The sequence below is a fragment of the Crassostrea angulata genome, chromosome 7 (assembly GCF_025612915.1).
Source record: "Crassostrea angulata isolate pt1a10 chromosome 7, ASM2561291v2, whole genome shotgun sequence".
Classification (NCBI taxonomy): Eukaryota; Metazoa; Mollusca; class Bivalvia; order Ostreida; family Ostreidae; genus Magallana; species Magallana angulata.
In genome coordinates, this window is record NC_069117.1 from 16716622 (window position 1) to 16784774 (window position 68153).

At 32.5% G+C, this 68153-nt stretch overlaps 2 protein-coding genes, 2 long non-coding RNA genes and 1 pseudogene across 5 annotated transcripts; 4 read left to right on the forward strand and 1 right to left on the reverse strand.

Annotated features, from left to right (window-relative positions):
- Window positions 1-1837: 1837 nt before the first annotated feature.
- LOC128156883 (uncharacterized) lies at window positions 1838-4776 on the reverse strand (annotated as a pseudogene).
- Window positions 4777-12919: 8143 nt separating this feature from the next.
- On the forward strand, window positions 12920-13640 carry LOC128191671 (uncharacterized). Its single transcript, XM_052863858.1, has 3 exons — window positions 12920-13068; window positions 13285-13422; window positions 13517-13640. The coding sequence occupies exons 1-3, from the start codon at window positions 12966-12968 to the stop codon at window positions 13621-13623; spliced, it is 348 nt and encodes a 115-aa protein (XP_052719818.1). The 5' UTR covers window positions 12920-12965; the 3' UTR covers window positions 13624-13640.
- A 12044-nt stretch (window positions 13641-25684) lies between these two features.
- On the forward strand, window positions 25685-26417 carry LOC128192366 (uncharacterized). Its single transcript, XR_008244541.1, has 3 exons — window positions 25685-25774; window positions 25867-26052; window positions 26323-26417. It is a non-coding gene; the product is annotated as an uncharacterized LOC128192366 (long non-coding RNA).
- A 10297-nt stretch (window positions 26418-36714) lies between these two features.
- Window positions 36715-37731, forward strand: LOC128191734 (uncharacterized). Its single transcript, XR_008244457.1, has 3 exons — window positions 36715-36809; window positions 36893-37084; window positions 37367-37731. It is a non-coding gene; the product is annotated as an uncharacterized LOC128191734 (long non-coding RNA).
- Window positions 37732-51974: 14243 nt separating this feature from the next.
- LOC128156670 (uncharacterized) lies at window positions 51975-58217 on the forward strand. 2 transcript variants are annotated; one of them, XM_052818897.1, is made up of 5 exons: window positions 51975-52231; window positions 53099-53149; window positions 53283-53339; window positions 57337-57450; window positions 57605-58217. In XM_052818897.1, the coding sequence occupies exons 1-5, from the start codon at window positions 52108-52110 to the stop codon at window positions 57742-57744; spliced, it is 486 nt and encodes a 161-aa protein (XP_052674857.1). In that variant the 5' UTR covers window positions 51975-52107; the 3' UTR covers window positions 57745-58217. The 2 variants fall into 2 exon arrangements, with proteins under 2 accessions (XP_052674857.1, XP_052674859.1); XM_052818899.1 differs by having other exon boundaries at window positions 51985-52231; window positions 53286-53339; window positions 57605-58204.
- Window positions 58218-68153: the final 9936 nt, after the last annotated feature.

The window sequence follows — 68153 nt, forward strand, 5'->3', positions numbered from 1 at the left end:
AGATGAAAGGAAATTAAAATACTATATTTTCTTTCTTTTCTTTTTTATACTATCATACAACTTGGCATAGATATAGTAATGAAAGTTTAGAATTTAACAAGGACTATATTTTGGCTGAACGTTGACGTAGAAAAATATCACGTTTTTGCAATTCAGAATTGCTGTAGACTCATGACATGAGTCTATTTCATTTTTAAAACATTGACTTTACTGTTGGATTTTTTTCAACTTCTGTGAACTAATGATAAGATACTTTTGTTTCAGAATATGTTTTTAAAGTATGATTTGCCTATCATATTACATTTTTATTAGCTTTTTAAGCGCTCATTCTATAAAAAGATTTATGTGAAAAAATCACTAAAATTGGATTTTCTCTCTTTTCAAATGGTCAATATATGAGCTTTTTTGTCAAATTATATCTTTATATTAAGTCTTCATAATATGTAAAAATCAAAAATATTTTGATATTGGAAGCATAAAAAATATCATCAACATGTCTTCAAAACTTAAGAAAATTAGAGGAACTGCGGGATAAGCAATTTCAATTAAAGTTCAGATATTAATGGCAGCTTAGTATTTTAAGCTAATATAGACATTTCAATATTCTATTATTTCTTTGAAGAATAGAAAAAGAAAATTCGTATCTTAAACAGGCGTCTTCATAACTTCAGATAGTTACATTTATTTTTATCATCCTTTAAGTTGACGGAAATGGTAGTGACATTGACCTGACCTTTATGCAAAAACAAGGAGGTAAAATGTGATTCAACTGATAGAATCATAAAGTTATACGATCTGTTTAACTGTTTCAAAATTTCATGAATTTCTTACTTTAAAAAGGTGTGTCTAATTACAAGAAGACTCCTTCCTTAATGTTTGCATTCAATACATTAATAAAATGACTTATATGGATGGGTGACATATTTAAGAAATTATCACTTGTTTAAAATTCAAGTTCCATTCGGCGTTTCAATAATTTTGTTTCATTTTCAGACAAACCAATAGCTAAAAAAGGAACGAATGCAGAAGTTAAGGCAAAAAGGTCATCGTTGAATTCCCGGTTAAACTCAAGTACTTATTGCCCCGAATGTGCACAGCTTCAGCTTGCACAAACCACAAGTATGACTGCATACGAATTTTTATTTTTCATTTACTTTCAATTTATAAATATCGTCATCGAAATTTTTTGTCTTATCTTTTAATTTTTTTAATTTTTAATTTTAGAAAAACCATCTATAATCATCGCTGATAGCATCTGTGCCTTTTGCCAAAAATATCAAGATCCAATCAGGAGTGATTGTATAAAGAAGCACTGTTCGAATGCCTGACAATATATACATACACATTCGAATAATTCGTGTACAATAAAAGTTAATAAACTATATGCAGTATCGTTTTGTGATATTATTTGGCTTTGTTTTTTTCCCTTTATGAAATACTAAATATTCTTTATTTATTTTACTAACAAAATGCCATATCTAATAATCTCATTTGAATATTAAACAAGCTACAAGAAAAAATGTGAAAAAAAGTTTTATTATTTTTATAATGTTTTAAGAATATTCACTTTTTTAAGGAATCGGATGAAGATCTTAGTATTCTTCGATCCCTCACCTATCGCTACACAGGAATTTAATGAAACGTAATGAAGGTCACATCTTAATGACCCTTTTGACAATCAAATTTTATGTTCCTTCACGAGTTTCACGAAACTTTGACATGATTGTGATTTTTAGGACTAGTCCTGTGAATATCGAATATATTAGTTCTGAAACAAAAGAAATACAACCCCTACCTCAGAAGACAAAGCGGATAATAAGAGTGTTCTAGTTACCTTTCAGATATACTTATAATCATCAGAGCAATTTTTCACCTTTTCCTCCACTAATGTTCCTCCTACAACAGGAAGTCGATAGTTCAAGATCGGTTACTAGTCAAATCTGTTATTATGTTAAAAGCTGTTCAGTTCAAATCAGCATGTAGAAACCTAAATGAACGGGGCAGATTGAATATTTAAGGGCACTGCTTTCTTCACCGAGAATAAGTTACTTTCATGAATTGAACCCCTTGAATTTGACAAGGAAAGATTGTGAATAAAATTTTCAAGGATTGCTAAGTTTCAGCTTTAACATAAGTTATATGGTTCGATGGTATTTTATCAATCATTGTATAAAAATACAAAAATAAAGGTCATATAAATAAGCACAAACTTCGATGTAAAAGCGTCTTTGAAAAATGAAATAACTTTTCTGAAAAGATACTTTATAACTACATGAAGTACAGTTTTGACGTCATATTCCTTCATAACAGTTTGTGCAAATCCTTTGTATTTCAGATGAAAAAAAATTATTTTCAATCACGCCGTCTTTGTTTATATGTGTATCTCTTTTAACTTTGTGTCAAAGTTTTAAAACCATGCATGGAATCTGCGAGTATTGTCAACAGTTTCGAGAACTACGACAGGAACTGCGATATATTGCTTTACTTGTCCATCAACTGTGCCAATGTTAAACGAAATGCATTATTTTTGTAAATTTTAAAAATAAACAAGTCTTTTTATAACGTCTAGCCCCATACGCTGAGACTTAAACTTGATAAACATGCGGCAAAATTTCACGTTAATTAACTTTTCGCTTAAGTATTTTAAAGAATTTTAACAAACAATGTATTGCTTTACTTGTCCATCAACTGTGCCAATGTTAAACGAAATGCATTATTTTTGTAAATTTTAAAAATAAACGAGTCTTTTTATAACGTCTAGCCCCATACGCTGAGACTTAAACTTGATAAACATGCGGCAAAATTTCACGTTAATTAACTTTTCGCTTAAGTATTTTAAAGAATTTTAATAAACAACTGCAAGATTTTTGTCTGTTTTCTTGTTTTTACATGTAACCCATGCGGTAGATAAAACACCAAGGGGTGGTCATATGATTGTGCAATTCATTCAATAAACATATTGTTGAATCATTAGAATTAATGGTGGCTCAATTTTCGCGGTATTCGTGAAAAGCCCTCTCCCACGAATTTACATCCTCCACGAAAACATATTAAGAAAGAGTTAGTTTTCTTACTGAAACTGAAAACTGACGTTTCCACGAAATTACACACACACACATTCATAAATCGACTGAGCCAACCGATAAAATTGATATCCATAGAAAAGAAGCATACAGTACCTGCTTTAGAGTCGAGGTTTTTTTTAATGAACCACTCAGTGTAATTGCCTAGAAATACATGTAACAGTTTGTGAGTATGTACCTTAACAACAAGAATTACTGATGTCATGAATAATAATGAGAATGATTGGTATCAACAAAAATATTGTCTGTAAAATTCAACCCAACTAAATAAATACCTATTTCATCATAGTTTTCGAAAAATGACCTCCACCATTCTTTGTCGTCCTCTTTAACTAAGTATTTAAAACTTGTATTGATATCTCCCTCTGGCTTCTCGATGTAAGTGGCGATCTCTGAATAGTCGCTCTCTACAACGTGTCTGGCGAGTTCTCTACATGAGTCTTCAGGAGACACTCGCTAGTAGCATTCAAAGTCTAAAAAATAAGATACATATACATTTTATTTTTTGGATACGAGTAAAATATGCCCTAGTTTTTGTTTTATCTCAGTTATCTGTGTGTGCGTGCGAGAGAGAGAGAGAGAGAGAGAGAGAGAGAGAGAGAGAGAGAGAGAGAGGGGGGGGGGTGCCTTAAAAAGTGAACTGACAAAAAACCTTGAAACATTTGCTGACATCTCTTACTTTACGGCACGTACTTTGTCTGTTGACCGCTCTTTCCAATAAATTCTTGCCCTGTCATTGTCGTCTTTTGTGATTTTTAAGATATGTGGCTTGGAGTGGTTTTTATGGTATTCAGGTGTGGAAAAAGCCCCTCATTGATGTTGAACACCTTGGAGGTCCGGATGCTAGTTGGTGTTGGAGTGTAGCATTTTTCAAATTCTTCTTTCAGCTTATCCATTATCATGGCTGCCTGCTTACACAACCAGTGGCTGAATCTGAAATACAGAAGAAACATTAGGACAGGTCAGCTTCATTGGTGTGTTTGTGTATGTTTGTTTTGCCACAATAATGCTATTGCATTATCTTGCAATTTTAATCAGTGATTTGGAACACTTTTCTTCCTTAATTAGTGTTTTTATATACATGCTTTTATTACTCTACTGTATATAACCTAATCCCCCCCCCCCCCCCGGGAAAATTAAAGGGTGGGGGTCTTTTAAATGAAGAAAAAACCAAAGATAAGACCATTATTCGTACTTTTAGAACAATGGTCTTATCTTTATATACTGATCAATGTCGACCTCGTGGGTATGCCCCACCATCAAGAAAGAAACCTTGATCTTTCTTAATACACCCTTTTCCACGAGATATGCCATGAACGCTAACAAGTACCTGTTAAAGAAAAAAAGGAAATAATGTTTTATACTAAGAAAAAAAAAACTTTTAAAGATATGGGAACCTGAGATGAATTTTTATAGTCAAAGAATGTTGCAAATCATTACCTGTTCGTGTTTTTCCTCGTGCAGTTGTCTTTTTGGAGAGTACATCCGGAAGAGACTCCCTTAGCATATATATGACACTTAATAATACGGATGTCAGATTGGTGGAATGGCTGTAATCAAATAAATCAAAAGAGCCGTATACCCCAATCCCATGTACTATCACCCCTACCAAGTGCACACGCAACTTCCACATGGCGGAGGTGAATTTAATGGCATGCACAACGTGCGGGAGTTGAGTCTTACTTTGATCCATTCCGTCTATTATGAGTGAGAGGTACTTGTTAGGATAGGATTTTTGCCTTTTGCTGGTTATTTATAGTATTTTGACGTTCGAGACTGAAATGAAAATAATACATTTATTATATGGTGACCTTTTGCAATTGGTTGTCGTCCGTCGTCTTGCATTGTGCTAACAATTGAACATAGTGAGAGAGAAATGATTTGTTTATTTCACGAGTCCTGACCCCAGAAACATGCCCATATTCAAAGAAAATGTACAGTTAGGGGAAGTGCTGTTTGTTGAGGTTTGAAATGATGCCAATTTCAAAATTCAAGGTGAATCTAACATCTGTAAAGCATATTTGCGCCTTATCAGTATAAAAGGCAATATCTGCCTTGGATAACTAGTTTTTAGGTCACTGAGTAAACTCTCCAACACCAAACACGCAAGTCGCACGACGACGGACGAACACAGATAGCAATAGGTCACCTGAGTAACGTGCGACGTGCGTCTTGCGTTAACAATTTTACATTTTTAACTTCTTCTAAAAGGCTAAATGTTACCATTTTTGGTTTGAGGCATATTTATAGTAAGAGGAATCTTAATTGTGAAATTGGTGGCTCTATCATCCCCGGGCAACCACAAATATGAAAAAAACCAAGTTTTCAAAAATCTTCTTCTCTATTCTTCTCTACTCCCACACGTGTGAGAAAAAACTGGTTGCATAGTTATAATGTCCATGAGGCCCTCTACCAAAATTGTGAAATTCATGGACCCCGGGTCAGGGGTTCTGGCACTAGGGTGGGGCCAATATGGCCATATAGTTAAAAGTATTAAAACTAAGAAAATCTTCTTTACTACTTCCATATATATTTGTTAAAAACTCAATGCATGATTATGATGTCCATGAAGCCCTCTACCAAAATTGTGAAATGCATGACCTCTGTGTCAGGGGTTCAGGCTCTAGTGTGGGGCCATTATGGTTGTGTAGAAAAAATGAATTAAATCTTAGAAAATCTTCTTCTCTACTCCCATACATATTTGTTTAAAACTACACGCATGTTTATGTTGTCCATGAAGCCCTCTATCAAAATTGTGAAATTCATGACCCCTGTGTCAGGGGTTCAGGCTTTAGGGTGGGCCAACCCTAATCTTCTTCTTCTCTACTTCCAAATATCTGTTAAAAACTAAATGCATGGTTATGATGTCCACTAACTCCTCTACCAAAATTGTAAAATTCATGACCCCTTTGTCAGGGGCTCAGGCTCTAGTTTGGGGCCATAATATATAGAAAAAATGTATTAAAACTTAGAAAATTTTCTTTTCTACTACATATTTGTTAAAAACTAAATGGTTAAGATGTCCATAAATTGTACCAAAATTGCGAAATTCATGACCCCGGTGTCCGGGGTTCAGGCTCTAGGGTGGAGCCAATATGGCCATAATAGTAAAAATGTATTTAATCTTAAAAAAATCTTCTTCTCTACTCCCATATATATTTGTTAAAAACTAAATGCATTAATATATTGTCCATGAAGTCCTATACTAAAATTGTGAAATTCATGGCACCTGGGTCAGGGGTTCAGGCTCTAGGGTGGGGCCAATATGGCCATTTAGTAAAAATGTATTAAACCTTAAAAAACCTTCTTCTTTACTCCCAAACATGTGGGCAAACACGGAATACATGGTTTTGATGTCCACTAGCTCCTCTACCTAAATTATGAAATTCATGGCCCCTGGGTCAGGGGTTCAGGGCATGGGGAGGGGGGTGGCAGTATGGCAATATAGTGTTAATGCAAATGATGTTTTAAACTCTTCTTCTCTATTCTCACAAATCTGTATGAAAAACTGACTTCATAATTATGTTAACCAGGAAGTCCTCTACTACAATTTTAAGTTTCATGTTCCCTGGAGTATGGGTTTTGACTCTAGGGCAAGGCTAAAATGGATGTATGGGTGCATATAATGTTTAAGAATTATCTTCTTTACTCCCACACACCTGAAAGGAAAACTGAATTCTCGATTTTGTACACCAGATCTTAAAGTTCTTCGCCAAATTTATTGATTTCATAGTTCTTTTTGAAAGATTTAAGGCAGGAAGGCGGTCGTCATTACAAATTTATAATTTTTCTATTCCAGTATGAAACCTAATTAAATGAAAATATGAGACTCCTCGACAAGTTTGTGTATGGGTTATATGCTACTCATGTGACCGTTAAGGCCTATTGGTCTCTTGTTAATTTTTTGGCTTAGATGGACAAATTGTATATATAATACATGTATATAAATATACAGGAACAAGATCCATATTTAACTGGCATATCGATCCAATTTTAAGGTAATTCTGCATGGAGTAAGTATAAGTAAGGAAGATTTTAAAAATATACTGGCAAAATAGCTCTCAGATACAGCATCATCATTGTGAACTAAATAAGAAAAGAAAAAAGAGAAAAAAGCTAAAAATATATGTAGATATTGCATATTGTCAAATCAGTAAATAAGAAAATCGAAAATTACTCACCTACAAAGTGGGTCAGGGGGACTTAGACACAACGTCTGTATTTAGCATGCAAAAAGAAAAATTTAAAAACCCCTAAATTTAGAAACAGGGGGAGAAAATGATATTTATCGTTTACACAATTGATCAAATTAAACGTACTACATAAATTGCATTTTACAGGCTAATTAATTCTCTCCAAAAGTAAAGAACGAGTTTAGGGGGAATCTAATCAATGTATTTTGTAAGATTTTGTAATTAATATAGAAATTCTCTCTCTCTCTCTCTCTCTCTCTCTCTCTCTCACGCGCACACACAAATACACAAACATTTGATATTATTTACTTTCATAAGTTACTTAGTTTATTACTTTGCGGATATTACTCTATATACTCAATATTGGCCTCAGCTATTGCCATCCATTAAACTGCAGTTTGTTTATAAATAATTATTTCCATTCGTTAAAGATAACGTCAGGCATTAGGCGTGAAATTTTTAAAAGATGTCGATGATTTTGATGTTCAAGCAGTTATGGGACAGCCGGGTGATTAAAACGATGTTTAGGAATTGTCCGGAAAGTAAAGCATAACGATTGGTTAGTGTCTAGCTGCTAAGGCTCTATATACTAGTATTAGTACTAGTTTTGTTAAGATAGCTCAATTGGTAGATTTATTGCTTATATCAAACCTAACAGATACGATTAGTTCTAATTATAATAATATTTATAAAGAAATATATTTTATATATAAAATTGCTTTAGAAATGTAATAATTTCTTAGTAACTTAAAAACCTACTAGTTTTTAAATAAATTCCCGAAAATTCGAATTATTGGCAAGAAAATAACATACAACGCCTAATAAATAAGCACTTGTCAATTCAAAATGTATTACTCTTTGTTATAAGAGTCATTCTCAAAACAAGTATATTGTAAAACATTGGAATTATTTAGGTGCGTTGCAGGTGCATTGTTGCATAATTCCTGACTGCTAAGTCACTCCTGTTTATGCAGCTTTAGGGCATCGCAAGTAAAACGGAAAACATCATCTCGATTGTCCATTAATTATTCTGATGGTAATTCTTCATTATTGTTATTCTTCTTCTAGACGTTTTTTAAACCTTTACAACTTTTTTGTTTGTTGTCCGATTTCATTTAAATTTTCAGGGTGTATTGTAAATTAGATTTAGTTTTTAGGTCAATAAAAAAAAGAATCGTAACATCCGAGTTCAAGTTATTCCCCTTTTTGTAATATTTTAGGGGCTTTCGTTTCCGGACAAAGGCTCCAAAATGGTCGGTAGCAAATAATTTAAAGTTAAAAATCTTTAAAGTTGACACTTTGAATGTTGTCCTCTGATTTCTGTATTTTAGTTTTTTTTCCAATTGTACCACTTGAATTATATTATCGAAATCTATGTTTTAAAAATTTACTCATGTTTTTGCTTCGTAACTTTTTAGTTTGAAATATTTTCTAAATGCATATAGAACAAAAGCTGTGCATAAATTAAAGGGCTTTCATTTGAGACCAGAAAAAGGGGCTTAAATAAAGGATCTATGCAGTTTTATTAAGACTGACTGACTATCCTTTCTTGACTTAAAGTAACGGAAGACCTCCTCGTTGCTTGCAACGAGCTCGGCTTTAGTGCGTGTATGTCATTTTGTTTACCTAATTTTCTGTTCAAGCTTCTGACTATGGAGCTCAAAGAGTTCATACTCCTGACTATCAGTTTTTCTGACTGACAAAACAAATATGGCTAACATATGATTTAATTTGTCGGAAGGAATTCAATACTCATCTGTAATTATGTATTGCTGAGAGATTGCATTATTTTTCCATATTTACGTGTTTCATCAGCATTAAGCGTAGCGTTCGATTTTTCTTTTACATTTGTATATTGTATGTACATCTACAAATGGATTGTTGGTTTTTTTGGCAATGCAAGTGATGATTTATTGTCTACTGTTTCGTCTACGGGAGTACGAGTTGATAGTTGATTTAGCTCTTTTCCACACAATGTTGCTACTTCATGAATAACCTTATTCCTTGCTACGTACCTTCAAGTAAGTCAAATTCATGATGCATTTTACTGCTTCGATTTTGTATGTTCCTTCTTTCTTTCATCATAAAGAAGCATCTTATCATTACTATCAGCTTATAAATCTTCTAGGTATTGCACAATAAATTTCAACCATCACTTTCTCGATCATTTATGAATGGGTTACCAATTTCAGTTCATTTTAAAATGAACGGACATAATTATGCCAAATAAGCAAGGCGCCCACTCACAAAATGAATTTAGGTTGTATCAACCCCTGTGATAAAAACATAAAATACATGCTTACAAAATAATAATTCTGGTTATTTTAAAAACTTGAAACAATATATATTTATCTAGGAGAAGTAGAAAAGACATATTTCTATCAACAAACCTGTCCGGGAGAATCTTTGTGATCCCAGTATGAGTTTTGTTTATAGCAAATACGCATGAGTATGAGTTTTGTTTATAGCAAATACGCTTGCGTAATAATATTGAAGGCGAAACCCCGTAACATGTTGCGATGTATAAATTCATGGGTTATACACAATTATTAATTTGAATGAAATTATAAGATTTATTTCATGCAGAAATTTGTAATTTTCTGAAAGTTTATACATTCAGGAGTAGTACAAAAATATTAGCCCCCGATCAGAAAAATATTCCGTACTGTCTGTATAAAATCTTTATTCATGTCTAGAGCCTTTACTTTTTCCTGCTGGATTTTCAAACTTTCTCGATACTTGTAAGAAATGTTCATTTGATTTTATACTTTTAATTTTTCAAGCCTTTGTCTGACTGTTTTACTTACGTTTGTAATATTTTTAGCTTGTTTTGGGGATTTTCGAAGGTCAACCTATTATCGCTTAACTTTTTCTTTAGTAGTCATTGCTCTATCCAACATGCGCTTTAGTTGTTTATTTTTCTCAGAAAGGTTATTCTTCTCCTTTTTTCAACAAGAAGAAACCGTTGTTTTTTTATCAATAGCTTTTTTTTTTCGTTGCCACTGTACTATCATTGACATTAATAGAGGAAGATGTGCAAATTTCTAAAATAATATACCGAGTTCCTCATTTTTTCGAGTTCTTTTATGTTACTTATCATTCTTTATCACTCGATAAATTTGTTATTCGAGGCCTCTTTACAAACTTCGATTCTCGTTAATCTGCCTAACGCATTAAACATGCATGGCATTTCCTTTCCAGTCTCTTGTGTACTTAAATTTTACAATAATATACACATTAAGTAACAAACTTTCGTTCAGTTTTGACAATTTTTCATTCTCAAGGCTTCATTCAGCGTAAACATTGTTTCAACAGTGTTGAACTTACAAATTACATTTTAACTAATTGTAGTTTAAATATATACAATCTATCACTTCTTAAAGTACATCACTAAATATGAGAGTTTGTGTATTTGTTTTAATTGGGAAAGGGGGATAACACAATTAAAATCAAATGTTGTCCCCAATGCTCCTGTAATAAGTGTTTGTGTTTCTTTGCTCTGTTGGTTTTGTTTAAATTTTATACTGTTTTTTCTGTTGTTAAATGTGATCAAAGTTTTAACTTGTCTAGTAGTAGTATTCATAGAGATATTTCATGAATGTCAAGTCAAGATGTTTCTGGACATACAAAAAGACTTTTGAATCCAATCGTCTGAGTGGCAATGTCAACTTTCTAACATTATTTCTTTTAGTTTTACGGGCTCGCAGTATACTTTGAGAATCGGAATCAAAATGTTTTTACCTTTAAAATTGATCTGCTCAACTGGCTTTTTTTTAGCATATTTGGCCCAGCCCATGAGGCCCCATGGATGGAGTAGTATTCTCTGATCATAGAGATTCTTTAAGTCAAAAATGGTTAAAATTGACCAGAAATTTTTAAGATAGAGGTGAAAATGTAAAATTGTTGACTAACGACGACGGACGAAATGGTTAAAATTGACCTGAAAGTTTTCAAGATAGAGGTGAAAATGTAAAACTGTTGACTAACGACGACGGACGAAAACCCATTGCAATCGGTCACCTGAGAGAGTCGGGTAGTTTAAAAACGTAATCTAGTACGTTTTTTACGTACATGTTTTTTTTATCTTCCCTTCACTACGTTAGTCTTTAGTGGACCGAAAAGCACCTTTGAACTTTGACTTTTTAGGTCGCATAAACCGAAGGTTCCTTTGGGCTCTTCTAATCACCTTTTGTCCATTTATATGAAATAAATAAAAAATGAAGAAGAAAAATCTGTTTAATAATAGCTTTGCTATGTTTTTATTTTCCTATCTTTAGGTTTATGATAAAAAGATTGGTCAGTTGATGCATCTTACATTCCAGGATATGATGTTTTTAAAAAGTAGGTTTTTTTGTATGGAATGTTTATGTATTGTCAAATCTTGGACTAAATCAGGATGCGTATGAGGAGAACATGTTATATATAAGAAAAAAAAATTAGAGGTTTGCGTATCAAAGCCAAGAGACATGGACAATCGGTTTAGAAAACAGGCATGCATATCGTAAGATTTTGTCTGTAACAACAACAGAGTCAAAGAAGAACATATGAACTAATAAGTCAGCAATCAAAAGAGAGTCGCACATTAGCATGTACTACACTGTTATTTCCTATGGAAGACCCGGTTAATTGTGATTCTAAAAAAAACTATGGAAAAATTCGGGCACCGTTCTATTAAATTTTATATTTATACTATTGTCTTAAAAGTCTGAATTTAGATTCATCATTGCCACTTTTCATTTTTATACAAACTACCAGCCACTTAGATCCGTCAAAATGTGTTTTTCCATTTTCCGAATGAAAAATACACTTTGACGGATCTAAGTCGCTGCTAGTTCACAAAAACCCTCGCACATTTTTGTACCATTATTATTCGGGAACTATGTCGTTTTGAAGGCAAAATCCCCGGTAATTTTATTATTTTTGGGGTTTTTTTGCCTTGTTTTGTAATTTGTAATTGGAATGCACATTTAAAAAGTTGCTGGGGTTATTTGGTATAATGAGTCATTCGTAACACTTTTTGACTTGGGTCACCGTCCCTCGTCCAGCGATTAAATTGAAGATTGGTAAAGTTAATTCTTGATTCCAATCGCCTAGGATTTAAGTAATCACGCAGCATCGTTTCGAAAGGTGGGGAGGGGTGGGGGCTCATCCAAAAAATATTTACAAGCAAAATAAAATAAGAAAAAGAAAAATAAAACTTCCCAAGATCATGAAAATCTGTGACCTGCCTCAGCCCTGTCAAGGATTAACATGTTATGCCTTTCCTTAAAGATATTTTCTCTATCCAACAAATGAAGAAAGTAATAGAGTTGTAAGATTTATAGCACCAGGATCAGGAAACTGTTATTAGGGAAGGGCTCTATTTTTACATAAAATGTATATGCATTTATAATTTAAAAATGTTCTGAGTTCTGTTTCAGTTTTACGAGATATGCAGCAGAACTTGCTGTTGGGATAAACAGTACATGGAAATATGCCCCAAGGGTCAGAAGATCTATGTTACACTTCAATCAATCAATCAACGCCATCAAATTAACCATGCAGTTGTCGTTACTAATCAATAGATAGGTAATGATTCATATCTATTTTAGAATGTTTTGTTGTCAATCTAAAAATATATTCATCACGTGATTTTACCTTTGATTGGTAAATCCTATACCAAAGACAGGCATTCAGAGATAAACAACAGATGGAGAAAATGTACACCATTGTTTCAATGATTTTATTTTTATTTATGGAATCTGGTGTGTTTTGTTCAACCTTTGGGATTATTTCACCAATAAGTCCACAAGGTAATTTTAATATATGGATTTGGCCATCAAGGATAGTAGCTCCTCCTATACACCTTATGAGTCACCTTTACACAATCCACTTGGGACATTTGTGTGTTATTTCTTCATTCATTTCACAGCCTGTATTTTTTGTTGAGCAATTAGCTTCACTAAATAAAATGAAAGACATACGTTAAACGATTACAAAATTAAGCAAAAAAATACTTTTTTTTTCAGACAAGCCATTTTCAGAACAAACTGTTCCTCTACTAGATCTTTGTCGGATTTGTGAATTGTTCACATCTGATAAGCCTCTGGAATGTAACCGTAACTGTCCGGAAATTCCAAATCATGAGGCAGCATTAACCAAATCAGGTACATTGATTGTATATTTATATCAAGATATGTATGCATGTATTGTATTTTTTATTACATATGCTATTTATAAATCTCGATGGGTTTTTTTCAGGATCCAGATCTAAAACAACCATAATAGGGGACGCACTGTGTGCCTTTTGCAGAAAATATCCAATCTATCTATTATCAGAGATCTGCAGGAAAAAAATATGTTCCTAATAAACCGTTAAATCCAGTCTCACTTCTCATACTTATATATTTCGAGTACAAGCACATCATCTATATTTACACTTTCAAAACGACAAAAAATACTGTACTCATATTTTTGGAACTGATGGAAGTCACTCCTTAGTTTATTTTTTTCCCTAATAGATCTACTCATATCTGAACATTTTGAAACGTTTTCTTGTTTCTACAAATGTCTCCCCCTTATAAGCCTCAGAATAATATAATGAAATATTATATATATATATATATATATATATATATATATATATATATATATATATATATATATATATATATAAAAGATTTCTCTTTTTAAAAAAATCCCCAAAAAATTATTTTAACAAATGCCCCAAAAAATTATAAGTGTCCGTACATATTTTAAGAAAATGAATTTTCCCTATTTGAAAATTTCATATAGGCTGAATAACAAGAAAAAAAAATAAAAGTACCCTTTAATGTCTTTAAATATTCTCCATACAGGAACTCAAACACGATTTGAGCTCAAACTTTCAAATTGTATTTTTTTTTTCCATTTCTTAATACTAAGAATGGTCAATATGGGTATTTTAATGAATTGTCAAAATTCGAAAGTAAAATATTGCATTATAAGCAAGATACTGAATTCGATATTCAGGGGATCTATTCACAAAAAATCGTACGTCTACGATTACACTTTAAACTTACGACACACGTACGTTTACGTTTATGGTGCTATTCACAAAAGCTTTCGTAAGATAATAACGTCGTCGTGCGTCTGTAACAGTCGTAAGTGCGTCTAAGTTCTTAGTTACCGACAATGCTCATGCGCAGTAGGCATTGTGGAAAAATGACGTCACGCTGTATTTTCGCTCATTTACATTCGCGGAACTTTTTTAGCGCCTTTGAGCATAGACATATATAATGAAGTTACTTCTTTTCTTTCCATACGTCTATTCAAATGTAATTATATATGTTTACAATTATCGACAGAAAGAAAATCAAAATGTGACGTGCCTGAAGTAAGAAATGTTTCTTATTTTATTAAGATAATTCCCTGTTTTTTAATACATGTAGTGTTATTATATTCCTGGGAATAATTTTGATACAAAATGAAATATTGAATCAGACGCATATGACATTTTATTTCTGTATGAAATTTATTTCATGTTTTAAACTTCCAAAAAATCTACAGCAAAATCTGTTTGTAATAAAATGTGGAATAATTAAAATACTGTCAAAAACACTGTCAGTTTATCGCTATATGTACATTTTAAATATGTCGGGGTTTTAAAATTGTAACTAAGTATTATCACCCACGTTTGCGTGTTAATTGATAGTTTCCTTTCGATATTGTGAATTTTTTTAAAGGTCGTCTGGAGAATAAATTAAATATGTATATTTTTTTAATTTTTCTAAAAAAATCAATAAGAATTTACTAAGTTAATGGCTATTATTTGATTTTTATTAAAATTATGACCTAACATGATGAATTTTTGTGGATAATTTAATACATTTTGAGATCATGCTTCATTGTACTAATATTTGGCGGCTGGACCTTGTAAGCTAAAAAGAATTGTGAAAAGGTATACATATTTTGGTTTTTTTAATGAGTTTAAAAGTTGTTTCAAATTTTAAAAAAAATTGGTTAGACACAGATTTTTTAAAGGCTGGGTCTACCTTAAATAATTAAATTTTTTAGGGGCCAGACTGAACCCGGGCCCCCACCTCTATATCCATGCATGATATGTATTACGTTGATAACATTACATACTGATAGTAAATTAGTGTGTTTGCATATGACGATCGTTTTACTGATTTAATGCATTTGTAGTAATAAAAAAAAAAGCCTACATTTGTATATTATCAAATAATTTTCGTAGCTTTACCTAATACTGATTCGATATACTCGGAATTGATGGCGCGTAATATATCTCTTTTCCTATATGTGTTGTAGGGTTTGTAGTGGTAATTATCTATTGTATGCTTGAATGATCATAATTGTGCTTCAAATATGATTAAGAAAAATAAATTCCAACCACCATTAATATATTTTGCTACACGGGATACAAAAGGAACTCTGACACTGTCTTTTTCATGGTAAACCTTAGTCCGATATCAAATAGGTGTTTCTCCTCTTAATTTTGCTTATGACAAAATGAAGGTAGTCCCTAGAACTGTCATAACTTAATTATAAACATATCCATTATAGACTTACGTCAACCCAGTAGTAGACGTAAACTTACGACTGTTTTTGACGTCACACGTACGCCATTTTGTGAATAACCAAAATCTTTAAAAACAAATTTACGTCAAACTTATGTCTACGATTAAACGTACGATTTTTTGTGAATAGATCCCCAGGTCTTGCTATTGGTTACATATGTGTGGTATTGCTTTATGCTTCAATCGGATGTTGCTTTTTTGTACATAATATTGTTTATGAACACATTGAATCAGTTTATGTTGTTTGGCACCAGTCATTTTGTCAAAGAAATTGTAATATATGTACTTTGCATCACTTGTAAACAAATGTAAGACTCAAGGTTCTTTTACATAACAATGATTTCTTACCTCTGTATCTCACTTGTAAGTTGACTTCTAACATTTAAGTTTTTATCAATCATTAAAAAAGCACAAGTAAACAATTTGGAACAATAAAAATAAAATTTTGATATCAAATCGTGTTTATGTCCTTTTTATTTAGTATTCGGTACTCAAAATAGTTTGAAAGGAGGGTTTATATCTTGTTTAGATTGATCAGAAGTATTTAATTAACATCAGTTATATATTTACACATACCAATAATAGTTTTATAATAATATATAAATCATGATTTGACAACCTCCGATATCGAGACAAATGAACCAATTTGTAAATAGAAGATGCTGCAGACCATAGAAGTAATAGTGTTTAATGGCAGAATTATTTCTAAAAATTTGGACGGGGAAATTTTATATTTTTTTTTCTAGTTTTATCTTTCTGCTGAAAGTGTGGTCTTCCACTATTATAAAGTCATTTTTCGGTTTTAGCTCACCTGAGCCGAAGGCTTGTCGTTGGTCGTTGTCTCATCTTCTTCTCCAGAACCACTCAGCCAATTTCAGCCAAACTTGATACAAATCATTGGTTAAGAGGATTCATATTTGTTAGTAGAATCGACCACACCAACTTTAAAGGAGTGATAATTTAGATTTATGTTTTTAATGGGTTGCTTACGAACGAATACGCCAGAAAGCTGTAACTTTTGAGGAAGATTCCTTAAGAAGCGTATATTCAATTTTGTTTAAATCATGATTCCCAAGTGTAGGTAGGGCCAACAATAGGGTATCCACTTTTTTGTACAAGTATATAAAGAAAACGATCTTTACTAATCTTCTCTATAACCAATTGGGCAGAAAACCCAAGTCTTTTTCGGAAACATCCTTAGATTCAAGTTTAAAAAAACAAGAGACGTTTGTAAAACATTTATGCCCCCCTCCTTTGGAAACATTTGCGAATGAAATAAACGGAAACTACAAATACTATTGTTTTTAAGTCCAAGGCACATTACTCTGTCGAAAAATGCTTGAACGTACCCAAAGTTAAACTTGACCTAGATATTATTATGATAAACCTGTATACCAAATTTCATTTCAATATGTACATCCTATGCGAAGAAAATAAACGGGAACTGCGAATAATTGGAATTTTTCTACGTCCAAGAGGCGTAACTCTGTTAAAAATTGCTCGATCGCACCAAAAATCAAACTTAACCTAAATATTATTATGATAAACCTGTATACTAAATTTCATTTAAATATGTGCATCCCTTGAAGAAAATGAATGAAAACTATTGGTGGACCGACAGACCGAACGACAGCAGCAAACCAATATGTCCTCCCTTCTTCGAAGCAGGACATAATTATGATCTACAGGTGTATGTCGGGCCATAATGTTGGGGAAGGGGGGGGTCGAATTTTTACCAAAGAATATATAGAGAAAATCCCTAAAATCTTCTTCTGGAAAGCCATTCAGCTAGTAAAACTGAATTTTGTTAAAAGCTAGGTTGTGCAGGTTAAATTTTGTTCAAATACTGATTCTCTGGAGAAGGATTGGGTCACAAGGGAGGGGTTTATGCTAAATAGACAAATACTGAAACAACAGCTTGATATTTAATATTAAAGTATGTGGGTATTAGTAGTTTTTTTTTGTAGTTTTTCATCAAGATCTACTATACTAAATTGTCAACATATGTTGAATTTGATATTGTTATTCTGATTCGATAAGAGGTACAGCAATTGTTGGTCACTTGAGCGATATGGCCCCTTAGCCTCTGGTTCGTGTTGGTTTATTAGTTTAATAATTTTTTATACATGTACATCTTACGAGTCTTTAATCTACAATTGTTTCACCCAGAGGGTTTTGTAAACAACAGGGATTATGCACTATTTCTAACAATTTAAATGAATGTCCCATTTAACCTCGATTTGTCATTTTTATAGGCTACGCCGGTGGAGATATCTTCACAGTAATAAATATGGTCTCAGGGTTGGCAACGTTCATATTTGCAATGAAAATAGAATCATAATTTTGTTAAAACTGAGAATTAATGTGTAAAACTCTTTAAGGTTACCTGAGCCACTCAGAAAATTATTTGCGGTTAAGTTGTACAGATATGCATCACAGAGATTTGCATCATACTTTGCTTTGTTTTGTTTTTAATAAATATTTCGTTTTACAATCAGCATAAATTGGTGTTTATCGAATTGGATTAACAAATGGATTACGGTGGTGTTCACACAAAAGAATATCCAGTTTGTTGCCACATTGACAGTTTTCTTTTCTTTCTTCTTGTTTTGCCAGGGGGCATCTCTGCCTGGTCCAGTCAGGTGAGGGTTGAGTAACACGTTTACTAGGCACTTTTGTGGCAACGCACTTTGAAAATATTTTGCAAATTCAAAAACATTTTCAAAGTGTTTTACATAATCAACGCACATTGAAATGGGGTGTTGCTAAACCGCGAAAGGGAAAGCGGAATGGATCGGAAAACGGAAAAATACTATGACGTTTATCGCTTTGATATTGTATAGATTGGACACAAACTTTTACTTTGTAGCATTTATTCATATCTTATGAATGATTATTATCAAAAGGTTGCTTAATTATTTCATATCATTCCTACGATTGTCTATCAACTAAATCATTACTTTAAAAAGTACGAAACGGAGAAATGAAATGGGCATACATTGTTATTAAATAAGCTAGTAAAATAACTTTTTATTTATTTTTCTTTTGTAATAATTATTATTTGAAAAATAGTGTAGGTTGAAGTGTTTGGTTGTGTTTACATGACTTAGAAACTTATTTTGGGATTTTATACTTTAAAAATTCAAACATGATGTACCCTCATCCACACTGAATTTTTAGTGATCCATACTATTTTAAAAATTTATTAATAGCATTATTGATATCAATAACGTGACCAACAAACAACATCTACTATCGTTTTTACGAGGTTTTGCTGTAACATCTGTTTGTTAACATTTTTAAAGATTATTAATCGAAAAAGTATCATGTTATTGGATCTCTAATGCTCTAGGTGTACTGCAAATCTCCTTAAAATTCTTCTAATATCGGCGTTCGTTTACCTATGTGATTGTAAATTCCTGCAACCTAATCCAAATAGAGAGCTGGATATGTTGTTTAGTTTGATAAACTGGGACTAGTGGTCAAAGCATATAATGTTAATTCTAAGAAAATCATACATTGTCCAAAAAAAATAACCTTGAATATATGGATAACAATTTTAACAATATTAAAAAATACAAAAAGTATATCATTTTAAGCTTGTTTAACACATCTATCAAGTAAATAACTATATAAAATTTTACGTATACCATTCCCTTCCGCTTTCCGTTCCGCGTTTTAGCAACACCCCATTGAAATGCTCATCTAAAGTGCATTAAATCTGGGACTTTTAGTCAACGCCCTTTGGAAAAAAAATTAAATGCATGCGTTATGAGCATACATCAAAGACTTTGTAAAAAAAAAAAAAAAAAAAAAAAACTTAAAATCACAAAATATGGTCGCTGTTTTAAACTGATTTTGTATTTAGTCAGATTCTTTATAGAAACTGTTTACAAGGTCTAGCGTAAAAAGGAGCGGGGAGGTGACAACTAAAGATACAGCCCAATTTCCAATAAATTTTTCAAATTAATTGCTTGAAGAATGCACCAGCATTTCCCTTTCCAAACATCATATCAATTCCATAAACTTATTCAAACAGACTTTAGTCATATAAAACGAGCAGACAAATCAACAGCTTATCTTGTGGTATAATGCTAAATTTGCTAGTTCGTTATCATAAATCTACTTCTCAAATTCAAGCCATTTATTATTTCGATATAAAAAGTAATATTATTTGATATACAACAGTTAAAGCAATATCAACTCAAAAACATGGATTTGAGAATAAACTTTTGGTTCTGCTCACTTTCAACAAATACCAAACTAGTATTGTAATTGTAATTTAAATATGTCGTCTTCATAGCGAGCGCAGCTCGCTCGCGCGCAGCGCCGGAGCGAAGCGAGCTCTACCGGCAAGGCGTGTGTGAATAAAAAATTCGGACTAGTCGCACATTCATTCAACGGATTTTTTTGGCGTCAGTAAATCGGACCAGTAATGCATTGTTTTAATCGTCCCAGTAGTTCTCTGTAATCATGACAGTTTTTATCACTTCACACTCTCACGAGAATCAACAAGACAATAAAAACAGTAACGATGTATACGACATACAGTCAGTGCTACCTCTAAAGTTCACCTCAGTACACTCTCAATCAAAAACAATCGAGTGACGTCACAAAGGTTTACACATTGATCCGATAGATTTTTTCGGCGTCAGTAAATTTTGATCCACAATTCATAGTACCAATGGTTTCCAACCTCACGTTCTCACGAGAATCAAAGTAATTAAAACTTTTTAGAAGCATATAAGATGTGTAATTTTAAGAACATCGTGCTTTTTAAGTAATTAAAATAGTATACTTCGCGTAATTTTTTCTATGGGGATTTTGAAGAGTCAGGCGACACTTAACCAACGTCAGCTTTGACGTCACAATAAGCACTGATAAGGGGATATTACTCTAATTGAAGTAATTGTAAATCTGCTGAAATGACCAAAATCCTCTCAAAATCTTGCAAAGGCTAAGCTAAAGAACACCCGAAGATTAGAGACATTTCTTCAGATACCAGTTGTAAATTGCACTCATTTGGATGAATGCTCACATTTATTTTATTCACTATAATTACGGTAATTTCCTGGAACGTACACGTACAATGTAGCATCGCCCTTTTTTAACATATGGAGAAATGGTGTACATTTTACTAATTTGCATAGCGGCCATATTGTTATCACAATGGCGATTTTCATTACAATAGAATATATAGAAAGGAATGAGAAAAATCACAAATTATAAAAAATAAGTATTTCGGAAATATTTTCTCCTCATTTGGTTCTGTCATTTACATCATCCGGGATTGGAATGTGCTTGTTTTGTTTACATTAGATATTGAGATGGCGGTTCCTTTTGAATCTGAAATATCAAAGCGGGTCGTTGTAGGAATAAAGTGTGTTTTAGTGATGAAAGGCGTCATGAAGGGATTTTGGAATTATTTTTAAAATACTTGCCATTCATAGGTAAAGTAGTTCCTCATATATTTACAAAGTTTACATTGCAAACTAGTTGTGTCGGAAATTTTGACTCAAATTAAAAAAGTCTTGTCGGTTCCTTTTTACTTCCAATTTAGCATTTTCAAGACTTTCTCAGTGAGCCTTCGGACTTGCAACTAGGCATTTATATAGTCTTTATATTGAAACATTAGGCATATTGCATATTTTTTGATTAAGAATTATCGTTATAGATTGAATGAAATTTTTCATTTTATAATTTTATTCTGTTTCAAGCTGATATTTTTAGCTGTTTATCTATTTATTTACTCATTTTAGCCGGTAAAGTCATATTTTTAGATTATCTATGGTCGGATAGAGAGGTATTCAAAGTGAATTTTAAGTGTGAATCACTGATTGTGGTGACAAAACATTCACAGATAATCTATGCATTGCCTAAACACATGTTCTCATTCAAAAAATAAAAGTTTTGACGTAATCACACAAATTTCATACATAAAAGGTATGTAATTTTCATTCGTAAGGGAGACAATTTGAAGACATAAACATTAATGAGAACAGTGTCACGTGGCATTTATCTCATGAATAAAGTGTACGTGATTTCTCCATATGAAAGGGGGTGGGTGGGTAGATGGCAGCCTCGTCCAAAAAATCTTTGCAAGCAAAAAAAAAAGATAACAAAAAAATAATGAAAATTCTAATCCTTCTGACAGCTCTTTAGCAGTTCAATGGTTTCTTTATTTTCACTTCCATTTATTACATGCAAAGGGGGGGGGGGGGGGCACCATGTTCTTTTAATATGATAAGCAAATATTTTTAAGCGTAAATAAAAAAAAATTAAACATTAATTTTTTTTTTTTTAAAGTGGAGGGCGCAAATACATGATAAGTCGATTTTCTATGTATAAATTGAAAAAAAAAAAATGAAATATTATTTTTTTAACATGGGGGGGGGAGCTCTATGATGAGTCCAGTTTTATAATTATGTAGGTTTAGAAAAAAATGTCTACTGCAAGAAAAAAGGGGGGGGGGGGATAAACTGACCTTACAATCACTTTATAAGAGGAGTTACAGTGCAATGAATATTTATATATTAAAATCTTCATTATTCAACATCATTGTATCTGAGATTAAACTACTGTTCTACTAATAAATAAATAAATAAATAAATTATAACAAATCTTATAAACTATGAATAATGAAAATTTACTGAAAAATAGGTATGTTTTATTTTTTTTGCATTCAAATTTTACGTTGTTAATTTTATTTTTATTGATTTATTATAATTGATTGTTTGATCACATGTTGTGCTCGCCCCAACGGTCGCACCGTAAAACATATTATTTGTTCATAAGCTTATAACAGCTATTCTATAATAAATCAGTTATTGTGTTTATACCATTGATAATTTTCCCCTTTCTTTTAAGAGTAAATTCTCCTAAAGGTAAAAAAAAAGGTGGAAGGTCGACTGACGGCTAGTTGGTGTAGTTCATAGTTTGTATCTTGAAACAAATCTTTCAAAAGTACTTTTATGATACAATTATTTCTTATCTAGTTTTAAAGATAAATAAATTTGAATGGGATGTTGAATTATCAGAAAAACAGTTGCCAAGATGGTTTAAAAATATAGTAAAGCGTCGACAAATCTGTTTAAAAATACTTTTGTTTTGTTATTTTAATAATAATGGTGCTAGCTTTCCTACTTTTTTAAAATCCCACAAACAGTCCTAATCTTGCTGTAGCATAATTTGAAAATTGTCTCACATGTGGTGTTTTGTCAACGATGAAGGTCCATATACGGTGTATGCAACACTCTGGTTATCCAGTAATATGTTACTCCTTTATTGCTTCTAAATAATGACTTATCAAACAGTCATCGAAATGTGGGTCCTGGATATTGTTTTCTCAATTGTGTTATTCCTAGTTTTCCTTCTTTTTTCATCAATAGGGATCTTCAATTCGTCAAATTTTACGAAATGTTTCTATTTAAGTTTCCTTAACTTCTATTGCTAAAGAGGTTATTTCTCCGGATTTGCTGAGACCCCTTATTAGTTTTTTTTTTTTAAGTTTTATGCTTGATGGTATCGGCTATAGAAAACTAATATGGGTAAACAAGATACAGAGGAATGTGTTTGCTTGCTTTGGCGATATTTATACGATGTAAGTTCTTAAAAAAAAACGCTAAATAAATAATTTGTCGAAAGTTTTACGCGTGTTGTTATGCTGCATTTTTTGCATATTTAAAGCAAAATCAATAGATTCCTCAACTACTTCGATAAGAATATCTCGAAAGAAACTCCGATTATTAATTGTGACATAATGTTTCATTTGGAATTTCTGTAGAGAACTATTGAGAATACATTTATCATGTTTCAGGTTTAACGATTAATGTTAGTTCTGATGAATTAAAAGTATTCATCACACATAAAACATATATTACACCATAAGAAAAAAGATTATAAAAAATGCCTGTTTTGATTGAAACACCTATTATTTCAATATAAGAAAAATATAATGGGAAGAAAAAAGAAACGTTACGCAGGTATCACCGCCCTTTTCCTCAAAGGCTTTGTTGTCGTAATAATGACGACATCATATGTCCGTGGCTTCTTTGAGTATCTCGCAATGTTTTATGATACAGTATTATGATTAAACTACCCTTAAAACATTTCAAACCTGTCCTTTTGGACTCGGCTGATACTGTACCTTTTGGGTTGCTGAATCTTTGTATTTGACCAAAAAAAAAACAAGAACAAGAATTGTTTATTATTGACAGATATAAATTGGATAATGAATGGTACAAATCTCCTGGATCATATTTCGAGAACGTAATGTATTTGTTCGTTAAGGAAGGTATTCTTTGTTCAAGGTCTTTCATGAGTGTATCCAGTTAGTGTTTTAAAATTGTTTCGAAGACCTTGTTATATTTCTTTAAACATCTTCTATATTCAAACCCAATCCAAAATATATTTCTTAGCTCATTGTTTAACAGAAGCCTTTCCTAAGATATTACTCTTTTAAATACATGTTTCCAAATTCATTTTTTGTAGAATCTAATATATATATATATATATATATATATATATATATATATATATATATATATATATATATATATATATAGAATCTAATATAATTCATAACGAACACATTCCGTACCTTTTAAAACAATGTTTAAGTGAAAATTGGCTGGATTCGTGTTTGATATCGGTCAAGTAAATTTGGTTCATTACAATTTTACTGTCATCTAGCAATATACATTTAACTAGACGTATAAGATGGAGCAAAATTGTTCAATATCTCTTCATTATACATTTTATATCTTAAACTGACTTTATGAACATATGTTTGATCTGGGCATTTTGTACATAAACAGGTTTGGCACAGTTACACTTTTGAGGAATGATTACGCTAAACAGGAGCTATTCCTCTTTTCAGTAACCAAAAAAAAAACCTCCCGCAAATGCGAAATTCTCTCGATGTATGCCAAACAAATAAAAAATCCAACTTAAACAAAAATAATTGCACGAGAAATGCAATGTGGTGCAAAAGTACTTTATTTACCTGACCTTTCATGGCCTGAAACTTTAGACCTCCACTGCTGCAAACGAATATAAAACGATTTTGAACTCGTGGAAATCGCATGTATTCTTGCATTGGTTGTGAATTTTCCATTGATTATTTGCTTTTTCTGCCCAAAACCCCCAACATTTCAGAGTTTGTGTTCAATGAGTTGACACAACTTGACCATGCAAGAGAAATTTAAAAATGAATTCAGAAATTGTTGTTTACTTTGGATTAAATATTTTGATATCAGGAAGACCGTGAAAACTACAAAAGCTTGTACCAGCAATAATTTAACACATATCGTTAACTTTTATTCGAAAAAAAAAGATATAAGACATACAATGTGTATTTAGAAAAAAAAATAAATGCAAAACCGAATAATGATTTCAAGAAATTACTGTTCCATATTTCAATAAACATTTGAAAAGCTATCAATCTGTTGAAATAAACAAGAAGACATTTGATCAGCAACTTATAATAAAAACAAAGTAACGTTTGCAAAGTATCTAAATCAAAAATAGTTTTAAACTAAGATCACGGATCTTTTTCTGAAAATGAGCACAATGGATTGTTTGTAAAGTCACATCCCAGCTGGAAAATACTCTTTAGTGTCAGTGTATACTATTTATAAATACAATGTAAAGCAAACCCAACAGGAAAGAAAATTATGGAAATTTGTACGTAGTGTAGAAAGCTGATAATTAATAACATCAAGTAAATATAGTCTGTATCGTGTGTAGATCCTGAATTTTTTTTTTTAAATTAGCCTCCAAGCAATTGTTTGTGATTATGAAGGACAGTAGTTTTATTTGTAGAGTAAAATGCGGTTAGCTGCGCTCATTGTGTTTTGCTGGTTACTGTTAAAGAAAATTGATGGAAAAGGAAGTTTTGGTGGTTTGAAGAATGAGACAAGAGGTTTTAATAAAACTGGAGGTAAATTTATTTCAATATTCTTTCATTTTTCTGGAAATAATGCTAGATAATAGGTATTCATCTAAATAAAACAACTTGTTAATTTGTTGTAGATGGGAAAAAAGATGTATCTCCTTTCAAAGGTACTTGCACGAGGAAAAAAACAGAACAGATATCAACAACTACTATCACACCAGAATCTATCCTAACTGAAAAAGACATTGTGAATTATGTTTGCAACGAGTGTAAACGATTGGATCCAACATTTCTTCAATGTGACGGAATATGTCCAGACATTGGTCAGCATTTATTTTTCTATTTTAGTTTTCATTGTTTGAACAAGATTTGATATGTTTTGTTTTGTATTGCATTAAATTGAATTATTATTTTATTTCAATACTTTACTACTTAATTTATGATTTAAAAAATCATAAGTAAGCAATATCTCTCTCTCTCTCTCTCTCTCTCTCTCTCTCTCTCTTAAAAATCAGCGTTCAGTTTTTTTCTTTTGTTTTACATAATACGTATCGCCATTGGAGCTAAACTTGTATTTTCTTTTGTTTACATAGATTCTGGGACAGTTTTCGCTGATAGTTTGCTGCCTTAAGGAGATCCATTTTGTTATTTTTGTGAAAATTATCGCATCAACAAGAATGATTATAAGATATGCAGAGATCGCTTTTGTTCTCAATAGAAGTCACTATGATACTAAATAATTATATTGACATATACCTCTTTCACAGATTTATAATAAACTGGTTCATTATTTGAAAAAAATGGTTTTCTGTCTATACATGTATACTGATTAGAGTTTGTATCCATATATTTATAAGCAAGAGTTACTTAAAAACAACATTTCTGGAAGGAAATGCAAATCGATGGCAGTTTCCATATGTGCTTTTTTTATTGTAGAAAAAAAATAGGAGTCATGCATAAATATACCAAATTGTATTATTAATTTTAAATCATTTAATTGTATTTCACTACTTTATTACTTGATTTGCGATTTTAAAGAAATATAGATGAACAATACATATTAAAAAGAAAAATTTTTATGGAATAATCTAATGAATTATTATTATGAATATATTGGAGTAAAACAAGCTATACTTTAAGATTTCAATATATACAACGTCTTTTAGGAATGAATGAACTGTTTTATAACCATTCGCTCTCTCTCGATAGAAAAGGCGTTCTGAAATGTATACTCAAAAGCAAAATTAAAAGTCACAGAATGGCTGACATGATAAAACTTAGCCAAAAGTAACACGGTCAAATTCTAAGGTGTTTTTTCATGCATTAATAAAAGTACTTACCCAAAATTTTCAGTACTCTGTTATACAACCGTTTGCCCCAAGAACAGCTCAAATTTGCTTTGGTAGTGACAAGTGTAATGCTTTTATGTAAGTTGGTGTGAGAGAGGTCCAGATTTCCAAAGCATTGTCAACAAGGTCATGTCTAGCTTTTATTTCAAATAAACGTTTGTGAAGTTTTATTGTCACAGTTCTCTCCACATTTTCTCTGACATTCAGGTCTGGATATTGAAGGGGGCAATTCATAGAGTTGATATGGTTTTCTCGTTTCCCTCAACATGTCTCTTGAGATGTATGCACCGCTGCATCGTCTACTTTGAAGATATAAGATGGTTGGCCGACCTGTTCCTCTCCATACTTGGCATTTACTGGCCAAAGATTTGTGTTCAGTATTTCAATGTATTTTCTAGAGTTGATATTGCGGTTCATTGTCACAATCCTTCTGTCAGCCCTTTCACTAGTTTGTTTTTTTCTACCACATTTTTGTGCACCTTCAGTCAATATATTTGCATTTTCCTTCTTTTCATTTCTCTTTAAAGAAATGACACACAGTAAATCTGTTAATTCCTGGTTATTTCCAATTTTTCCACTATTGTTACCTTCACTTTTTTAGTTTCAGAATCAATTATTTTGCTTTCTTGTCAAATCCTTTCATCTTGCAGCCTTGCTTTTTATCAATGCAGACAACAGTTTTATTTGTAAACAAAGATTTACATCCCCTTGATCAGTCAGTAAGTACTTACATGTACCTCTATATATGCAATTGATCTGCAGAATATCAACTTAATACTATGTTGAAAACTGTTCGATAGGGATACTATATATGCAACATTCTGCGAGAAAACAACTAAGTTCAACAGCTTATATCTATTCCATAAATTATCAGAAATAAAAATCTAAGTAATATGCATATCTCTGACATATGTACAATTGATCAGCAAAACATCAACTCCTATCTTGAAAAGGACATAAAGAGTTATCTATACAATAGAACTAGCCTTTTGTCAGCCGCCCGCCCGCAATTCTCACAATAACTGGATTTTTCCATTGGAAAACCCGGGAAAAAAAATTATAAAATATTGAAGGAATAATTTTACGACTTAACATATGTTCAGAATAATCACATGCACATTACTGTAGATTCCTATTTAAACGCTAGGAATTAATATCCGCGTAAAATCGCGAAAAGCCCGTCTCGCGAATTTTTTAAATCTCACTTTTAATTTTTGGAAATATATAAACTACATGAAACTATGATAAAATTTCGGCATTTGCAATTTTATGTTCTCGCGATTTGATGGAAATTCGTTGAATTGCGGAGTTAAGTACTCGCGTAAAATACGGAATTAACAGTATTATCCAGAGAGGCTACAGTTGTTGCTAGATACTGAAACGCAGATGTGAATGTTAAAGTTTGAAGCAAACACATAGTAAGTTGGTCCGTGTTCTTGATAAAAAGTAAAGATATTCTTGCACTTATTGGTCACTTTTAAAAAAAAAATATTTAAATGGAAAAACGTGTTAAAAACCCGCAATTGCGGGAATGTCTTTTATTAATGAAAAGGGGAATAGCTCACGTTTAACATAAATTTTCCTCAATAGGGTTACTGTGTCCAACCTGTTAAATACTGATTGAAATCAACAGCAAGACATTTTATGATCAACTTCTAATATAAGCAAAGAAACGTTTTGCAAAGTACTAGTAACTAAATTAAAAATAGTTTTAACCTAAGATTACGGATCCTTTTCTGAAAATGAACACAATGGAGTGTTTGTAAAGTCACATTCTTGCTGGAAAATAATCTTTAGTGTCAGCGGTTACAATTTTTAGATATAATGTGAAGAAAAAACAACAGAAAAGAAAATTATAACATTTGTACAAAGTGAGGAAAGTTGATAATTAATAGAAAAACGTGTAAAATCCCCGTTTGCTGGAATGTTTTATTACTGAAAATGGGGAATAGCTCTCGTTTAACATAATTAGATTTCTAAACAATAACAAAACTACTTCACAATACTAGTCAATTGATTCGTGTTGAGCGTTGGGTGAATATGGATAAATTTTTTTTTTTGGGGGGGGGGGGGTGGGTTATAATCAATTAATCAATTTTATAATCAAAGCATGCGGACATGTTGTCAAATTTATAACTTATGATAACAGAGAGTGATCAAGTACAATTAGCTTCATACTTACCCAGATTTCTTTTTGATTGAGGTCCATCGTTGTCAGCGTACATCCCAAATATACCGCGAGGAAAGATATATTTTTTTTTTACTTGTATTAAAGTCTCCATATGTTGTGAGATAAAGAAAGTATGGACTTGACGGTTCAATTTGTAAAACTTTCGCATTGGTTCCTGCTGTTATTTATTTACGTATATACATAATGTTTCTAACAAAGTACCATGCGGTTTTATAAGCGGTTTCATATTAATATGAACGGAGTAGAGTGTGTAATGTGCAAAACCAGAAAGTAGTTTAGGTTTTCGGAAAGTAACTTATTTAACTCTGTTCAATTATGAATAATTAATAAAGCAAAATAACTTAACTTATGTATAAACAAAACAAAAGTATTACTATATGTAGTCCTACGAATATCAATATTAATAGGTGTTGAATGACTTGAAAAACACAGTCTTTTTGCTTTGTTAACATAATTAACTTCAAATCTATTGTATTCGTGGTAATTAAGTTTCATTGACACAATATCTGTGTTGACGATATGACCCATCTAGGTAGATTAAAGCTGCAATGAGAAAAACATTTTGTCGACCGGAATATTCCTGGTCATATTCCGCAATGAAGATTGATTAAAGCATGCATTAAGAGGCATAAAAGCATGTATTGATATCGACGATACCTGATAATTTGTCAAGCCTACAACGCAAGGTAATTTCGTAATATTTAAGGTCACTTGCAGTTATTATTTGGCTAAAAACTAAAGAGAAAAGCCCACCTGCGGTGCCTGAACTTACTCGCGATGAAACGGTGTATTAGACGGTTTATTTTAATTAGAAAGCAAAAATAAATTGTACTTAAAAATTGCTAAATACATGTGCTACTTCTATAAGTAATTATTAACCGTTTTGACGTAATTTAACGAGTTGCCAACAATGTGCCCACATATTTCACGCTGGAAGAGAATTGTTCTGATAATATAAATCTTACGTTGAACAGTTTAGGGACAAATAAGAGGACATATCTTATAAAATTTGTAATTAATATATCGTCTTCATATTTGTTCAATAGCTTATAACAGTTATTTTATGATAAATCAATTATTGTGTTCATATCATTGATACTTTTCTTCTTTCTTTTAAGAGTAAATTCTCCCAAAGGTAAAAAAAAAAGTGGAAGGTCGACTGATGGCTAGTTGGTGTAGTTCATAGTTTGTATCTTGAAACAAATCTTTCAAAAGTACTTTCATGATACAATTATTTCTTATTATTTTAGTTTAAAAGATAAATAAATTTGAATGGGATGTCGAATTATCAGAAAAACAGTTGAGATGGTTTAAAAATACAGTAAAGCGTCGACAAATCTGTTTAAAAATACTTTTGTTTTGTTATTTTAATCATAATGGGGCTAGCTTTCCTACTTTTTTAAAATCCCACAAACAGTCCTAATGTTGCTATAGCATAATTTGAATATTGTCTCACCTGTGGTGTTTTGCCGACGATAAAGGTCCATATACGGTGTATGCAACACTCTGGTTATCCAGTTATATGTTCCTCCTTTGTTGCTTCTAAATAATGACAGTCATCGAAATGTGGGTACTAGATATTGTTTTCTCAATTGTGTTATTCCTTTTTTTATCAATAAGGATCTTCAATTCGTCAAATTTTACGAAATGTTTCTATTTAAGTTTCCTTCACTTCTATTGCTAAAGAAGTTATTTCTCCGGATTTGCTGGAACCCCTTAGTAGTTTTCTTTTTTAAGTTTTATGCTTGATGGTATCGGCAACAGAAAACTAACTAGAGCAGAGCTCGTGGCAAAGCCCCGAGTAGGTCTTCCGTTGTTGCTGCGAGTTGAAAATATATGTTATATGGTGTCAAACGATTATAATGACTATACTTTCAGTTCTGCTTTTGTTATAAAAACGTGTTGTGATTGAAAGTCTGTATATAAAACGTGTTTTGAAACAAAGAAAGGAAGAAAATATTTTAGGAAAACTATTTGTCGAGCAGAGTTTATGTAATCGTTTCAAACATTCTTTAAAAAGTGAGATGTTACATGGCGAGTTAAATTTTCAAGGGTAGCAAGCATTGTTATAAACAGTATGTACTCATGATTCATGTCAGGAATTGTATTTCTTTTTTAAACTGAACCCGCCTACAAAACACGTAAACCTTTCTCAAAGATAACTTCTATATTAAAATATTTCTAAATTTTTGAAGACTATGTGCAAGTTTAGAATTGCGTGCTGACAAAATTTACAGACCCTAAAACGTACTACTACACCAAAAAAGCGTGCGGCCTACGTGCGAGAAACGTTTCGTGTAAACCTTTTAGAGTTTCATGTAAACCGTTTAGCGTTTCGGGCAAAGCGTGTAAATCGTTTGGAGCAAAGCGTGCGAGAACCGTGTGAAACGTTCATCAGATTTCATTCGGAACTCTCTGACAAGTTAATTGTTTCAAAATGGCGCCCGTGTTTTACATTACTTTAACAAAATTGAGCGAATTTTTAACAAACAAAAGAAAGGTATATATATTAAAAGACGACTAGTAACAGATAATTACATGTATATTTAACGTTTTCATGCGATGTTTCAGTACTGAAACAATATTAAAATTCGCTATACATAAAAAATATTAAATATACAGTTAGCGAAACATGATTTCTATTGGAACAAACCTAAATCAACTTTAACTTGCACGATCATGTTTTGATAAGCATGTATTTTTATTATTTATTTACATCGATAACTCTTACTGAGACCATTCCGCTGTGTACAAGCAGCACACATAACCTCGGACATCGGGTGAGACCTGCACCTGGCTAAACCTGTCAATCAAACTCTGTGTATTTGTTTTCATTGGATGGTCAGGCGTCTCTCTTTTGTCAAAAGTCAATGGAAAATTAATGACTTCAAGGTAATCGGAATACGTATTTGATGAAGCACACAATTTAAATGATAGAAAATTTATTAATTATTTGAACAAATTTAAATGTAAACATAGAAAGGTAATAAAAAATTAATTATTATGGGAATCTATACGCATGGTACTCAATTCAAATAGATTATATTATGATTTTATTATTTTATGTAGTAAAATCACCCTTCCAACTGTTACTCAATTACATAACAATTGATGACCTGGGGCTATAAATGTTCTGAGCTGTGTGCGCTGAAGCGACACAAAATTCTCGGTCGCATGCGGCAATTGAATTAACACAGGCTGGCCGAATAAACAAAGGGGTGGGAAAGTGAAACAAAATGTTACACATAAGAAACCACCAAAAATGATTTTCGACAGATCTTGCTATCTTTTCTCCAATTAAAAAAAAAATCCAGCGCGAGCACCTGTCAGCGGGGCGGGAGGAGGGGGGGGGCAGCAATGAGTTCGCTTCCACAATGAAACTACAGTAGTGATTAATATGTGACCGATAGAATCTAATCTAAAGTTGTTTAAACTCATGTGAATATTTTTTAAAATAATCATCAAATGCCTCAATTCAGGGCATTCCTTTATCGTGCTAGCACCTACCGCAAACATGTAACATGGAACTTTGATTATAATTTGATTTGATTTTTAAACTACCTTATACGCTATTGTATAAATCAATGCTTAATCATCTGTACAAGTAAAATAAATTTATCTTTTCATCTTAAACCAATATAATAGTTGAAAACATAATAAAATATAGTTGTGTCCGTGCAAAATATGAAACATAAACGCGTCATAAGGTACATGTAGAAGAACACGAACCGACCGCGGATCACTTTTCCACTCGCGCCGGATCTCCTCAGCCATGTGCGAGGGATGATCATCATTTAAAGGTTTAATATTGGAGGGGGGGTGTTGATTTAAAACATTAATTGTACAGTTTTTAAAGTAGTTTACATAAACAAACCAACCATTAGTTTATGTCTAACGATCTTTCCGATTTGGAGTAATATCGTTCATTAATATTCATTTACACTCAAATATTTAATTTTATATATACAAGTAGGACAAACTTTTATAACATAAAATTAAAACAGTTCTTGTTTATACGGCTATATTAACTCAAACACGTTCATATGCATGTAAGTGTAAGTCGCGGTGTGCGAATCTTGTGTATTAAATAACCGCTTACCGCTAGGTAATGCAGCCGTCGCTGATCTCCTCGGCCGTGGGCAAAGAATATATTTCGTAAAGGTACAACGCACAGAAACGCACAGCTCACAACCAAGGAAGATTTGAAAAGTTTGCAATATAATGACCTTACTCTATCAAATAGAAGTTATATATTTTAAACTTAAACCCCACAATTGATCTATGTCTATTATTGCTTTAGAGAATGACATTGCTTTTATTAATTAAATGAACTATTTCTTACTTGACATCCAATCGTTTAATTCATAAAAAGATTTTGTGTAATCAAAACTAAAACAATTCTTGAGTTCGCGGCTAAATAAACTCATATATGAGAGACGCAACTCTCGTGTATTAGATAACCGCTGACCGCTAGGTAGTCCAGCCGCGAGCATGGTGACCGATTTTCTCGGCCGCGGGCGAGGGAGAGCTTACGTAATGGTACACACACACACAGCTCTGATTCAAGGTAGATTTTAAATGCATGGAATTAATAAATAAAATGTAATGCATAGAGTTTTTTAATTCCATATTTTGTGGTTAAAAAGAAAAGAAAAAGAATGTTTTGTTTTCCAATTGCCGTTTTTAATGATTGTGCACTATAAGAACTAAACAACAATGACTTAATCTCTTAAAAAAAAGCATGTACTCCAACAACAACAAAATTCTTATAAATTAATGCCTCCTGTATAAACCAGCATACTTTCTGCGGCAACTTTATGCACAAAGACTTTCGTTAACTTGTCAAATGAAAACAGGTACATGTCAACATGTAAAGCTTTTTATACTCATACTACACAAATCACTTACAAAATAATATTGTTACGACCTTTATGAGATCCCAACAAACAACTTTTCCAGCGACATCCATATCAAAATCCAAACCGTTTTTGAGTTATTAAGCAAAAACTTTTAGGGGCTATTGGCCCTTAATCTAAGGGGCCAGCCCTTTTTTATTGGTGTCAAATAAAAGCCCTTGATATTCTGCACAACTTTTATTCTACATGTCTTAACAAAATATTTTTTGTTAAAAAGATATAAAGGAAAATATGTCTAAATTTTTGCACTTTTGGGAATCCTGTTTTTTTGACCCCCTACCTTTTCCTAAATAAGGAAGGTAATCCAAAAACAAAAACCGATGTATACAACTTCAATGTCTTTGTTATTCAAATTCGTTGGATTCCCATTCCCTGCTATCATAGTCTCGGAGCCTTTGTCTGGAAACCAAAGGCCCTAAAAATTTTAAAAGGGGAATAACTCGTTAACGGAAAGGGAATTCTAACTTTTATGAATTGATGAAGATAGTGTTTTGTAAAGTCCATTAGCCCTGAAAATTTGAGCAAAATCCGTTCAGAAATGAGCACGATATGAAGCCTCAAAGTTCGCGTCTAGGAAGAAAAAAAAAAAAAGAAAAATAAGAATAATCTTAACCCGCACAATAATAGAAAGGTCTTCCGTTGGAAACGGAAGACCTTAATAAGGGTAAACAAGATACAGAGGAATGCGTTTGCTTGTGTTGGCGATATTTATACGATATAAGTTCTAAAAAAAAAACGCTAAATAAATAATTTGCCGAAGTTTTACGCGTGTTGTTATGCTTTATTTTTGCATATTTAAAAAAAAGAAAAATAAAAAATGTGTTTTGATTGAAACACCTATTATTTCAATTTTAAAAAAATATATTGGGAAGAAAAAAATAAACGGTACGCAGGTATCACCGCCCTTTCCCTCAAAGGCTTTGTTGTCGTAATAAGTGACAACATCATATTCCTTGGCTTTTTTGAGTATCTCGCAATGTTTTCTGATACAATATAATGATTAAACTACCCTTAATATCAACATTTCAAACCTGTCCTTTTGGACTCCGCTGATATTGTACCTTTTGGGTTGCTGAATCTTTGTATTTGACCAAAAAAAACAAGAACAATTATTGTTTATTATTGACAGATATAAATTGGATAATGAATGGTACAAATCTCCTGGATCCTATTTTGTTAACTTAATGTAATTGTTAGTTAAGGAAGATTTTCTTAGTTAAAGATTTTTCATGAGTGTATCCAGTTATTGTTTTAAAATTGTTTCGAAGACCTCGTTGTATTTTTCATTTTTTTCAACTTCTATTTTCAAACCCCATCCAAAAAATATTTCATAGCTCATTGTTTACTAGAAGCCTTTCCCAAGATATTACTCTTTTAAATACATGTTTCCAAATTCATTATTTTTGTAGAATCTAAGTGTATATATAAAATAGAATCTAATATTATGCATAACGACCACTTTCTGTACCTTATAAAACAATGTTCAAGTGAAAATTGGCCGGATTCGTGTTTGAAATCGGTCATGTAATGGTTCATTACAATTTTTACTGTCATCTAGCAATATACATTAAACGATGTATAAGATGGAGCGAAATTGTTCAATATTTCTTCATTATACATTTAATATCTTAAAATTTTCTCGATGTATGCCAAACAAAAAAAAAATCCCACTTAACAAAAATAATTGCACAAGAAATGCAATGTGGTGCAAAAGTACTTTATACACCTGACCTTTCATGGCCTAAAACTTCAGACCTCCACTTCTGCAAACGAGTATAAAATGATTTTGAACTAGTGAAAATCGTATGTATTTTTGCATTGATTTTGAATTTTCCATTGATAATTTGCTTTTTCTGCCTAAAACCCCCAACATTTCAGAGTCTGTGTTCAATGCGTTGACAAAACTTGACCATGCAAAAGAAATTTAAAAATGAATGCAGAAACTGTTGCTTACTTTGGATTAAATATTTTGATATCAGGAAGACCGTGAAAACTACAAAAGCTTGTACCAGCAATAATTTAACACATACCGTTAACTATTATTCGAAAAAAAAGATATAAGACAAATAATGTGTATTTAGAAAAAAAAATAAATGCAAAACCGAACAATGGGTACAAGACATTACTGTTCCATATTTCAATAAACACGTAAAAAGCAATCAATATGTTGAAATAATCAAGAATTTTATGAAAAACTTCTAATAAAAACAAAGGAACGTTTGCAAAGTAACTAAATCAAAAATAGTATTAAACTAAGATCATGGATCCTTTTCTGAAAATTAAGTCACATCCCAGCTAGGAAATACTCTTTAGTGTCAGCGGTTACTATTTATTAATATAATGTAAAGCAAACCCAACAGAAAATAAAATTATGGAAATTTGTACATAGTGTAGAAAGCTGATAATTAATAACATCAAGTAAATATATTTTATATCGTTTGTGCATCCTGAATGTTTTTTTTTTAAATTAGCCTCCAAGCAAATGTTTTTGATTATGAAGAACAGTAGTTTACTTGTAGAGTAAAATGCCATTGTGTTTTGCTGGTTACTGTTAAAGAAAATTGATGGAAAAGGAAGTTTTGGTGGTTTGAAGAATGAGACAAGAGGTTTTAATAAAACTGGAGGTAAATCTATTTCAATATTCTTTCGTTTTTCTGTCAATAATGCTAGATAATAGGTATTCATCAAAATATATCAACTTGATTAGTTGTAGAATGGAAAAAAGATATACCTACTTTCAAAGGTACTTACACGAGGAAAAGAATAGAAAAACTATCAACAACTACTATCACTCCAGAGTCTATCCTCACTGAAAAAGACATTGTGAATGATGTTTGCAACGAGTGTAAACGATTGGATCCAACATTTCTTCAATGTGACGGAATATGTCCAGACATTGGTCAGCATTTATTTTTCTATTTTAGTTTTCATTGTTTGAAAAGATTTGATATGTTTTGTTTTGTATTGCATTAAATTGAATTTGAATTGTATTTCAATACTCTATTACTGAATTTATGATTTAAAAAATAATAAGTAATCTCTCTCTCTGTCTCTCTCTCTCTCTCTCTCTCTCTCTCTCTCTCTCTCTCTCTCTCTTAAAATTCAGCGTTCAGTTTTTTTTTCCTTTTGTTTTACAGTATCACCATTGGAGCTAAACTTGTATTTTCTTTTGTTTACATAGAGTCTAGGACAGTTATCGCTGGAAGTTTGCTTCCTTTAGGAGATCCACTTTGTTATTTTTGTGAAAATTATCGCATCAACAAGAATGATTATAAGAAATGCAGAGATCGCTTTTGCTCTCAATAGGAGTCACTAAGATACTAGATAATAATATTGACGTATAATTCTTTCACAGATTTATGATTAAATTGGTTAATTATTTGAAAGATTGGTTTTGTGTCTATACATGTATTTTGATTAGAGTTTGTATCCATATATCTATAAGCAAGAGTTACCTAAAAACAACATATCTGGAAGGAAATGCAAATCGACATCAGTTTTCATATGTGCTTTTTCTTTGTTGTAGAAAAAAATTAGGATTCATGTATAAATATACCAATTTTAATTATTAATTTCAATTCATTTAATTGTATTTCACTGCTTCATTACTTTATTTACGATTTTAAAGAAATAAAGATGAACAATGCATATTAAAAAGAATTTTTATATGGAATATTCAAATGAATTATTACTATACATATATTGGAGTAAACTAAGCTGTACTTTTAGATTTCAAAAAATACGACTTCTTTTAGAAATGAATTAACTGTTTTAAAACCATTTGCTCTCTCTCTCTCTCTCTCTCTCTCAATAGAAAAGGTGTACTGAAATGTATACTCAAAAGCAAAATTAAAAGTCACAAAATGGCTGACATGCTGAAACTTAGCCAAAATTAATACGGTCAAATTCAAAGGTTTTTTTCAAGTATTAATAAAAGTACTTACCCCAAATGTTCAGTACTCTGTTATTCAACCGTATGCCCCAAGAACAATTCGCTTTGGTAGTGATACGTGTAATGATTTTATGTAAGTTGGTGTGAGGGAGGTCCAGATTTCCAAAACATTGTCAACAAGATCATGTCTACTTTTTATTTGAAATACACGTTTTTTTTTTAAGTTTTATTTTCACAGTTCTCTACACAATTCTCTGACATTCAGGTCTGGTAATTGAGGGGGCCAATTTATCGAGCTGATATGGTTTTCTCTTTTCCCTCTACATGTCTCTTGAGATGTATGCACCGGTGCATTGTCTACTTAGAAGATATAAGATGGCTGGCCGACCTGTTCCTCTCCATACTTGGCATTTACTGACCAAAGATTTGTGTCCAGTATTTCCTAGAGTTGATGTTGCTCTCTATGAGTGTGTCAAAGAACCAACAGAATAAGAATTTATACACCCCATAAAAATCACACTTAGCTGTGGAATTTGTGGGCCCTTTGGACAAGGCAACGTGGTTTCCACTTTTCACCAATTTTCCTTCATACTAAAAACTTTTTTTTTAATAATATTTGTGTTTCATCTGAGAATATAACTCTAGACCAGTCGCGGTCTTCAATGTAGATGAGAAAGGCAAGAGAGTCTTTGTTTTAATCTCTTCTGCTTAAAGATGTTGGTTGTCGTTTTAACTGCTCTTCTGTGATATCCTTTTTAATGCAATCTACTTTGAACAGTACGTTTTCACAGCTTCTGCGGTGTATTTTCATTATTCATAATAGAATTCTCTGATAATGTGTTTCTGTGGTTCATTTTAACAATCCTTCTGCCAGCCCATTCACTGGTTTGTCTTTTTCTACCACACTTTTGTGCACTTTCAGTCAATATATTTGCATTTTCCTTCTTAAATCTGTTAATTCCAAGTTTTTTGCTTTCTTGTCAAATCCTTAGTAACTTAGTAACTAAATTAATAATAGGTTTAGACCAAAGGGGCCAAGCCCGTTTTAAAGGGGCATGGTCACAATTTTGGTCAAAAATTATTTTTACGATTTTATTATTAACAATGCTTCAGAAAGTCATTTTTAATAGGCAACCGAAATTTGAGTGTCATTTGTTGAGTTATAAGCGAGTTACAGAGCTTGAAATTTTTCGCTATGTAAACAAAGCGTTTTTTTACATTTTGAACGTTGAAGTAAAATATCACTTTTAAACCTTAAACGAATGTGTTAAACGTTAGGAACTGTTTATCTATGCTTAAGATAAATAAAAAGATAGACAAATAAGCTGGATAAACATACTGGTATATTGAACCTATGTAAACAAAAACATGGCACGAGCCTTGTTTACATGACAAAGAATGGTGAGCCCTGTATCTTGTTTATAACTTTACGAATGACTCTCATTTAATTTCATCATTAGAAATGCAATTCTAAAGCATTGTAAATAATAAAAACATAAAAATAAAATTTGACCAAAATCGTGACCATGCCCCTTTAAAGGGACTTGGACACGATTTGAGATCAAAAATTTTATTTTTATTTTTTATGTATAAAATGGTTTATTGGTGCATTTTAAATGATTGACCAAAATATTAAATGTTAAAGTCAAGTTACAAGCGAGATACAGAAGTAAGAATTGATAGTTATGTAAACAAAGCTCGAGTCTTTTAGATGTTTACAAAAAATGTAATGTAGAGAATTACCATTTCTTAGACAAAATGACATGTAAAAACAATTTCAACTAATTCAATATCTTCTTAAATACTATTATCACCAAAAGAAAGTTACATTTGATTGAAATTTACACTAATACAACGAATATGTTAAAATGACAATATTCGAGCTTTGTTTACAAAACAAAGAATTATGATCTCTGTATCTTGCTTATAATTTGATATTTGAGTTTTAAATTTTGACATAGCATTATGAACTTCTATATTTATCAGTATGAACATTGAAACTGGAAAAACAAAATTTGAAATTTTTAAGTCAAATCGTGTCCAAGTCCCTTTAACATTAATTTCAATGTAACCATAAATAAAGAAAGGGGTTGAACTCTGACGTAGAAAAAATCTACCAGGTCGCTTCAAAAGCATAATAAATCAATTAATATTTTTAATATTAGCAATATGCATGTAGAAAAGTGAATGTCTGAGATACATTCATGCCGAAATTTAAGTTGATGGGTCTTAAAATAGCTGAGATATACGTCATTCTCTCGAAGTCGCCAGTTTATTTTTGCTCGGACAATTACCTGTCCAGGGCTCACGATGGGATTTTGCCTATGACAACAAAAGTATATCAACAAATGGAGAAGCATTCGCAGTAATCTTTTAAAATCTCACATCAAACGCAGGCTACTTACATACAAAAACTCCCCCATAAAATTTCTTAAATACCCTCCATACTGAACTTTTATTCTGCAACCACATTGACTGCTGACAGGGCCAGCCATTTTGTCGTTTTCGAGAAAGACTGATTCTGATTGGACCATCAGGAATATTAAACAATGAATTTGAGTTTAACGCCCTTATAAATTAAAGTTTTTCAGTATAATTTTTTATTTTTTGTGAAATAGTCTTTACAATATTGTTTTTTAACTGTAGGTTACAGAAAGTAACAAAAATTATAATTCATATTCAAATTAACTTAAAGTGAAAGACGGGGTATATCTTAGAAATTAGAATTCCTTCTAACAAGATACTGACGTATCGTATAGTGGTATGGTTGTCATCTTCACGAATTACATTTACATGTATATATCTCATTATATAACGAGTGACAACACATTAAAATTATTTTGAGATACAGGACCCTATAAAACAAAATTCTGTTTTTTGCAATAAAAGAGTAGACTCGATATTGTTCATGAATTATACTTACCCTGATGATTTTCCCCTACTACAAACTACTGGTAATGCAAGTGCATCACCCTGAATTATTGATGAAACCAAAATTATGAAAAGTTTACTCCACTGTTAGGCATTATAACCATGCTGAAGTTAGCAGCCACTTACAGCAGCCATTCAACAAGGAAAATCGTCAAAGTACTGAGAGTACTCGAACAGAAAATATATTTTACTTTTTCATCGGCATACTTTTATTAACATCAAGATGATTAAAACATCAATAGTTTGTGGCAGCATTGACAACTTTGGAGGCAGTAAAGATCGTGTGATCTTTTGACCCCCTGAAAAGTTGGGGTTCAGTTCAGTTCAATTTTCATCTTTTAAAATTTGAATTAAAATAAATGTCGCCTTCCAGTATAAACTGGGGCCCAGTATGTATCGCCTACCTTGCTGCTTGTTGTTCTTGTTGTCTTAATTATTAGGAGTAATCAGAAACAAAGTGAGAATATTTTCTGCAGAAGTTATCTTTCTTAGCAGATGGACATTCCACCTTAAAAATCCCTTTTCCCCAGCTCGAAAATATATATATCATTCTTTGTTTGACAATTCATGACGAGAGAAGAGACGTAACATTTTGTGGCAATGTAAGTGTGTTTGTGTGTGTGTTCGCTACGGATGTGGAAAACTATTTACAGCGATTTCTTTACAAGTTCGGTGTTAATAACTTCAAAATCAACTGAACAGAGTGAAAATTCCAGTAATTTCAAAGTTAGATACCTTGTCGGGATACTGGATAACCAATTTTATTCTTGTTCACAGCGGGGGTCATATTTTTACGGGGGTCATTTTTCTTCACGTTTTATATAAAGAAAAATGACCCCTTTGCCTTTTTTCTTCAATAAAATCCAATTATTTTACAGCGAGGGGGGTCATTATTCTACGTTGAAAAATGACCCCCGGTCATTATTCTACGGGGGTCATTATTCTTCATTACACCGGCCTTGTCAGAAGTTGATATGACTGCAAATTAAAAGTTCAGTATGGAGAGTTTCTGAAAATGAACACAATGGAGTGTTTGAAAAGTCACATCCCAGCTGGAAAATACTCTTTAGTGTCAGCAGTTACTATTTATAAATATAATGTAAAAAAAAAAGAAAATTATATAATTTCTACAAAGTGAAGAAAGTTGATAATTAATAGAAGAACGTGTAAAATTCCGCATTGATAGGAATGTTTTTTTAATTACTGAAAAAGGGAACAGCTCCCGTTTAACGTAATTATTCCTTAATGCGTTCTGAAATGTAATTTATATTTCTTTGTAAATTTTCAGAATGTATGCAATGTCGATGCAATTATTTAATTGCATTTTTTAATATATATTGTATCCTTAAAAATTCATAACGCATACAGAGGCAAATTTTTTATTAATATATTTGTACCATAATTTTTAAAAAAAATCAATTCAGTTAAATTTTTAAACAATAACGAAACTAATTAACAAAACAAGTAAAATGATTCGTGTTGAGGGTTGGGTGAATATGGATAATTATTTCAGGGTTACATTGTCATTAAAACAAATTTTATAATTAAAACATGGGGACATGTTGCAAAATCCAAAACTTATGATAACAGAGAGTGATCAAGTACAATTAGCTTCATACTTACCCATATTTCTTTATGATTGACGTTCATTATTGTCAGCGTACATCCCAAATCCACCGCTTGGATATTAGAGATGTTTTGTTTTCTTGTATTAAAGTCTCCATATGTCGTGAGATAAAGAAAGGATGGACTCGACGTTTCAATTTGTAAAACTTTCGCATTGGTTCCTGCTGTTATTTATTTACGTAAATACATAATGTTTATAACACAGTACCATGCGGTTTTATAAGCGGTTTCATGTTAATATGTGGGAGTAGAGTGTGTAATGTGCGAAACTAGAAAGTAGTTTAGGTTTTCGGAAAATAACACATTTAACTCCGTTTAATTGTGAATAATTAATAAAGCAAAATAACTTAATTGATAAATAATCAAAACAAAAGTATAACTATATGTAGTCCTATTAATATCAATATTAATAGGCGTTGACTGACTTTAGAAACACAGTTTTAAATTTACTTTGAAAACATGATTAGGCTATTCACATTTAAGTATCGTCAAAGTTATTGTATTCGGGGTATTTCATTGACACAATATCTGTGTTGACGATATCTAAGTAGATTAAAGCTGCGACGAGAAAAATATTTTGTCGACCAGAATATTCCTGGTCATATTCCGCAATCGAGATTGATAAAGGCATGCATTAAGAGGCATAAAAAGCATTGATATCGACGATACCTGATAATTTGTCAAGCCCATAACGCAAGGTCATTTCGTAATGTTTAAGGTCACTTGCAGTTATTGGTTAAAAACTAATGGGAAAAGCCCACTCGCGGTGCCTGAACAACCGGTTAATTATACGGTTTATTTTAATTCTTAAACAAAAATAAATTGTACTTAAAAATTGCTAAATACACGTGCTACTTCTATAAGTAGTTAATAGCCGTTTTGACGTATTTTAACGAGTTACCAACAATGTGTCCACTTATTTCACTCTGGAAGAGAATCGTTCAGATAATATGAATCTTACGTTGAACGGTTTGGGGACAGATAAGAGGACATATCCTATAAAAAGGGTATAATTATTATCAAAGTAAAAAGAACCTTCCGTAAAAACGCACAGTTTCGCCACATTTATCTATTATTAGGTCAAGGTCAAGGTCGTGACACAGTCATATCAAATATTGATCATAACAGTTCTCAAGATCCTTAAAACTGTCTATATATTGATTATAAACCTACATTAAACTTTGAATCCTTTGTGAGGCCCAAGAATTGTTCAGGGGCCAGAGTATAAACAAATTCTAATGAATCAATAATAAGTCAAAATCCCTCCATATTAAGAAAAATTATACATAATATCATTTGAGTTTTTTTCCTTTGTAAATTAAAACAACACCACACCCCCCCCCCCTTCATTTGTCCCAACCAGGGCTACTCCTGAAGATTATGACAAATTTTAATCTACACAATATGAAATGACTAAGTTACAGATTTTCAAGCTAAATTATGTCTTAGAAGACGATTTTTCCTATAATCTTTTTATGTAAAAATTTGAACCCCCATTGTGGCCCCATCCTACCCCTGAGGATTATAATCTAATCTATCTAATGACTTTTCCACACAAGTTTTAGCCTTTCTGGTCAAATTGTTTATAAGAAGAAGTTTTTTGAAAAATACCAGCAAATTTTCAATGATTTTTTATTATCTCCTCTTTAAAAAGGGCGTGATCCAACTTGAATAATCTTAACCCAAGAATGTTATGTGCCAAGATTGGTTGAAATCGGCCCAGTGGTTTTGGTCGGACAGACCTTTTTAAAAATATATATATTTTCTTTAGAAGAGCTCTGTATAAAGAGATAAAAAAAATCATGATAAATCATATGGATTTTTCTTTTTTATTAATAGTTTCTTAGTAATAGCTTCTTCGCTAAAGAAATCGTTAAAAAAAATTAAGGCAAATCTGATGGGAAATATGTTGACTTAGTTCGTAGATAAACAAATCATTTTTTCAAAAAAATCAAGGTAGATCTAATGGTTAATATGTTGACACCTCGCCTAATTAATCACTACCCTTATTTATATTAAAAAGTATCGTTAATGTTGTAACTTTCTCGTGTTTTACCTTGTCCTAAATTATATTTGTTTAAACTTGTCTATGTATGCTCTTAGGTCGTTTATAGTTATTTAAACGGCAAAATTGAAATAATATTGTGAAAAATTATTATGAAGTTGTTCGATTGTGGGACTTAGTTATGCAATGCCATTGTTGAAGCTCATGTCGGAAAAAAATCGGGGGAGCTTGTACTCTCCCCTCCTTTTGCCTACACTACATTGCGTTTCTATGTTGTTTTAAAACTTCACGGACATTGTGTTTTACATACACCAAGAAGGAAAATTAACTTTGATAAATGCGTTAATAAATGGTAAAAGATTAAGAATGACAGCAACAAATTTCATTTTGAGGAATGAACACCCCCTATTGTGTTTTGTATATTTGGTGTGTCATTTATCACATTCAGATAAATAGGTCAACTTAGCGTTCATGCTTGTTCTCGAGAAATCCATCAACACTTAATAACAAAATAACTGAATAATAAGGACGTCATCTGTTTACTACAACTATTGTCCTTGTAAGGTCAGTGATCTAATTTTTGGATGGTTTTATTAGAATTACATTTTTTTCTGTGTGCGTTGTTTTACACATTTGTGCATAAAGACCTTTGTTTGTGAATCCGCCGATAAGTTTCAATCTTAATGGGTTTTTTTATTCTACATTTTTTTAAGTATGCGTTTACAATAATTATGAGAATAATTAGCATTATTGTACATTTATTACTGTAGATTGCTAATTTAACTCAAGGAACTCATTTCCGCATGAAATCGTGCGAAGCACATTTCGTGGATTTTAAAAATTTAGCTCTCTTTCAGACATGTAAATTTAATCAAACTGTATTAAAATATTGGCGTTTGTAATTTAATATCCTCGCGATTTGATGCAACACGGTTAAATCGAGGAATTTAGTACTCGCGTAATATAATTTATAGAAAGAAATGTTGGACAATGCTTTTATTATAATTGTAAATTTTAGCACTTGTAAACGTTTATCTTACACGTAAGTGGTTTCTGTACAGCAGTACCTGAATATTTTACACCACAATACACATGCAACTTCCTTTTTTATTTTTTTTATTTAACTACAACCAAAGGTAATACACGTGATAATTTATGTTTGTCAATCCAATTTCATTTCTTGCAAAAAATCTCAAAACTGTTAAGATAATTCAACATTAAAAATGTTTTTATTTTATCAAGTATGATATAATTTCGCTTTTTATCTTGTTATAAACAAGAGGCCAATAGGCCTTCACGGTCACCTGAGTACCATAGCCCATGCACAAAATAGTTGAGTAGTCTCATAAATGCATTTAATTGAGTTTCATTGAGTAGAAGATTCAGAGCATTACGAGAAAACCATGGAAAAGGTGGTGGGAGCAAGGTTCTCTGATCAACTTCATATTTTGTGTGTAACAGTGTGCATCTATATGAATTAATTTGCCACAAAAATTTTTGATGTGGTCAGACTAAACTTGGTTCTGCAGCACTGTTACTAAAAATAGCATTTTGACCCTTTTAAGAATAAAATTTTGCATAATTCACCAAATTATTGTTAAGAATTCTGAGTATAGTTTAAATATAAATTCAAAAATCATTTAGAGTTAACACTAACAAGATACACCTGTGTAAATCATTTTTTGAGAATTCCCAAATATTCTTTCTGTGAAGTGCAGATAGGTCACGAATCTGGCATGTTTCCAACTTTTTGTAAAATTGTAAAAATATACATTTTTTAAATGCTTAAAAGTCAGAAAGTGGCACTTTTAATTCACTAAATCTGTTTCTATTTATAAAAGGACATTTATCTTTACAATATATCAAAATTCTGTCTTTGGACTCTCAATAATATTGCAAATATTTGTCTTTAAGTTTGACAATTTTCTACTTTTCAAAACTCTCCAGAATCTGTAGTACTCAAGAACTAAAAAAAATCTGTAGTTTAGCGTTACATTGTCACATGTATATTATGGGGAAATCTGTATATTATGTTAACACGGACTACTTACAATGGACCAACTAGACAAAAAATATGCACTAGGTCATTTATAAAGAATAACAGAAATCCTAAGAAGTGACAAATGTTTTCAAATGATTCATGCTGTCAAGAATTATATGTACATGTAGCAAAAAACAAAAAATATACTGTAATCTCTCAAATTCAAAAACTACCGTTTTCAAAGAATATACGGTTTTTTTATTACGTTATTTTTATCTACTCGTGTATGCACGTGAAGGTAAAATATTATACAAAATTTCAGGACATGCACATATGCACTACACTATTTTCACTTTATTTACACGTTTTAACTTTTTTCTATTTTTTTTCTAGGTGAATAAGGGAATGTGTTTTTACGTTTACTTAGAAAGTTTACACCCATGCCATACTGAAAAGAATTTACATGATCGATATAAGTTGGGAATTAACGAAATGATTTAAAAGTGGCTTATACAATGTATATTGGGATAAGATTAAGTCAACTGCGTAACGCTAAGAAATTTTTGTGAAACAGCTATGACAAATCTTAGGAACTTCCTAAGTTATAACTTAGGCATATCTTAAGTTCTATCTTAGGAAACATGTTAGGAAATCTTTGTGAAACGGGCCCCTGGTCCTCTTATGATGGGTTTTGATTAAATAACATCCCAAATAACAATCCCACAAGAACAAGTTATGATGTCTATATAAATATTTGGGATAACTTTTTTATAGTTTATATTTATATTTATATGCGGTTTTCGCAGGTTGAGATCCCCGGGGGAAAGGATAACCTAACACCTCCTTTTTTCCTTTACAATTATATTGTAATTTTAAGAAAAGGTACAAACTTTAACTTTTTCCAAAAGGAGATAAACTGCTTATAGAGAGGTAGGGAGTAGATCTCTTTATTAATTTCAGATGTACTTACTGTGTTACATTCTCAAAACTAAAAAAACTGGCCCCCTCCCCGTCATTTCAAGATTCCATAAATATTATAACTAAGAAAAATTCTGATTCATGAAAAAATATGTAAAAAGAAAGATCGAAGAAATGAACTATAGCTTACATTATAAATTCTTCCATCGGGCGGATCAAAACTTGCAATTATACTGCGTAAAGGTATAGTTATATTTGATAAAAGTGATTTAATTATGATTTTAAAATTTAAATGCTAATCACATTGAAAAGGTGCAATTACTCACTTTTACAATTATTTGTTTGCTTAAGAAATTCAAACAGTCAAAATTAATGCTTAAAGGAGTCTAACCTTAACATCTGCAGGGTGGTTTATAGATGGCCAGTGAAATATACACGTACAGAAATGTGTTGTCTATTGCAACAGACTCATATGATAACGATGAAAAATTGCACGAGGCATCCCTAGTGAATTCCGAATTATTTCAACATAGAGGAATAATCTCAATGTGACCAGGCTACGCTCAGGTCAAACCGGGTCCGTAGGACATCTGTCATTTTCAACATACCCCATTATAAATGAAATCTTTGTAAGAAATCAGTTCTCGTTTTTGTGGATTTTTTCGAGTAAAATATGATAATATGTGAATGAGATTATCTTGGAAAATTTCCCCTTCATCCATTTTAATTGCAATTCTATCACAGGTTTGTATATTTTGATTAAAAATCGTCCAAATGTACTTCTTAAATATATCGGGACAGAAAATAGCAGTTTATAGACTAGATACAAGTCTCCATCAATATGTGATATAGTGAATAACACTAACAAGATGGGCCAATTTTTGTGCTATTAAAATCATTCCATATCATAATATATATTAACAACACTTACAGCATTTCTTAATACTTTGCCTGAACCTGAACTTGTATAGTTTTGTCAACATTCTGACTAGTTTACCTTCTCTACAAAAGAGCGCAACAGGGGAGATAATTTTAACAGTGGTAATGAAATGCAAATGTAATGAATAAGAATTCTTTGAGAAACAATGATAACAACTAATTTTTTTTTTAATTACAAGCAAAATAAGGTGGGGTTTTTTTTCATGTTTAATTACAAATATTGACTTCAGTGGATTAAAATTGCTTGTAAAATAAGATTTAAAAAACCAACAAATTTTTATTTTATTTGAAAATGGGATATTTTTGTTAATTAATTACTTTTTGGTCCTTCAGAGTCCAAAGGTGGATTTTATATATTTGTAACAATATATCAGACAGTTTCTAATTAACAAAAAATTTCAAAAAATAATGCGCCACTTTCTGAGAAATTCTTTCTCAAAAATTGACAAAAATGTACAATTATCATTTCTTGGCATCCTACCATCATTTGCACCCTTGGGACTTCATGGTGTATATAGAATTATGAAAAAAATATGCAACGATAAAAGGTTTGAACTTCCTCTTTAAAAATATTGTCTTATTTAATCAAATATTGTTTATACATTTTATAATTAATTACTGAATTTGACAATTTTTCTCTTAACTTCTTTGGATTTTAGAGGCTAATTAACCAGAATGCAATACTGGCCGCTACTATAAATAAAAACAACAAGTGCAAAAACAAACATCATATATCTGACTCTAGATTGGTATCCTTTAAATCTGTGATAAAATCTGTTCATTCTTGAGACTTGCTACCACAGCTTCTCTTCCATATTTGCATGGTTTTCTTGTAGACATGCTCTTAAAATATTGTAATGACATACATCTTCCTGCCTGAAATATTTCAAGAAGGCCTCTTAACCCTACAGTTTAGCACAAAATTTAGAGCTCATAACAGAGTGTATGACGAACTACATAAAAGCTACACAGATACCCTTCTAATAGGTGATCCCATAAATACTCACGTGCAAAATAGGTTTTATGTTTATGTTTTCATAGATAAACTAAAACAAGGTTGCCAGTATACTACTTATTACTTTACTATTAACATTTTAAAAAAATTAAAAACTGTTTTTGTTTCGAATGATAAAAATACTTGCATAACTATTTTGATCATACAACCTCTTAATTATATTATATTTAATGATTAATTACTAAATATGAACAAGCTAAGGATGATAACTCCATTATGAAGAAGCAAGGGAAGATAACTTTATTAACTATTATAATCATCTTCCCTGAACTCTTTTCAAATGCTTGCACAATATCTTATCGATAACTTTGATGGACAGCTTCATTATTTTTCTAAACATATGAATTAACAAATTTTTTCATTGAAATTCCTGAGCAGAATAAAATAATGACACAAATACATACCCCCCCCCCCCCCTTCCCAGCCATAACCCTTGCCTTACATGCAGGTGAAATGAATTATGTTTAAAGATGACAGGATAATTGTTTTTCTACATATGCAGCTAGTTTTTATTCTGCGTTCTGTGTCTGTAAAGAAGATTTTTAAACATTGTATGCAATAACACTATACGGCCATATCCCCCCCCCCACCCATGTGACCTGAACCCCTGACGCAGGGGCCATGAATTTTACAATTTAGGTATAGGAGTCAGAGGACATTATAACCATCCACTCAGTTTTATTGAAATGTATATGGGAGAAGAGATGAAGATCTTCTAAGATTTAATACATTTTCACTATATGGCCAATGTGGCCCCGTCCTAGAGCCTGAACTCTTGACCCAGGGGCCATGAATTTCACAATTTAGGTAGAGGAGTCAGTGGACATCATAATCATGCACTCAGGGCTTTTTTTTAAATATATATGGGAGAAGAGAAGAAGATTTTCTAAGATTTAGTACATTTTCACTATATTGCCAAAGTGGCTTGCCCTAGAGCCTGAACCCCTGACCCAGGGGCCATGAATTTCACAATTTTGGTAGAGGGCTTCATGAAGATCACAAAAATGCCTTCAGTTTTTGTCCATACATGTGTGGGAGTAGAGAAGAAGATTGTTGAAAAATTGGCTTTGTTTGCATATTTGAATCCACCCCTTGCACCCCAGGGGTGGTAGATCCATGAATTTCAAAATGTATATTCTTCTTACCATAGAGATGCTTCATACCAAAAATAGTAGCAATTGGCTTTGTAGTTATTTAGAAGAGGACCAATTGCATTAGGTCACCCGAGTGAGTGACTCAGGTGACCTAAAAATAATGTCTTTTTTTAATGGAGAAGTGTTTTAAAAATTATATTTTTAGTTTTGTTGATATTTTTGTAGAAGCAATTCAAATGATTTTGCCGGACCGGTCAAAATTCATAATTTCAAACTGTCATTTTGATGAAATGTAAATATCTTTGTGAAATTGTGTGCCTGTACATTTTATATAATACTAGTATAGGAAATGGGAGTTATTTATGCTCAAAATGTTCGAAAATAATGTTGCTATTTATATCATGATTTGTTTTGATTTATGTTTGGTGAATCATTTTATAATAGAATAAAAAAACAACAAAAGTCAAAATTTTCACTTAATATAATGTTAAGGAAAACATCTTAATTGTCTTATTTGAAACTTTTCCAAGTCCACCGATTTCATTTAAAGCGTAGCTATCTTAGTATGTGTGTAACATTGTGTTTCTAAAACACTATTTGAAATGGTATCGGAAATCGTTTTGTGGAAATAAATAAAATAATCGTGTCCTTTAATATTTTCTATGTAAACTACAACACCTCGCGATTTTAAAAACATGAAGTCAATTATGATATCTTATAAATCGTGACGTTATATATGAAATTATGGGTAGATGATGTTACGTCACTACGAAAATATTAATCCTAAAACAGTTTCTCAGATTTTTAAAGAAATTACCTGGATACTATAAAACCGAGTAAGATAAAAAATAAAATGTTAAGCATTTACTTTATATTTACATTTTCCAGTGTCTTTGCCTGTGATAACACAACGTATAGATTTTGTACCATATAACCCATAATACAAATGACGCCAAATTGAGGCGCCAGCAGGGTTTGTTTATTCATATTTAAATATTTAATCATACGGTTGCTTAAAATTATATAAATATAAGTAATAAGGAATCATTCTTTGAATATTATGAGGTGATAATTTCGGTATGGGCGTGAATAAATCTATCACAAAGCTCTTCTGGCTTTATTGGATTTGATCACGCCCCGACTAAAATTATCACCTCATACATGACATGTAATACTCAAAGAATGATTTCCTATTCCCTATTTAAAATCATAAATTTTTGTTTGTATGTTTTAAGAAAGAAGAGACGTAGTTGAACATAAAAAATGTTTACTGACAAACGACGAAATTATGATTGATTACACTTGTTTTGAAAACATCAAATATAGTAACTTTTGGAAGATTTCAGACTTATTTGATTTTTAATTTGCAAGCATAAAGTTATACAAAAATTAAATTTAGTATGGCACACGCCTAGTGATATCTAAGACCTTTTAGAACATTTTGATTGGCTGATTATGTCTTTTTAAGATGTGTACACGTACGAGATTCGCATTCTTTATTTTTGCACCTAACGAACTACAATGAAAATCCCTCAGGTTTTTTGCTTAGTTGTCTTACTCTTTATAAGTGTTGAGGTTCTCGGGCAGAGGCAAAAAGGTTCTAGGAATTCGGGGAACAATGGAATTGGCAATGGTCCCAATCAAGGTAATAGAAACTAGCTATATTTTACATTTCTAAACTTAAACTATACTTTAATGGTACATAAAGCTACTTCCGGAAAAAGATTAATTAAGAAGATAAGGTCGGCAGACGATGGGCCTACAGATCCGTAAAAACTCTAATTTGGAATTCATTGCAAAATAAACAAATGCCCTAGTTTCTAATTTTAGCTCATCTTAATGGGGATATTTGATGTAAAAACTCTAATTTGGAATTCATTGCAAAATAAACAAATGCCCTAGTTTCTAATTTTAGCTCATCTTAATGGGGATATTTGATGCTTCATTTTTTTTCTACACATTTGCCAGCTAACACTTTCAAGTACGATACTACGTGCCTTAAAATTATCATAAGGACGTTACAACTCGCCAAGTTCCTAATCAAACTTTTCAACTAAGTTAACGGGGTAACAGACAACAAACAAGCGGTCCAAGTATATTGAGAACTTCTGTGAACCAAAGCCCCATTGTTTATCAGATCCAAATCTCGACATGATCTGTATAATTGATATGTCCTAAAATTAAACCTCTTCAATTTTTTCTTCAATCGGAATGACGGACATCGTAGAGGTAAAAATGTATATTTTCTCAGCCGTTTAAAAATTATCTTTAAAATATTATATTCTTTATCTATGTATCTATGTTCATCTTGTTCATTTTAAGATTTAGAATCAAAACACCACTCATGCAAGGATATGAGGGTAATGAAGAAGAATGTTGTGTTTTCTTTTGATTTTAAAAGATAGTATCCTTACTTAACTAAGAGTAGAATACAATAAACAGGAAATTATAACTTATATAAGGTTATTTTTTAATGCATTTAAATAATACTCAATTTTTTTTTATGAAACAGAGAATGGGAGCGGTAGAAAATCCGGCTGGAGGCACTCGGATCGACATGCAGGTATGTGATGCGTTAACTGTGGTTAGTTAAATAAAAAAAATTAAACAAGTACAAAAAAATCCCAAACTCTGACATGCATGGGCATTACTAGTGCGCAATACCTCAGAGATATCTTGTATCTATTTTCTATAAGCAGAACATGGTGGAGAAAGAAAACACAGGAATCGCGGAAGGAAACACTCAAAACATGGTATGTTACACGTAAACAAGAAGCTCATTCACCCCTGAGAATGTTATTGTCATTTAAATTTTAGACCACGTGGTTTTATTTGACCCTTTCAGTTTCGCAGTAAAAATCGTACCTCGTGTTTATAGCTATTTTAGAGAATCTAGGTACTTGTAGTCAAATATAAAATCTAGAGTTTAATTGATTTTAAACTTTATCTCCATTAAATGGTGGATAAAATGTGTTCTAGAAATAAATGTGACAATACAAAAAATAGTTTTTTTTCTGCTGTTGCGACAATTAACATGCATAGTAGAGATCCCTCAAAAGGATTAATTTTCGATCCGCGCCTGACCTAGTAATAACATCAATAGTAAAACAGACTGTACTATTTTATGCAGAATGTTCCTTGAAAATGGCTCGATACACTAAGTTTTTATGCAAATTATTCACCCATTATTTTTTTTAAAAACATGGTATTGCACAAAGCAACCCAATGTTTATATTACCAACCACTCTACACGTGGTTGAACACGAACGATAACTCTGTTCTGAATATCATCGTTTAAATTAAAAAACTGCTAGATGGTGAAACAAGACATACATCTTAAAGATGTTGATGTTTTAACATAAATCAAAGTAGAATATGATATGAAAATGATATGAAAATCGACCAGCACATACGTATTTTGAGAATATTATCCGAACACTTATACTTCCGCTCGAAATTACACAGGAACTGAACAAATCTAGGTGAAGTCTCGTGAACTTTCATTCGAGCACCTCTGGATTTATTACATACTTAGCAACTATAAAGAAAACATTCCGAACACATTCGCAGGGGTGTCATTGGTCTTGACGGGTCACCTGAGTACTATATCACGTAAATGGACTTGTCAGAAAGTCTCATGTTTGCATTTTATACGCCTCATTTTGGAGTCTCCTCTGACGGTTAACGCCACTTTTATCATTTGATATTTGCAATAACTAATTCATAAAACAGGGGAGAGTTGGAGAAATTAATTTTGAATTATCTATACTCTAGCGCCAGAGGCCAACAATTGTAAATTTGATAAAGGAGACTTTAAGTGGTCACTTGTCAATGTGTAAAATGAAGCTTTGTATCCGAGAATGTTGTTAATGTTGATAGGTTTAGCGCATAATTTGTGATTTATTTCTTATCAAGGTACATGTACTAGTATTGTGAATTCAAAGAAACGATGTAGATATTAATTATTTAAATTTGTGGGGTCAATTTTAGTGGGTTGTGGGTTTTTTTACTTATTTGAGGATTCAATTTCGTGGATGCTTAGGTTTTCGGCTTTAGTAAGAAAACTAGCACTTTTAAAATTTGTTTTTGTTGAGGATGTAAATTCGTTGGGGAGGGCTACCCACGAATATTAAACCATCACAATTTCTAATGATTCCACAGTATCAGGGATTCTGTGAACAAGTTACAAAATCACAATATAAGAAGAGGTTACTTTTGACACAGTGCATCGACGGTGAAAGTACAGAAGAAATGTTTAAAACTTCTATGACGCCACCCATTGTTTTTAGTCAGCGTTTATTTTCACTATTAAATCAGCAGTTGTTGGATATATAAATATCCAACCGATGGGCAGTTGGATAATTTTAATATCCAACCGCCCATCAATTGGATATTCAAATAACCAACAGTGCATAAAACAAATAAAAATGACAAAGTGTTGAAACGTGTATTTCCAACGTAAATCCAAATTTATAACACAGAATCATGACATGTACATTCGATAAGCCACGAATGAAATTTCAGCAGAAATATCTCCTTTTCTTAATTTTGATAGATTTAATCACACAAACCACCTCCATAAACACTTTTAGACTTCCTCTTTGAACCTTGAACCATATCACGCCATTTCATTAGTTTTAACAATATAGGGAAAATTGTCTCACTATGACTTTATAAGATTACTATAAAAAAAATTTAACAAATCATCGTCTGATAATTTACGTCAAAATTCTGATTTTTTCTTTCTCCTTGCAAGTCTAAGATATTTTAAGAATAGATACATTTTCACTACAGCCATATTGGCCCGATTAATTAAGAGCCGAAACCACTGACCCGGGGACCATTACGTTCCCAATTGTAGAAGAAGCATTATCCTGTATTCAGTATATATGGATACAGAGAGTAAGAATTTCTATAGGATCTATGTCATTAATACATTTTCATGGCTTATCTCTGACCCAGGCCACAGAGTTTTTTTTTTTAATTTTGTAGAGAGTTTTATGAAAATAATCATGCTTTTAGTCTTTTTTTAAATTTAAATGGGAGTAGAAAAGATTTTCTTACATTTAATACAAGCTCAGTATACATACATGTATACAATATTTGTCTACATTCGCCCTGCCTTAGAATCTGAACCTCTGGCCCAGAGCCCATGAATTTCACATTAATTTTCTACGCAATATCCATGTATTATTTTTCCTTATGTGTAGGAATAGAGAAGATTTTTGAAAGTTAAACCTTTTTTGCATATATGGCCTCGCCCATTAGGTCCCGGGGTGTTTCAAACTATTAATTGTAATAAATGGCATTGTAGTTTTCAAGTACTTGTTAATTAAAAATGAAATTTGTTAACGGACTACGCACAAAGACGGCCGAAAAGTCACCTGAGTGACTCGAGTGACCAAAAATTAAATTATTTCCCTTTTATTTGGTAGAAGTAGAACATTTGCATTAGCAGAACAGAATTGTAATCAACATTTAGTTTTCTTGATTGCTAACGGAACGCGATGTTATGTCCTTAGTGTGAGGTTACCCAAAACCACGTGGTATGGATTTAAAAAAAAAAAACTTGTAATAAAAAAATACAAAGTTACGATTTCTTGTCGACTAAAAGGTATATGTGGCATATTTTGAGTAAAATTGTTGACATGAATTTGAGTGCAAATATACATTCTGCTCCTTATAATTAGACGTTTCACAAACTCAAGGCCCATAAATCATTTTCTATCTTTGGTTATTTGTCTCTAACCTTTGCTACACGTCTGATGAACAGTAATGTAAACAACCATTTATAACGCCACTGCGCATGAGTGCGAGAAAGCATTGAAAACACGACGGATAAACAGTTTGTTTACAAATTAGAATAACGTTTTTCATGCCTTAAATTAGATCAATCTTACACCCGACAATACTCGATACCTTATAATTCCGATGTTCATTAATGAAAAACGATATGAATTTTTCATTTTGTATAATAAAGATAAAACACGATTATCGACACGGTAAACGGAGTAAATACCCCCTCCCTGGGGAATGCATGTACTGAGAGTGTTAACTTAACGTCTACCCCGCTTTCTTTCCCGTAGTCGTCATTGTTGTTGATGGACCGAGATGTATGTCACGTGACCCATTTAAGATGGGGTTATTCAAACATTTACTATTTTACTGGCACGTAAAAAAATTAAATATATTTTTTTTTCTTGTATCTTTGTAATGCGATTGACTTATACAGCTATTTTATGTGAATGTCCTATTTTTAAATAAAGAAATGAAGCAAATAATCAGATCTTATTATTGTTATTCACTAAAAATACGCTTTATATCCCTTTAAAATTACTCAAAATCCGAAACTTAAATGTGAAATGTTAAGTGTAAACGCTTCCCTTTTCTAAACATTCCAATAATACAAATTGGCTTGTTTGGTTTTGTGCTTTTTTTTTTTGTTCGGTTTTGAATATTTTTTTGGTATTTTTTTTTACGCTGAAGAATGTTATTTATTTACTTTGAACTTTTCTAACCTTCTGCTGGTTTAAATAGGCAAAAGTCTATACATTAATGAGATAATTGGTTTGTGTGGAAAATTATATGATACTGTAGAGCCAAATTAAATCGGACCATGCAGCTTTAATACATATTTATACATGAACAGTGTGAGGCCGGCGTGTTGACGATCCAAACGGCTTACTAGTAATGTGTTAAACACCCAAACAACTTGGTAAGTCATGTATATATCTCTCTTTTTTATTTAAGACCATGTGACCACTCCGGAACCAGTTTTAACCGAGAAAGACATGGTTCAATTTCTTTGTAATCAGTGTAAGCAGAAAGAACCAAATAATGCAAACTGCCAAAATTTATGCAAAGGTATTTGCGTTTTTTTATTAATAATACTTAATTGCAAACGTTATACAATGACCCCTTGTATGTAAGAGGGCTTTTATTTTATTTTTTTTCATTATTTTAGTCTTTCTCTTTTTGTTTTATTTTTAAAATACTTACTTCAGTTTTCTTTCCATAGCTTCAACCACCACCGATGTTAATAAAACAATTGCCGGGCAATTAGGAAACCCGTTTTGTAGCTTTTGTGAATACTATCGAAGCTACCCAAGTTATTATCAAATGTGCAGAAATCGGATGTGTGCAGCAGGAAAGAAATAAAGAAAAAAACATTTTTATACTACAAAAGTTTATCATTTTTATTGATGCTTGCATTTTGGAAATCCCTTTTTGTAATTTTTTGATATTTGTGATTAAAAAGTTGTTCGAACGAATGTCAACACTACAATATTACTGTTTCGTTTGATAATAAAACGAATTAACATTTTAATCGTCCCTTAAAGCTTAATAAAACTGACAGAAGCATTATTTAAAACTGTTACCAGTTTTGGACTAAAGGAGCTAATTGTATTTCATGTTTATACTCATAAAATATTGTAATAACGCTAACATGGATTTCAATTTATGATATCAAGTTATCGTGGTTTTTGTGGTATTTGTTGCATCAAATTTTCATGCATTTATTGTTTCTTTACAAAATTATAAGAGCTTACATCACGTTTTCAAAATGTCCTAAGAAGACTGGATAGTCGTCGAAGTCATTTTAGACTTCAATAATTTTATGAGAAGAGGCGCCCTGTATTAAGATACAGAAATAAAAAAAAAAGAAGGAGGTACATTTTTCTTCTAATATTTGCCCTAAAATTCTAACGCTGTTGAAATCTCTTGAAAAAAGGCATACAATAACTTCAATACATGTATATATAAAGTAGTAAATTATTCACCTTTATGGCGTTTTCAGAAAAGAAAAATGACTTTAACATTTTGTCATATTTCCAAGATTTAGTCTAAAATGATGAAATATAGCGTATTTTTTCATAGTTTTTTTGAAGAGGAAAATGTGTCCGCAGCTGTTGCCCAGAATGAAATTGAATATTTTTTATGTAATATCACATTATAAAGTTATAGTGATATTTTAATCGTGGGCGACGGCTATGGAATAGTTGTTTACTCAAATATTAAAAAAAAATAAAACAAATTGATTTTAAAGTAGATTTCATGGGTAATATGCTGACCATCCAGCGTGTAAAAGATCACATTGACCTATTGATTATAAGAACCGATAGGTATGGGCAGCGGAAAGGGCAAAAAATACATTTTTACACAATCAACGATAAACTAAATTCAGCAATCTAAAATAATTTTATCAATGGCCATTGGTGCAAAACCAACAGTCTTCTCTGCAAAATAAATGTACATAAAATCAACCAAAGATATATAAATACAAATCAAACACAAAAAGTAAAACAAACAGACATAAATGTAAAACGAACATACATCAACATGAAACAAGCGGACGCACAAATAAACGCCAGGTGGCGTTTTATGGGAAGCAATATGCGTCATCGATTATTTGAATCCGGCATGGTTCGCGCCTTTTCTGTTTCGCCCTGAGATGTTGATATATTTATTATGATTTATTAAAAATTATAAATAATATTTTAATGACCTGTTTATACTCGTACATTTGTTCGAAATAGTCATATTTAGATAAAAACATATGCATAATCATCTATCTTAAGTCTTCTAAAAAAAAAAAAAAAAAAAAAAAAAAACGTCATTTCATTGTTATCCATCAGGCACGTAGCATCGTTTTTGAAGGGGGGGGGGGTTGGCTCATCCAAAAAATCTTGACAAGCAAAAAAAAAAAAGAGGGGGGGGAGGGCAGCCCCCCGATGCTACGTGCCTGTCCATGAACATGATGATATACAAAAATCTGAAGGAAACGTTTTCAAAATGCTACAAGACATATGTACATTGTAAATTAAAATTTTAAAAAGTGCTTGTATCAGAATACTTCAAGCTTATCGACATGAATACTGCCATGTCTTATATTTTCTTCAAACTTCTTGTACAGGCAATGCATAAGAATGTAGAGAAATAAATCAAACTTCGTCAATTTATACCAAATGTTTACTTTAAGGCTTTCCGTTTCCGTCAGGCTAAGGCACGTCTGTATAGATAATTATAGCAAACCAAATTTTCACGCCTCTATTCACGTAATGTCAGTCATTTGTTGCATTTCGTATCACTTTAATTTTACTGGGTGGAAGTAATGCAAACTATACAACTTGACATCTTTGTCAATTTTGTATTTACTGTCATCCGGTAAATTAAAAATTTTCAAACAAACAAACAAACAAACAAAAAAGATTGGAATAGAAATAAAATTGTTAACGATTAGGTTTGATTTAGTTTGACTTTTGCTATAAGAATTTTAATTTTTTTATTAAATTTATATTATATTAATTTGATAAGACTGGTAAAAATCGTAGTTAAATAGTGGATGCAGGGGAGGGGGGAGTAATGTAAAGTTCAAGCAGATAGTTTATGTAATTAAATAATGATCCCCAAAATAGAGCTATGCTAACTATATAATATTATACATTTGTAATTACATTAACATCCCCGAATTTTTCATAATAAATATTAATACAGGTAACTCTCAATGACAGGCTATAATTGTTATCACAACACAATTCACACCTCTTGTTCTGAACGATATGAAACATTATGGCTTCATAAAATTAATAAATCAAAATCCTAATCAAACAAGCACGCTGTCTTGACCGTGCATGCATAAAAGCAAGCACTGTTGCAATGGGTTTTTTAAAAACATATTTCAGTTCTTGTATAGGTAATAATTAATTTCAGAGGAATAATAATACGAGAAAAGTATCTTAATACAGTAAGATGTTTCGCTCCGAGGCAGATGCGAAACATCGAGGTGCGAAACATCTCAGGGCGAAACAGAATAGGTGCGAACCATCCCGGATTCCAATAATCAATGACGCATATTGCTGCCCACCTGGCGTTTATTTGTGCATCCGTTTGTTTCATATCGATGTATGTTCGTTTTACATTTATGTCTGTTGGTTTTACTTTTTGTGTTTGATTTGTATTTAGATATCTTTGGTTGATTTTATGTACATTTATTTTGCAAAGAAGACGGTTGGTTATGCACTTATGGTCAATGATAATATTATTTTAGATTGCTGAGCTTAGTTTATCGTTGATTTTGTAAAATTGTATTTTTTGCCCTTTCCGCTGCCCAAGGAAAGGCTCGTTATGTAAGAAACGAAGTGTGAATTGTACATTATGCACATTTCTGAAAATGATAGCTAGGTGTCATCTTGTGTGATGTCAAAGATCAATCCAATTATACTTTATACGCGTGTAATAAACTGTTTATTGGATGCCTTAAAGTGAACTTATTTGTAATGACACATGCCACACACGCTCTATATTAGAATACAGTACCTACATGTACATAAAACAATGAAATTTGAAATCTACAGAAGATTTCAAACATGCATTGTGTGTTTAATAGGGCCTAACATTAAACCTCTCCAGGACACCGATAATTTGGACAACTAAAGCGTAAAATATTGTCATAAAACAAAGCATCTATTTAATTTTGTTAGAAAATGCCTTTTCAATAATGATCTAGCATAACTTGGATACATTGGAATTAACAAATTAACATTAAGTTCAAACGACGACAATGTTAAATTGTCCAAGTTGACACATTTTTACATCAATTTTCCTATAAAGGTAGACAATCGATAATTCGTGAAATAATAGGTAGTGCACATCATAGTGTGGTGGTTTTTCCTTATTATTATTTTAGAGTTATTTCCCTTTAACCCGACCGGGCGTGGTATGCGCGTGCCGGTCTATAGAGCCCGACCGGTCGGGGTGTTTTAGTCAGTCTTTAACTTTATTATATCAGATATGGACGCACTTTCGGGGATTAGGGCTAAATTTCATATTCATCTATTAAATATGGTAAATATCACACTCCCTTGGATTTTTATATGATACTGTTTCATACCTGTTACGTTTATATTTGTTTATGTCTGTTATTTATTACAGAATATAATTTCTAAACACTGAATATATACTCGTTATCCTTTTGAATCCGGATCACATACATATGTGCGGGACTTAACCCCTAGACGGTCCCGTTACATAAATATTTGGGGGCTCGTCCGCGATGATTGAGCTATTTTTCAGTGTTTTACAGTGTGATTACGGTTTTTGTTTATTGTAAACAATGTCAATGTGGGAAGGGATTTTAGCAATGCTACGGTTTTTTCTTCCAAGTTTTCTTTTGAAAGATGACAAATCCTCTACATTTGAGGATAAACGTGAAATTGAAATCAAAGAAACTGTTCAAGTTTCAGAAAACACAGTAAATTCTGTGTCCGCGCCTCGTAACTTACTTGCTAGCGACTCAGCATTCGACACGCTTCAAACCTCGTTTTCTCAAAATCCATCGATTAATCGTAGAGATCACTCGGAGAGATCAGGTCCAAAATTTGTTAATAAACCCGATTATGGGGGTAAATTGTCGAGTTACAGTCCATGTAACGAGAAAATGTGTATTTTACCCCAACAAATACAAAACGTATAACCAGATCGCCGGATCACGTGACCCACCAATATGAAACTATGGAAGATAGTTTAGGTACAAATTTTCGCGATTCGCGGGAATTTAAACAGCGAGATTTTGCTGTGCATTCATTGGAAAATGAGAGTATGAGACCTGAATTTGGTTTAGATAGGGATTCTGAAATGAAATTAAATTTTCATGATAGATCTGATGATTTTTCAGACTTTACCAAATCAGCAAAAAGGTTTCGAAAGCACAAAGAACCTGATGCTTATAATGGGATTAAATAGCCCGATTATTTATGCCATTTTGAGCAAGTGTCGCTTTGGAACGAATGGACAGACTGTGAAAAGGCTACTCAGCTGGCCATGTGTCTTCGCGGACGAGCTCAAAGAGTTCTAAGTGAACTCACAAATCGCGAACTTAAAAATTACGTTGATCTTAAAAACGCGCTTACACAAAGATTCTGTCCAGTCGAGCGTGAAACCGCATACAGGTGCGATTTTAGAAATAGGCGTAGAAAGTTTGGTGAATCCGTAGCGGATTACGGGTACACGCTAAGACGACTAGATAGTCGTGCATTTCCATCCTTTCCACTCGAGATGCGCGAAGGTCTAACAGTTGAGCAATTTATTTCTGGGCTAGGGTCTCAAGAGTTAAAGCGATATGTAATTTTCCTACCCAAAATCATTAGATCGCGCGAGTTCTTTAGCACTGGAATTTGAATCATTTGAAGGATCGCAGGATGCGTTAAGAAAACCGAGAGACACTGAAAAACTGCCACAGCGGCAGTGCAGCGCTTTGATCTCGCCGGAAAGAAATGATTCTGGTAATCATGCAAACAATGAAGATCTAGAGATATCAATTTAACGAATAGTTCAAAAGACACTTTCTATATATGTAGATAAGAAACCAGAGAGTCAATCCAGGCGATTTGTGGGATCAAGAAATGTTAAATGCTATACATGTAAACAGAATGGCCACATTAGCAAAAATTGTCCTCATAATCAGGGCAATGAAAGACAAAATAGATTAGAAACCGGAAGCGGAAATGACATTAGTCATTTAAACGAGAGCGGGCTGCGCTCGCGGCCACAAGCCCAGCCCCACAAGAGTCAATAAACAAAGTAGAAAATAGGCCAACTAAAAATGTTCCTGTTCGATTGAATTCTATTTCAAAGAGTTGTTGGTTTATGGAAATTAAACTTTATTCGAGAAAGGTTTGTTTTTTGGTTGATACCGGTTCATCTCTGAGTTTAGTGTCAGAGAACATATTTGAGTCACTTCCCGAGCATCTTATTTTAGGGAGTTAGATACAAGTTTAACGACTGCATACGGAGACTTGCTTTCAGTGCAAGGGAAAACAAATGTCACAATATCATTTGCAGGTCACGAGTTTAATGCGTCTGTCGTAGTAGCTAAACTCGGAGGTTTATCTGGAATCATTGGACTAGACTTCTTAGTGAAGTACAATGTTTTGATAGATGCGAGCAATGGGATCTTATATTCGCCTCATTTTGGTGAAGATCCCTTACTTAGGGAGGACTGTCTCCACAGCAGGTGCGCTCGTGTGCATTTGACAGAAACAGTTAGTGTGCCCGGAAGTAGCGAAATGTTCGTTCAGGGCAAGATAACTGATGAATTTCCCTCTGATATAGATGCTTTACTTGAACCAGAACTCGATGATAAAATGCGTAATTGTATACTGATGGCAAAATCAGTTGTAAAAACGAATGGATCGAACGTTACGTTTTCAGTATTTAACCCCACAAAGGACACAATCATTCTTAAGAAGAATGCAAGGTTTGGCCTCATTACAAACTATTGACTCTGTATGGGATTGTAAACACATGCAAAACAAAGAATCTCACCTAAAGTCTGTAGATGCTGAAACATTACCAGAGCATTTAAGACCATTGCTTGACAAAGTTTCAACAAATTTGACCAAACATCAGTCTAAGATGTTAAAAAGCGTATTGACTCAGTATTCAGATGTTTTTATAGAACCTGTTGGTTCTCTGGGGTGCACCAACTTAGTAAAACACAGTATCAATACGGGGGATGCAAGGCCTATTAAATTGCCTCCCAGACGCCTCCCGATCCACCAGAAAAAAATAGCAGAACATGAGATTGACAAGATGCTGAGAGAGGATGTCATTGAACCCAGTAATTCCCCATGGGCAGCACCTATAGTACTCGTTAAAAAGCGAGACGGGACGACTCGTTTCTGTGTGGATTACCGAAAGTTAAACTCTGTTACTAAGAAAGACGCATATCCGTTACCACGGATTGACGAATCCCTTGATACACTATTAGGAGCTAAGTACTTGTACTTTAGACCTTGCGAGCGGGTACTGGCAAGTTGTCATGGATGAGGCTGACAAGCAAAAGACAGCGTTTGCAACCCACAAAGGGCTCTTTCAATTTAAAGTCTTACCATTTGGCCTTTCCAACAGCCCAGCCACATTTGAACGGCTAATGGAAGCCATACTTTCTGGATTACAGTGGGAGCGATGTCTAGTATATTTAGACGATATCATTACTTTCGGATCAACATTTGAGGAGACTGGAAAATCTAACCTCAGTTTTCGACAGATTAAAATCCGCAAATTTAAAACTCAAGCCAAAGAAATGCGTTTTATTCCAGGAACAAGTGTCCTTCCTTTGACACATTGTATCCCATGACGGCATTCGATGTAATCCTGAGAAAATCAGCGCTGTTCGTGATTGGCCAACACCAACTTCAGTCACCGAAATAAGGAGTTTCATAGGAATAGCTTCCTATTACAGACGGTTTATATAAAATTTTTCTAACGTAGCTTATCCACTGACCCGGTTAACACAAAAAGACAGGAAAGAACTATATATGGTTTTAGCCTGAAATGGCCCCCTAAAATGAACATTGAAATTTTACTGTGAGTCTTTGTTTTATTTGTACAAAAATCCATTTGAAGTTTTTTCATAATTTTCATTTTGATTTAAGTGCCCACAATTTAAAAATATGACATCATAGAGTTTACCTTTTCCCGCCATTTTCTCATTTTTAGCATAAAACGGCTTGTTTTGAAGCAGTTTTTCTTCAAGGAAACACTGAGCGACTGCTTGAACAAACAAATTATTTTCACCAAAGATGTATTTTCCAATACTTATAAGTGACAAAAAGTTCGTTCTTGTTCAAAGAGTCGCTCTATATTTCCCATTCGAAAAAAGGTAAGAAAAATGTCAAATTTTGATTGATTTTGATTGAATTATAAAAATAGCGTCACTTCTGACGTCATATACTGCCAGTGAGTGCATATAAATCAAATTGATAGATGAAAACATATTTCATGTCAACTCTTTAAAAAGATTACACAACAAATTAATGTACCTGAATCATTTTAAAAATAGCGAATTATGGGGGCCAAATTTGACTAATATCATATATAGTTCTTTGAATGCTCCGAGGACTGCGAAAAAGCGTTTAATAGCTTAAAACATCTACTGACAACCGCGCCAATTCTATCTTATCCATCGACAAATGATATGTTTATATTAGACACAGATGCCAGCGCCTACGGAGTCAGTGCTGTGTTATCACAGCTTCAGGATGGGAAAGAGGTAGTAATTGCATATGGCAGTAAAACCCTCTCAAGATCCCAAATGGGATATTGTACCACCTAACGGGAGTTGTTGGCGGTTGTGACATTTGTAAAGCAGTTTAGACACTACTTATATGGTCAACCATTTCTGTTACGAGCAGATCATGCGTCTCTAATCTGGTTAAAAGAATTTCAAAGAATCAGAGGGCTTATTGGCGCGCTGGATTTCTCTTTTAGAAACCTATGACTTTACCATTGAACATCGTAAGGGAAGTCACCATGGAAATGCAGATGGACTATCCAGAAGGCCCCAGAAACGTTGTAAGAGAGAGAACTGCCGCCAATGCTCTGATGGAACAGAATGTTCTGTCAATGCTCTGACAGAGAGTACACAGCCACTTACCAATTCCAACACACAATCAGAATCAAACTGGGTAGAGCAATGGAGTACAGAATCTCTACAGAACCAACAGGATAATGACCCATCCATCAGCCAAGTAAAAGGTTTCTTGCTAGAGTGTACAGAGCGTCCCAAAGTCAATGATCCTAATCCTACAGTAAACTGTCTGCTTCGACAGTGGGATAGATTAACCATAGTTAATAATATACTTTACCGGAAGTGGGAAAAGGACAGCAAAGAAGTAGTTCTTCAGCTAGTTGCACCGAAATCTCTTAGAAGGGAGATCATGTGCATATTACATAATAATCGTACCTCAGGTCACTTGGGACGAGAAAAGACTGTGCAGTCAATAAAAAGTAGGTTCTACTGGCCTGGTATGTCAGACGACATTGGTCGTTGGTGTCAATCATGCAAACCATGTGCTAAAAAGAAACCAGGACCCGGAATAGGAAAATCCCTAATGCAGCATGTAACTGTAACTGAACCACCACACTCCCCCTCCCTTAAGATCTAATGTGGATTCCACATTAGTCAAAAACAATATTAAATTACAATAAATATCAACATGTTACATACAATTACAATAGAAACAGCATTTTTAAAGTTATAATATCAATTATGAAATATATTTATACATGTACAAAAGAAATGTATATTAAATTCATAAACAATAAAGCAATATTTAATAGAGTTTTCACTTCACTTAAAGTCAATTCACTATAGTCTATTCCTCAAGAAAAAGGGCATCCCTCTCCTTCAGCATCTGTAGTTCCTTCTCAAGTTCCCTGTTTCGTTTTTCCAGCAGCCTCCTAGCCTCTCTCTCACGATGTAGTTCTCCTCCCTCTAGGTCGGTGAGTCTCCTGTTCGCGATCTCCCCAAAATAATCCCCAATGCAGCATGTAACTGTAACTGAACCACTTGAGTGCATTGCAATTGACATAGTTGGTCCTTTACCAATAACTAGCAATAACAACCAGTACATAATGGTAATTGGAGATTATTTCTCCAAATGGAAGGAGGCTTTTGCGTTACCCGATCATACTGCTCAGACCGTGGCAGACAAATTTGTAACAGAATTTATATGCAAATTTGGAGCACCTAACCGCATTCATACGGACCAAGGAAGGGAGTTCGAGTCAGAATTATTTTCTGAGATCTGCTCACTACTAGGAATTGCAAAATCACGTACTACGCCATACCATCCCCAATCTGATGGTATGATCGAAAGGTTTAATCGCACATCACAACAAATGCTGGCCATTTTTGTAGATGAAAACAGAACAAACTGGGATGACCACTTACCATATCTGATGATGGCGTACCGTGCAACTGTCCATGAAAGTACTAAATGTACCCCAAATCTTATAATGCTTGGGAAAGAAATAACGCTTCCAATTGACGTCATAGCTCGATCACCCCCTATGCAACATCAACACGAAGGATGTTACAGTTCTTATGTAGAATGGGTGCGGAACTCAATGGAAATGTCATTTTCCTTAGTTCATGATAACTTGAAGTCAAGTTTCAAAAGACAAAAGAGGTATTATGATACCAAGTTAAAACCTCGAGCTTTTTCACCAGGCGACTTGGTATGGCGATGGTATCCGCCCAAGGCACAACAAAAACTAGGCTCTGGACCATATGCCGTCGTACGGAAGTTGGCCGATATAACATATGAAATTGAAAATTCATCTAGTGGAAAAACAAATGTGGTTCATGTTGACCACCTGAAAAAGCTCATAGGCGACGGGATATCAGAAAATCAGTACATTTCTGATTCGGATGAATCGATTGATATTGAGCATGAAAGTGAATCAGATAGGAACTCCGACGAAGAAGGTGACAACGATAATGCTCTACGAGCATCTCTTCACTCCCAGCCTAGCTCACCCTTGCAATCTGTTAAACAGTCTCGGAGAGGAAGGCTTATCAAGCCTGTTTCCAGATATTCTCCATAAATTCAAAATAAAAAAAAAATTAAGAGGGGGGAGGAGTGTTATTTGTTTGTTATTTAAACTAAATATATATTTACTAGCATATACATGTACATGCAATTAGTTTACTGTTGTTAAAAAGAAAATCAACTGGTGGAGTTATACATGTATGTCTATTTAAGACATAGGTGTGTCGGTAA

Excerpts from the sequence above, each read along its gene's own strand:
- LOC128156670 (XM_052818897.1), top strand. The coding sequence starts at position 52,108 with ATGAAAATCCCTCAGGTTTTTTGCTTAGTTGTCTTACTCTTTATAAGT. Across the intron at positions 53,340-57,336 it reads AAGGAAACACTCAAAACATG|ACCATGTGACCACTCCGGAA; the intron begins GTATGTTACACG and ends TTTTTATTTAAG. Across the intron at positions 57,451-57,604 it reads CTGCCAAAATTTATGCAAAG|CTTCAACCACCACCGATGTT; the intron begins GTATTTGCGTTT and ends TTCTTTCCATAG.
- LOC128191671 (XM_052863858.1), top strand. The coding sequence starts at position 12,966 with ATGGAGAAAATGTACACCATTGTTTCAATGATTTTATTTTTATTTATG. Across the intron at positions 13,069-13,284 it reads TTCACCAATAAGTCCACAAG|ACAAGCCATTTTCAGAACAA; the intron begins GTAATTTTAATA and ends TTTTTTTTTCAG. Across the intron at positions 13,423-13,516 it reads GGCAGCATTAACCAAATCAG|GATCCAGATCTAAAACAACC; the intron begins GTACATTGATTG and ends GGTTTTTTTCAG.